The sequence below is a fragment of the Onychomys torridus genome, chromosome 10 (assembly GCF_903995425.1).
Source record: "Onychomys torridus chromosome 10, mOncTor1.1, whole genome shotgun sequence".
Classification (NCBI taxonomy): Eukaryota; Metazoa; Chordata; class Mammalia; order Rodentia; family Cricetidae; genus Onychomys; species Onychomys torridus.
The window spans coordinates 80262986-80335074 of NC_050452.1; the positions used below are offsets into that span (position 1 = coordinate 80262986).

At 40.3% G+C, this 72089-nt stretch overlaps 1 protein-coding gene and 1 pseudogene across 1 annotated transcript; one reads left to right on the forward strand and one right to left on the reverse strand.

Annotated features, from left to right (window-relative positions):
* Window positions 1–5654: 5654 nt before the first annotated feature.
* Window positions 5655–32890, reverse strand: Bmp3 (bone morphogenetic protein 3). Its single transcript, XM_036201246.1, has 3 exons — window positions 32212–32890; window positions 13591–14495; window positions 5655–6613 (listed from the first exon to the last, which is right to left on the reverse strand). Exons 1-3 carry the CDS (start codon window positions 32519–32521, stop codon window positions 6422–6424), a joined length of 1407 nt encoding a protein of 468 aa, XP_036057139.1. The 5' UTR covers window positions 32522–32890; the 3' UTR covers window positions 5655–6421.
* Window positions 21815–22030, forward strand: LOC118592367 (annotated as a pseudogene).
* Window positions 32891–72089: the final 39199 nt, after the last annotated feature.

Here is a 72089-nt window from a genome sequence, read left to right on the forward strand (position 1 = left end):
TGCCCTGTTGTGTCCTGAAAACACTGTTTCACCAGAGTCATCCATCATCACTGGCTCTGACAATCTTTTCTCCCCTCTTCTGTGAGGATTCCAGAAGGAAAGGGTATGACACCAATGCCCCATTTAGGGCTGAATGTTCTAAAGTATCATATTCTGTTCACAGTGATCAGTTATGGGTCTCTCCTGTTAATTGCCAGCTACTGCAAGATGGAGCTTTTCTGAAAAGGTTTGAGAGATGCACTAATCTAGGTGTATAACAATAATTCATTAGGAGTTGGGTTCATACTATGTGCATTTAGCAAACTAATAGTGTTAGGTTCTTCACTAGCATCCATGACCTATCTTGCCTCAAATTCTTGGCCCGAGTAATGGCACTAGGTAAGGGTTCTCTCTTATGGATCAGGCCTTCAATCCAACCATAAGGTGTTGGGTTACTCCCATAATATTCATACCACTATTGCACAAGTGTCATGTTTTGTCAGAATAATCACTGTAGTTCCCAGGGTCCACAGCTAGATAAGACTGGTGAATACTTTTTTCCTCTAGGTGAGTTTATAGCACCTTCCAGCACTATGAAAGCTAGTCACTAGGGATAAACCTTCCAGGTTGATATCAGCTTGATTTCTCCATGTTCTATGACTCAAGGATTTGATGTCTTCAGCAATAGAGTCTTACCATCAAGTTCTGGAGACCCACCAAGAGCAATGACAATGTAATTTAAGGGCACTTATCAGTCCCCAGAGGGGACTTGTTACCAAAAGAGATAATCTATTTCTGTCAGTAGGCTTTCTATTAGCTAGCCTGTGTCTTCTGGTAGGGGTCTCATGCCCCTGTTAATGTGTAACTCCAAACTCTTTTTTGTTGTGTATTTTATAATTTAGGAGGCTTTTACAGTAGTAAGCTTTCATATGAAATTTTTAAAAGGGTGTTTAGAGTTAGTTTCCCTTCCCCATCCCCCTCTTCTACGCTGATCTCCCATTTCTCTACCTCATTTAATCTTTCCTGTTCTATTATTCCACTTTCTCCCTTTATGTCAATGCATTCTGTCTTACCTCTCCATATTCCCTTACTAACTTCCTGACATCTATGGGCTTTTCAAAATAAAAACACACCTGCCTAACGACTCAAACCTAAACTACATATATGAAAGAAAACTTGGCATGTATGTTTCTATATCTGAGTTACTTGACTCAGGATGATTATTTCCAGCTCCATCCACTTGCCTTCAAATTTCATTTTTCTTAACAGATACATATTATATCATTGTGAAGATATATCATGTTTTAATTATCTTTTCATCAGTTGATGGACATCCAGATTGTTTCAATTATGGATGTTGTGAACAGAGCAGCAATGAACATGGATGAGCAAGTATTCGTGTAGTAGGATATAGAGTGCCTTGGGTGTATGCCCAAGAGTGGTACAGCTGATCCTATGGCATATCCATTTCTAGTCATCTGAAAAACCTATACACCAATTTTCACAGTGACTTCACCAGTTTGCAATTCTACCAGCAGAGAATTAGGGTTCATCTTTCTCCACTTCCAAACTGCTACTTTTTGTTTTTTAAAAAAATCTTATCCATTTTGATTGGAGTAAGATGAAATCTCAAAGTAGTTTTAATTTGCATTTCTCTGATGGTGTAAGGGTTAAGTTCAATATAACTTTGAAAAAATAGTTCTTAGCCATTTGTATTTCATCTTTTGAAAACTCTCTGTTTAATTATTTGCCCTATTTTTTTTTTTAAATGGGCTATTTTTTCCTCCATGTTTAGCTTTTCAACTTCTTTGTATAATCTTGATAATAACCTTCCATCACATGTATGGCTGGTAAAGAGGTAGGAGTTTTATTACCTCATTTATATGTAAGATAAATGAGGCTGGGAGAGATCAAGGAACTTGCTCAAGATGATTTTAATGCCTCTGGTCTCAGCTGACCTGGGCTTCACTCCACTACCGTTGAGAAGGCTCAGATAGAAGAATGGGAAGAGCAGGAGAGTGTAGTTTATTTCACAATCCCAGGCCTTTTTTCCCCCCTTAAAGATAACTTTGCAATTTAAACAGCATCTCAAAGATCAGACTAATTACATTTAGATCTTAACGTTCTAACATGGACAATGTGTGGAATTTTGGCTGCAGAAATAGTTATAATTGAGCTGGGAAGCCAGGCATTTAAAGGAAAAAAATGAACAATCTAAATCTCCATCACAAAATGTAAAATTTGTGGTTTAAAGAGGAGAGAAAGCAGTAAGTGAATGGAGGTAAGGGTTCCCACTGGCAAAGGGGTCCCTTATTGGTGAATTTCTGTGATGCTATAAGATGCTGGCTGTGTTTTGTTATTAGAAGTTTTGGATGCTATGTTCACTGAGAACTTTTATTCTTCTGAAAGATTTAACTTTGTGTCTCAGTTTATTTCCTCTTTCCAAATGCAGCACAGTGAGAAATGTTCCTGAAATAGCACCTTCCCCCAGGAAAGAGAAGAGAATGGGAAAATGTTCAATTAAGCTGTTTTTATTTTTTGTAATATAGAGTGAAAGTTCTTTGTTACTGGAGGGAAATGATACAAGATCAGCAAAGCTTAATACATCAGTAGTGAAGTGCCCTTCACAGTTACACTGTGACACCCTTGAAATGGACTTGACGAAAGAACCAAATGTCATGTTCCACCTAAGAACTATAGTTTAAAAAAAAGATGTTTTCCTCACCTTGTAAGGAAGAAAATCATTACCAATATAGAAAGGCAACAGTCATTAAATAAATTAAAAGCATCTTTAAACTTTTTCCATATACATATAATATATATTTAAATTGCCATTGACTGTACAAGCATTAAATTTTCAACTAAAACATTTACAGAAATTAGTGTGAAAAGTTGAATGGAAAGCTTTGATTTTAGAAAAAGGAATCATTTTATCCCTTATAAACATTGGAACACTGAGAAATTAGACTTACCCAAGATTTTTTACTTAGTTGCTTATTCATCCTTACATATCAGGTATGCATAGCTATTCTCCAACCCAACCTTGATTCACGTGTCCAGACATTTATTACTTGGTAGCACAGAGAAAATGTAAAGCTTCAAGATTAACTGAATAATAGTTACAAAAACATTGTATAAGTCAGACAGATTATAGTATTACTTACAATTGTCTATGAAATATTAAATGGGTAATAAGACTTTTATACAGAAATAGTAAAACTTTATATTAATGAATAAATGGTCATCAGTTAATACATAGCTACGTGAGTGTAAAATTTAATCTGGAATACTGCAATCCTGAGATCTAAGGCATTCAATCTTCCAGTTTCCTTCTACAGCATCAGATTCTGTAAATGATAAATTATTTACACTGGTTACAATGAAGAATTCTTAAAATACTGCATAGATATGGGTAATCCTTAACTGGAATTCCAGAAAGCAGTTATCAGAAAAAGAATGCACAGACTAAAGCCAGATGGGATCCCAGCTCTAGCAGGGGGAGGTAGACACCGGCTCCCACCTCTAATCAAGAAGCTTTCTGCAAATGATACCTATTTGCAAATGGAAAATTAATTTTTCTCAATAGAGTGTCACTGGGAATATTAATCACACTTCAGGGTAGACTCTGTGCTCAGGAATAAATGGTCAACATGAAACTAACCCAGTGGTATTTTTGTAGACTTTCTGTTTAAAAAAAAAAAAAGAATTGTTTTATTTTCTTAAATGTCTTTCTGTGTGTTCATTTCTGTCTTTGTGTGTGTGTGTGTGTGTGTGTGTGTGTGTGTGTGTGTGTGTGTGTGTCTAAAAGAATGACTAGGGCAGTATTTGAAAGGGAAGAGAGGAAGAATGAGGTTGAGAAGGGAGAGAGACAGAAAGAGACAGTGCAAGCAGGTTTTATCTGGGAAATAGATTTAAAAATGTAAATCTTTCCACATCGATTCCCAATATTATATAGAAGAGTTCTCACAATGTTATGTGGGCACTGTATGGAAACTGGTACCTAACACTTTGCAAAATATTCCATTTAAATAAAATTTTATTAATTAACATGTCAGTCAATTCACTTTAACCCCTTCTACTAAAATAGTTTTAGGAATCTTTTTTTTTTTTTCTATGCATAGCATAGTGTACCTCCAACTTAGTGCATGTTGACATGATGGCTAGCAGCTGTTCAAACCTTTATTCCCATTGCTGAGAAAATGTCAAAGCTCAATGTGTGCTGATTTTAGCATGTCAGCCACTAATCAAAATGAAATATTAATTAGTCAGTAATTGCTAATTTCTATCACTGAGGTGAATTGGGCACACTGTAGGACTTAATACGCAGAAAGTAGGAACTGATTTGAGCTTTAAAAGACTGGGAAAATTGCTATAGTTTGGGGTTGGGACATCTCTAGGAAAAGCTCAATTAAGAATTCCATCAAATTTACTCAGGAAAGCAAATTTTATTTGATGAAAAAGACCCATGAACATGTAACTTTGTGTTTCTGTGATGTATTCTGCTTTCAAATTTGTCCGAAATTTTGTTAGAAAGTAATTTCGTTCCCCACTTGAGTTTGAATGTCTGTAACTTTATGTTACAAGAATGAAAAGTGAACCAGAGGAAACCAGGTAACGTAGGCACCTGCACTTGGTTTTCCAGACTCCCACCCACCTGTGACTCATTGAGAGTTAAGACATAGCCACATTAGAGGCCTTTCCAACTGGAAAGAACTTTGGCTGCCAGTCTTATGTAATAGCCATCAAATAAAATACTGCACAGAGTGCTGCTTTCATCTATGCATACCAAAGTGTATCTGATGCTTCATTTGGTTTACGAACAGAGTTCTTACAGTATTTCTGTATCTGTTGTCATCACCCCTGAAAGACTACATATAAAATAGTTCATTTTAGAAACCAAACTCTCAGCATTTAGTAACGCCTGGATTCCATAGACAGCTACAGGCAGAGATGGGAAAAAAAACCCGTGTGTTCTGATCTCACATAAGATCTGAGGTGGCTTTCTTATTTCTAATTATCATGTAAGACTGATCTAAGAGACACCACCACCAACCATACATTACCTGAAATCTCTTTCTTTCAGGTAAATACAATGACCAAAAGATCTTTTAAATTTTTACTGTGTGTGTGTGTGTGTGTGTGTGTGTGTGTGTGTGTGTGTCCACGCGCCACTGGCTATCTCCTTCCCCTATGTTGGTCCCAGGAATGGCTTGGATAATAAGTACTTTTACCTACTGAGATACCTTACCACTTTGTGGAGTGAAAGATCATAAAACAAGTTTTAAGGGCAAAAATCTAAAAGGAGGTACTTATGACTATTGGAAATGGAAATAAACTTCGTCTGTATTGGCTCCCTTTCTTAGTGGGTATTTTTAGCAAGCTTTGATTGAGTATAGGTTTCATGACTGAGGCCAATATCTTGATCTCTGTGGTGAAGAGCCTAGAAACAAATGTGGGATCTGATATTCACTATAAGATAGTAATTTACTTGGTCATTTCTAACAGTTTTTAACCCTCAACATCTATGGACAGTATCACATGAAGAAATAGGATAATAACAAGAGAACTAGCGAGCTAATAACTTCAGGAAGGATTTCTGAAATTAGCTTAGAGCAGATCAAAACACATGTTAAAAAAAAAAAAAAAAAAGGAGATTCAAAACTGGTGTTCCTGATTCTCTTTTTCTGGAATTCAATGAAATGAACACATCCAATCAGATAGCTGCTTCAAGCATCACTCTTGACATATGAACCTACAATCATGAGTGTATGGTACACATCAGAATATGGTATTGAAAAAAAAAGGAATCCCATAAAGATGGAACTATAAAACCACATTAAGAAAAAAAAATTTAACAAATGTACGGGCACCTGGCACATATATACACACACTAGCACTCAGCACTCACTAACTCAACACACATCATGATTGTGGAGAAAAATCAAGGGTAAACAAATCTCAGACACTCTTTAGATGGACATCAAAGTCAGCTGGGTGTTTAGCTGGCCAGGGTGCTCACAAATCTAAGGCAAGAAACCTAATAAAAACCACAAGATTGCTATCTATGTCCCTTTAGTCCTCAGATGAGTAGAGACAAATGGTAAGTTATTGCTGTTAATTCCCACCTAGTTTTAAAGCCCAATATAAAAATAAGTCAATGTGTTCTCTAACACTCCTAAAAACAGTTTGAATAATAGTTTTTCTTACGTGATTAAAAAAAGAAATAGACATCCACATTTACTAGAATCATACTTTTAGTTACATTTAGAAGAAAATACAGTTCAATTTTGCTTGGTGGAAATCTTCAATCTATTTGTTCATTCTCTTTTGGGACAAAATGCATTGGCAGTGCAAAGATAAAAAAGAAAGAAAGGAAGAAAGAAATAGTCCATAAAACCCAATTACTGATTGAATCGAGCACTTGAATTCATTCTCTGATGGGTTATCTGCAAGCACAGGAGTCAACTGTCATGTTAGGGTAGACTTTAAGCACTACATTCTTGTTTTCATCAAAGAATAAGATGCTGAGTGAGGACATCTTTTCTGGCACACAGCAAGGCTCAGGAATTCCGGAGACGACCCCCACGGCTCTCACTATACTCTGAATGGTTGCATGATTGGACGGCTTCAAAGACTGGAAAGAGAAATAAGAGCAACATGTTAGGTTAAACTGCTTTCCTCAGCCCTCATCACATAGAATGGATGTGTTTGAACCGTTCTCAAAAGGCCCACATCATTGACTAGTCAGCCCAAACTCCTCTACCTCCACGGATGTATCATCTATAAAGTGCCTTGCTGTGCTCTGGGGATTTTGTAGGTGGTGCCTTTAATCTTCCCAACAAGTTGGTTACATTTTTTTTGCAAAGACTCTGAAAGTTAAATGAAGTGTCTGAAGTCAAACAGCTGGTAAATAGTAGAGTGGAACTTTGAACTCAGTTCTGTTAGCAGGAATCATTTAATTAGAAACAACTTAGCCCCCAAACCATGGAATTCATGTATTCTCCATGTTCTTAATTACAACGACAAAAATAAATTGTCCCTGACCCTCTATGAACCTTTAAAGAACTCTAATAAACACACTAACAGAGATAACTATCACCAATGATAAAGTGAAATTTATTCACTGTTATTATCCCACTAGGTAGAAGGCTACTTATCTTGTAGGCTATTTTGAAGGTTATTTGTTTTGTAGTTGGCAAAAGGATGAGTCTTTGGTTACTATTCCATTCATATTACACAATTATTCAGTTCAGACTGCAGACTGAGGTTGATGAGACTATACCACTGACCACTAGGGGCCACTGTTGCTCCATGGGCAACTTAAACTGGGTGCCTTGGTGGTCTAAGGTGGGCCATGTCCTCTGGGAATCAAGTATGGGGTTTTCACATGGGTGTCAGGAGTTTGATCAAGGACACCTTGGTTAAATCGCTTCCTGAGAAAACAGAATGCATTTGATTTAGACATTTATGCACAGCTCTACTCCTCCTACACATGTTGGAAAGAGTCACAGTCTCCATCCCAGAGTGGACAGAAGGACTCCCAAAGAGAAGCTGCAGTCCCTGGCAACACTTCAACTCTCCTGGTTTGTTTGTTTTTTTTTCCTTAGGTGGATGAAATTAATTTTGTTTTAAGCACATTTAGAAAAAGAAACTTGAGAAGTGAGGTTGTGGCTCAATAGAACATTTGTCTACCATGATCCAGAGTCTGGGTTGGATTCCCAGCTGCCCCTCAAAAAAACTAAAGAAAACAACAAACAAACAGAAACCTGAGCATGGTGGTGCGTACTTGCAGACTTGATTCTTGAAAGGAGAAAGATAAAGAGTTCAAGGCCAGCCTCAACTATACAGGTGGCTGACAGTCACTTCAGGGTTTCATGAGACTCTATATCCAAACAAACAGAAACCAAACCAAAAGCAAAGCAAACAGCAAACAAACAAATAACAACAATGAAACCAAGGAGGATGACTTCCCAAAGATGGACAGTATTATTGCAACAAGACTTTCATATTTCTTTTGACTCAGAGGCTTTTGGATTCACGAATTGGGATTTTAACTCCCAACCAGTAAAGAACACCAGAATGGAAAAATGGGAAATGTTAGAAGGTCAAGGATGCACCCAGGCCAAAGAAGTAATGCAGAAAGCTAATGTACTGTAAGAAAAATTAAAACATGTTAAAGAAAGGATGTGTGCTGGCAGAGAAAGGGAAATGCTATCTGAATTATTTTAATTTCAACAAGAAGAACCCATACACTAACACTTCATTTTTTTGTGAAAAAAAGTGTAAAAAAAATCTATTGTTAATAATACAGCACTGTTTTTACTCTTGCTTCCTACTGACTTCAAGAATATTTTTTAAATAGCTTTACTTAGTTAATTAAATAGTCAATCAGCTATAATTGATTACAGAACAAGATATTCTTGTTGTGTAAGTTTTAAAAAGCCCCAGTATTTGTACTTTACACATTGTTTTCTCTTTATTAAAATGCTTTTACTGAATGAAAATTATTAGAAAGACATGTAGGGTTCAAAAGAGGATGCAAGTGTATATGAAAATGTCACAATGATTCCCATTAGTCTATATAATTAATATTTACAAAGAAACAAAAGACCTCCACAAGTCTGTGACATTCACAGGACTGCCATCAGTTGTAACACAGTAGTGAATAACCACTGCAGACTCTGTGTTGCTATTACTGAGTTCCACCAGGAATCTTTGCCAGAACCCACTTTTTCTATTATTGATTGAAAGCTATGTGGAAGATTCAGCCTTTCAAACAGCATGCTGTTAAAGTCTCAGAGGCAGTTAAAACCAGGTTTTCTGATGTTATTCTCTATGGTTAATATTTATTGCTCTCTAGATATTATGTAGTGTGGATGACCTTAATTAGGTGAGTACTTGAGCAATTAGTATGGTTATGTATATATCTAGACCCTGAAGCAATGTTGTTAAATGGCTGCAATACTTAGAAGAAACAGTACACCCATCGTTTTACCCATTTATGAAAAATAACTCCTATCAACAAAACTAAAAGATTCTGTGCAAGTGACTTGGTGTAGATATGGAAAATATTCGTGGGTGTTTCCTAGGGAAAATTCCTGTCTTTTTTTTTTTTTTTTAATCCAAGTCAGAACTGATGCATTTAGAAACTGAGTGTATGAGTAGTCTCCAGTGGTATCACCAGAATCAGGCCCAAGCCCTTGATTCTGGGGTGGTGTTTTGTATCAGGGACCTCTCAGATGACTAGGGAGTATCCCTTTTATCCTAGCTATGGAATCCTCTGATGGAGCTACCATTACCAGAAGTGGTCACATCATGCACAAATAATCCATGCTGTCATTTGCTGGTGTGAAGCATGCTGCCAGTAAAAAAAAAAAAAAAAAAAAAAAAAAAAAAAAGTTTTCAAGGATCATGTTTCTCATGACCCTCTCTTCTGAGCTTAGAGCTGGTGCCAATCACAAGTGCGAATGAATCTGTGCTCGTCCTGCGCACCTTCCACCTCAGTTCAGGTGTGATTTTGCTGAGTTTTGACAAGATTTCATGTTTATAGTATTCATCTTCATGACTGAGATTAAAACTGGAAGATCTGGGGAGTTCTTTAAGAGTCTATCATTAATTAAATGTGAATCTCTTTATATGGACTACTCAGTTCAAAGTATTTCAATTATTTGTTGCCTAACTCTGTATCCTTGCTGTTCCTAGCTTTTGCAGAATTCCTCACAGAAATAACTTCATTCCTCCAATCCTTGCTGGTTTCTTGGATCTCTGTCAGGAACAATGGCTCAATCATTTTCATTTGAAATTTCTGTTTTCCATTGCTGCTGGGGTGGTGAGGGAGGCAGAGGCACAGGACTTGGCTCTGGCTATCTGGGTATTTTTCATCATATGGCATCATTCCAGGAGTCTCTCTCTCTGGGAGAACAGATTGGCTGTAAAAGCCAAAAATCAGAAAGGAAAAAAAAAAAAAAACCAAACCCCAAACTGTTGTGTCTGTGAATGAAATCTTCAGTGGTCAGGCTTGCACCTGCCAAGCTGTGGATGATGTCCTCTAGTTAAATTTGATTACAGATGCATTGGAAGGGGAGAGTATGTCATCAGCAAAGAACCTTCATTCCTGACCTGGGCCGCGAGGTTTTGCTCCACACTCTTCCAGTCCAGCCCACATGGGTGTGATGGCCCAGAAACTATCTAATTGGAATCAGTGAAAGGGCAAAGCCTGGAATTTGGGAAAGGCAGAACACAGCTGTTCTGAATTATAGAGCAGGTTGTCAACTTTTGCAGACGAAGAGCTCCGCCATATAGGCCAGGCTTTCACCCAGGAGGCCAAAAACAGGAGGCCCAACAGAGGAGTCTGGCCTGGGAGAACTTTCCTCTGAGGCAAAATATATATCTAAAGTCTGAAAGTTCTTTGGCACTCCAGTCAGCCCACATGTGCTGTGCTGATTGGATGAGAGACCTTCATTTTCCTCTGCTGGTCAGACTGTATTTTTATTTAAATATCTCATTCTGGATGCCACACCAGACACCGTGCTAACAGCAGTGCATATTAACTACCTTTTCCTTTTACATCGTATTTCCCATCCTCCTTTGTTACTAAACTGACTGAAAGACACAAAGTCTTGAGAGCTAAAAGGGAAACCGTAGCACACGTTAAAAGTTAGGCAGCTCCACACAAGATGATGCTAATCTTCCACACTTGATTTAGCAAAATGGGATTGCAACCTCAGAGGAAAGACCTCTGCATGGATCCCTGTTTTGTGTCTCTGGAGCTCTGATGCCATTCCAAGTTTCAACAAATATTATGATGAGTCCAGTTACTGCCATAGAACTGCTCTTCATTCCATTCTCCCCCCAAAAGAACCTCCTTGGAAGAGCTCACAGGCTGCTGAACCCAGAGGGAGAATCCTATTTTCAGTTTGTGATGTCTGAGAAAGGACTAAAAATGTTTACAGAACCTTTCTGGCCTCATGGCTTTCTTTGCAAGCTTGCTCTCCCTGCACAGCATTTAGACAACTCTTCTGTCCCACTCAGTCTCGTCAATGGCCACTAGTCAGGTCGACAGCGAACAGCTACTGAGTCCCCACTCCTCCACACAGGTTGCTCATAGGAAGTTTTATGGATCTAAAAGGCCATTGTTGCTTGGAGGTGGAAGCCAAAGCCAAGCCCAAAGAAACTGTCCAGTCTGCTGCTGCAAAAAGTGTTCTGTGAATCAGCAGCATCAGTATCAGCTTAGGTCTTGTTAGATGTGCAGCAGCCCCTGTCTCCTCTACTCCCTGTGCATTATATCAGATCCTATGTATCAATAAGATTCCAAAAAGTTTAAAGGCCGACCAAGGCTTTGAAATTCCCACTGTGACCAAGTATCATGGTCTAATTATACAGATGCTTCTCCTTAATTTATCTCTGCAGTTATTAACTTAGCCCGTGGCAACTTTCACACCATGATTCTTTTCAGTTTCTTCTAAAGTTCTTCTCAAGAAACAGTGGCTCTATAAGCAGCAAACGGAGGTAGAATGAAGGCGAGGGGCATAGTGGGAGGAACTACGGAGAGGTGGAAACTGGGTTCTCCAGAGTTTGGGGGTGAAAAGCAAAGGGGCTGAGCATCTACACCGAGCATCTACATGTGCCTGTTTTCTGGAGCCTGAATGCTGGAGTGATAAAGGAACAGAAGACATTTTCCTCCAAGTCACCTAGAAGAGACTACAGTACATGGGAGTGAGAGAGGTTATGTGGACAAACCCTAAGGCCTACCTAAAATTTAGTCTCTCTGACCTTAAAATCAGCTGTGGAGTATATCCCCGCTTCTCAACATCACAAAGCAAGCCACACTGTAAAACAGGACACACCTCTGTTGTTTGCTTTGTTTTGTTTTACATTCACCAGCTTTGCTGCACTCAGGATTCTAAATGTCACCCTAGTTGAACACATTTTGCCTGAGCAGTGAAAGTCCTTTATGCATCCTGAGATGAGAGAGGGCTCTCAACACAGCCCTGAATTCATAATCCTTACTTTGGGTTGTATTCTTAAAATAGAAAATTACAAAAATCCTCCGGAATGACAACTTCATAGGAAATGTAATAACTAATGAGAAAAACAGGATTTCAGATAGGTTGCTGGCCTGAGGCTGACCTGGCCTTGTGTCTTCAGTCCTTTTTATGTGTGTGTCAGCCAGTGACTACACTCTAGCATTATAAAGACCCATAAGCTGAAATTGCTGGTCCAAGAGGCAGAGGAACATTTTCTCTATTTTTAGACAGCAGCAAAAAACTGATTCAGATTTCATTAAAAATTCACTGTGTAGTGGGTAGCTATTCCAGCCTTGGCCTGGAAGTTCCAACCCCCATTGAGGCTTTGGTAATGGTCACGCCTACAAGGCGGGCCTGAGAGAGGAGCTGAAGACCCAGGATCCAAATGAGAGGGATCTCTTGGTGCCTGGACCCTGGACGCTGGAAGTAGACCAAGCAGAGTTCCCCAGAGAACACTGCCAAACTGTGCCATACCTTTGCCAGACCCTACAACCTACCTATCCCTTCATTTGTAAGTCACCCCACAAAATAAACCTCCCTTTTAACTACGTGGAGTGGCCTTCATAATTTCACCAATATCACTGTGATTCCTCTTCTGAATTCTGTACATTCAGTTGCTCTTAAGCGTGTGGCAGAGATCTAAGCTGTTGTAAGCTGAGATGAGAAGTGCAGCAATAAGCCAAACCTGATGCTGAAGGATGTGGCAAATTTTTACTACAGAGAGTACTATTTTTACTCCAGTGCAAAGAGAGCACATTTGGATGTGCTTGGAAAGACAGACACTGGAGTTGGAAAGACTTCTGAAAACATGCTTGTATGATAAAAATGCAGTCCCTGATGCTTCTGGAATAAACAAAGGTAATTTCTGACAGGGTAAGATGGACTTGGGAGAAGTCACTGTCATCACATCCTGTTCTGCTTTTCTTTTCTTTTTTCTTTCTTTCTTTCTTTCCTTTCTCCCTTCCTTCTTTCTTCCTTCCTTTCTTTCTTTCTTTCTTTCTTCTTCTTCTTCTTCTTCTTCTTCTTCTTCTTCTTCTTCTTCTTCTTCTTCTTCTTCTTTTGATGTTTAGCAGTCAAGCAAATGAAATAGGTATCTGTTGGGTTTCAGGCCAGTTTACCTAGCCAAACCCTGATTGACCTGCATAGGGACAATTCACCTCACGAGAAACTGTTTATCCAAAAATGCCCCCACATCAGGGCAGCAGACCCATTATTCCTTCTCTTTGCTTCCACAATATTCTTACATACCTTGAATACCACTCAGAAGTCAGCTTCTGCCATCTGGGGCTTGCTTACCATAGACAGGTGTATATTCACAAGTGACCAACCACATGGCTGGATATGCACCATGTTTAGAAACAAAAAATGCATATTTTACACATATGGTTTTCATAGCCTTCATACCTCATACTACTTTTAACAATCATCAAAGAAAATCCAAGCATAACCACATTGCCCATTATACTATACTTTAGAATGTTATAAATAAGGTTCTGAATAGAGTTTCTTAAATGGAAACACACTCAGCATGCTCTTCTACACCATGCAAAAACAAAGCAAGCACAAGGTAAAGGGCAGTGGCTACCTTTGGCATGGGGAACTGGCAGGCTCCGGAGCAGTAATAAGCATCAAATGACTTGGGGGAGATAATCCATTCACTCCAGCCAATATCAGCAAAATCCACTTTAAGGTACCTCCTGGCACAATTTCGAGGTTCGATCCATTGCTTTCGTCTGGCCTTCTTCAGGGTCTGTTCATCAAATTGCAGCGTCTGGCCCTTCTGATGAGGTCCTTTCCTCTGCTTCTTTTTGTTCCTGCTCTTTTCAGGGGGCTGAGTCTGAAGGGTCTTGTAAGGCCGTCTCTGCTCCCACACGCCATCCTCCTTGTGTTGATACTCTGCCCCTGGTAGCTCATTGTTCTGCAGAGGCAACAAGATTCCAGCCGAACGTTTCTTCCGCCTTTCTACAGCGACAGCAGCTCTTATGTGGCTATCCAGTTTGGGCACAGTTCCTTCGGGGAAATCTCTGTGTCTCTGTAAGCTAGACACCACACTTTCTGGCTCAGAAATAGCAGCATCATTGGCATATACCAAGATGTAAGGCTCCGGGAAAAGCAGCATCCTCTTGGGCAGCTCATGTGCTTTGGAAGTAATGTTCAATCCTATGAGGAACCCCTCGTTTTGCTTGGCCTTCCTCAAGAGCTGAGTGATGTCTTTCGACAACCAAGACATGCTGTCTCGATAAGGTTTGACCCCATCTACGGACAAGTGACCCAGGAGCTGACTTTGATTGGACTTGAGGATCCATGCAGAGAGATCTATCTGGATATTCTGTCTCTGCGCATGATGGGAGCATCCTTGGGATACTGGACAGCTCAAGTTGATGTTCACCAATTCTCCAATACAGAAATACAGTGTGGCTGACAAAATGTTTTCAGACTTGGTTAAAGAGGTCAGATTAAAAGTGTGCAGCCCCTTTCTTTGAAGAGTTCCTAGGAAAGAAAAACAAAAAGGGAGACTGAAGTACACAGAAGTTACTACTATTTTATACACTGTTCAAAGTTCAACTAAAAATAAATCAGTGCTCTAGACACAACAGTCAAAGCACTAGAATCCTTAGAAGAAGAAAACATTGGGACAAATCCTCACGATTTTAGAGTTGGCAACCGCTTCATACATATGCCACCACATGCATTCAGTAAAGGGACAACTATATCAATCAATAAAAGTTCTAGATAAAATGAACTTTATCAAAGTTAAAATGTTTGTACATCAAAGGTAAGTACCAAGAAAATGAAAAGATGATCTACAGAATTTAATAAAATATCAGCTATCTGTGTATCTGGAAGTTTAGAAGCCAGGAGGAAACACATAAGTAAGAGCTTTAATTCAACAACAGAGAGGCCGATATGAGCAAAGAGCAGATACAGCTCCAAAGAAGATGTACAAGTGGCTGACAAGACGTGAAAACATGTTGAAAATTGTTAGTCACTGGGGAAATAAAAATCAAAACCTCAGTTATGTGACACAAACTATAGCAGTGTGGTGGCTATCATAGACAACAACACAAAGCCTTAGCTGTCAGAAGGTTTGTGGGAAGAAACTGGAACTCCTTCTATTTATTAGGGTAGATATAAAGTGATTCAGCTGCTGTGGAAAACACTTCAGCATTTCCTCAAGAATCTAACCAGGAGATTAGCATATGATAAAGCAATTCTTCAGAAACTGAAGACAGAGAATCAAATAAGTATATTCACAGTAGTAAAAGGTAGTAAGGGCCCAAATGATCATCAGCCAATGCACAGATAAACAACTTGTAGTGTATCGATAAAACAGAATATTGTTATTGTGAAAAAAGAATACTAATATGTGTTAAGACATGACTGAACCTTGAAAAATTATGCAACTACGTATAAACCACATTTTAAAACTCACTTACTGCTTAATTTCATTTGCATAAAGCTATCTAAATTAGTTAAATCCAGAGATAAAAGCAGAGGGGTTCGGTGGGGGTTAGAGGCAGCTGGGTATGAGAAGAAACTCCATAACAGTTCTGAGGCTCTACTTCCAGGTGATAGAAATATTTCAAAACAAGTCAGAGTTTGCAATTGTGTGGCATTCTGAAGATGTCACTACCACCTTGTCATCGATTCACTTTAAAATAGTTCATTTCACGTCATGTCAATTTCACTTGAATAAAAAAGAGCAAGGGGGGGTCGGATGGGAGGGTTTGGAGGGAGAAAAGGGAAGGGATACATTGTGTAATTATAGTATCTAAAGAAATAACTGTTTAAAAAAAGGAAAACAATATAGAACAAAATTGTATGTAGCCTCTGGCTTTTGAGGATCTCTATTAGGGAGAACATTCTGAGATAACAGGAGGGAATTTTGAAAGAAAACTCAGAAAAGACCGGCCAGCCTTACTAGTGCGCTCTCTGTTGAAGCTGCATAAATGTATGGGAATTCTAGCACTCCAGTGCACTTAGTGCGTGTACTGTAGCAGGTGGTGTGTGAGCTCTGGAGAGCACCGAGCACTGTGTGCAAACTCTGCACCTCACCGCAGTCGCCTCTGTGAAATGTTAATTCATCCTCCTGCTGCAAGCGGAGGGCTTAGAATTTGACCTGGATTTAATTACAGACTCAGTCACTTATTAACTTTCTAACTCTGGACAAGCTAATGTTCTCATTCATAAAATGGAAAGACCATTACAACAAGCACTTCAAAACTGCTTCGGATAAAGAGCATGGACTCCTGTAGTGGATAGCCATCCCAGCATTGGCCTGGAAGTTCCAAGCTCCCATTGAGGCTTCGGTAATGGTCACGCCCACAAGGCAGGGCGGAGAAGGAAACGGAAGACGGAGGATGGAGAGGAGAGTGCCCGCTTGGTTCCAGGACCCTGGACGCTGGAGGTAGACCGAGCAGAGTTCTCCAGAGAACACTGCCAGACTGCACTATACCTTTGCCAGACCCTGCAACCTACCCCTTCATTGTAAGTTACCCCACAAAATAAACCTCCCTTTTAACTACATGGAGTAGCCTAAATAATTACACCATTAGACTCCCTTCCCATTGGGTCATAAGGCCACTTCAAGCAGCAAAGAGCCTGGCATCTTTACATTCATTTTATACCTCTCTCCTTTACTCTGGATCAGATTCCTGCACAACTAGATCAGACTTGGAGCTGAAGGACTGCCTGCCTGAAATCTGCTGGTCCAAGAAGACTAAGCCCACAATGGACCTAGCTTTGTCTCCCTTCAAGCATGAAGGCATAAAGATAAGGGCAGCTAAGATACTTCACAGTTAGTTTTACAATGCCCCATTCTGAACCCCTCCTCCAAAAGGGACTTTCAGGTCTCCCCAGTCAGCATCCTAGACCTACTGACACTTTGAATTCCAGGTACAGTAAAGCTTTACAGGCAAGTTGACTTTATGATGAGGTTATCACTAAAATGGACCGGTTACATCACCATAGAAGCTGAAGCTGTCCCTATACCCTTACAGGAAAAATTGTCTTGGGGATCATGTTGTTTCTTCAAGTGATAAGGGCTCATCCAGAGTCACTGGAAGAATCAGAACTGAGACCAAGAGCAGTCCAACCACAGTTTGCCCAGGACTGCTTACTTAGACATACCCTGTGCATCCTGCACCAGTTCTTACTGCATGTAAACCTGAAGCTCACATCAGTACCCTGTAGATGAGCTGGAATGTCTATCTTGGATGTCTTTCTGCCACATTGATTAAATTCCTTGCCTACCTTACCACTACTACTTTTCCATAAGAATTTTTGATGGAAGTCTTTGACTACAAGGTCTGTTTCCTGTGTCGCCAGAATGATATGTATAATGCGATATGTGTAATGGTCATGAAAGTTCTAATATCCCTTAAATGTAAATGTAAATTACTGTTGTGCGATCTGAGCCTAGCCTAACATTATTGTAGGAATTATGGCTCCTTCTATCTACTTGACAAAAAAACATGGATTGGGCGAGCAAGATCTTAGTATTTGGATACTACGGCTGAACAAACAAGCCACACCTTTATAACGTAGAAGCTATAAATTCAAAACCTAAACTTATATAGTTCAATAAAAATGACGGAAATAGTTAAGTCATTTCCCTAGTTCTTCTAATGGAGAAATTAGCAACAGAAAGAGAAGGAAGCTGGTTAGTAAAGGCAGCAATTATTCTCTCAGGATCATTTACTGAGTTCCAGCTAGGCTGAGGTTGGACCTGAAGAATCCAAACCCTGGGATTTGTCCCAGAGAGCCCGCCTCTATACACTTGTTCCATATACATACTTATTTCAGAAACACACACGCAATCGTGAAATTATGTTCTTGATCAAAACCACGTTTCAGCAAAAACAAAACATTTTTATAAAGACGTGGAAACTTACAATGAGTTCGTCAAGTCCCCAAGCATGGGGAGAGTGCAATGGGAAACACATTTTACTCATTTTCAACATTGTGTGAAGCAAAAGGAGGAAACTGCCATTTGTGCACATTTGTATAATCCGTGACACCAGGATAATATCTTACAGGCCTTTATAACAAAGCCATGGCATCAGGGCTGTTCAGGGGCTCTGCCCTTAATTCAGCCCAGTCACCACAACATATACTTTTACCCAAACTCCGCAAAGCTCTGGGACATTTCAGATGCAAGGAAGAGAAGGCACCCCATTTCAAGCACATGGCAGTCAAAGGTTGTCCATGAGCTCACCGGTGGGGAAAAGATGAACTTCAAAGGATGGGGTGTCACTGTCTCACTTGGTGAACTCACCTTGCTTCTTTCCTCCACATCCCATCTCTGACTGTTTCATTCTTTCAAGCCCATTTCTTCTTGCCTTGTATTCTGCTATAGTTTAGCCTCCTCCTCAGCTCCAGTCTTCAATGTCCACTAGCTCTCAGAATTCTCTCACACTGGCTTCTCCTGTCTCTCTCATTTCAGCCCAGTGCCTTATCTTGAAGTTAAAGCCCCAGGACCAAGACTCATATACTATAGACAGTAGCTAAACTCTCAAAGTGCTGGTCCCCTCATCTATGAAGCACACTTTGTAGTATCAACTACAGAACTATTATGAGAATTCATTGAAAGAACTCCAGTAAAACACAGCACACAGACCCACTAACAAGCAGTTAACTGGAACCTCACTGTCTGGGGATGGTAGTACCTAATTGAGACAAGCTGGAAACAGACAATACTCCCTGAATGTCAAAGACCTTGCACAAACAAGAATGCAGCATATTACATGCATATATGAAGGATGTTCATGGAGTTGAACAAATCAGTATAGAGCAACAATTAAAAGAGGTAACTACAGGTAAGAAACCTCCCACCAAGGTCATGGAAGAACCTCCAAGCCCAGTGGGCCATGAACACCCAAAACAAGACATGAAAGCAGAAGGAGGCTTGCTGGGAAGAAGAAGGGGTTCAGTGGGAGAAAGGAGGATGAGACAAGTAATTTAGGGTAAAATGACTAAAATCCATTGCATATATTAGGACACTGTAAGAGTGAGTTTTTTAGAGTGCGATACATGCTTCCCTATAAGAATTACATGTCAGTTATTAAGCATTTACTTTCAGACTTTTTCTTCTTTTAGATCTTAGAGTAATTTAACTTTCCAAATCATTTGTTTTCAGTAGGATCTCAAATTATAGCTCAGGCTAGCCTGGAACTCACTTTAACCAAGTTTTGCATGGAACTCACAGCAATCCTCCTGCCTTAGCCTTTGAAATGCTAGACTTATAGGCACAAGCTACCCTGTCCAACCTTCAAATAAGTATTTTCATGTGATGAGAAAAAAATAGGAATTTTGCATGTGCTTCTCTTTATCCACAAGTCCCTGCACAACTTTGCTTATATACACTTAGGTATCTTAAGTTTAAAAATCAGTGAGAGGAAAGTGCTTCAATATCTACTATTTGTATTCTAAAGTATGCAGACACATATGGATTTGCATTTCTAATCACAAATACAAAGTGGACTTTAACACTTTTTAAGGTGTTAATAACATGTTGTAATATGATTTAAAAAAATAAAGGTAGACTTTATTAGTTTACAAAAATAGCTCATGTGCTTTCAGTGGGCATAGCAGCTAACCATATGTTGCACTTATCAAATACACGTACAGCAGGGTGCTTAATTCCAGTTCTCTTCTTAATTACTGATTCAGAAGAGAGTAATTAAGAAAGTAATCAAGATGGCTGGGTTTGGGAACCACATCATAACTTTGGGTTCAATAAGTAAGAATATTTGACCTAGAGAAAGAGCAAGTGGATTGATACTTCCACAAGAATTATTTTCTTTCCTTTCATTTTAAATTAAATACTTTTAAAAGGTTAACACATATGTAATTTTATTTTATGTGTATGAAAATTTTGTCCTCATGTATACCTATGAACCATGTGTATGACTGGTGCCCATGAGTCCAGAAGACGGCATCAGATACTCTGAAACTGGAGTTACAGACAGTTGTGAATTGCCATATAGATACTGCGAATCCAACCCAGGTCCTCTGGAAGATAGCCAGTGTTCTTAACCACGCAGAAATCTCTTCATTAAAATACGTTTTAAAATAAGATATAATTATATCATATCATTTCCCCCTTCCCTTTCCTCCCTCCAGCTCCTTCAATGTCCCTTCCTTCCAGCTCTTTTCATGTCTTCTTGTGCTTGATAGTATTATGTCCACTTTATACAAGCTGGAGTTATCGGAGAGGAAGGAACCTTACTTAAGAAACTGTCTCCATAAGATTGGGCTGCAAGTAATACAGTAGGGGTTTTTCTTAATTAGCAATTGATAGGGGAGATGGTGGTAGCAACACTGTGGGTGGGACCATCTGTGGGCTGTGTGTGGGGCCATCTGTGGGCTGGTAGTCCTGCGTTCTGTAATAGAGCAGGCTGAGCAAGGCCTATTGAATAAGCCAGCACCCCTCCACAGCCTCTGCATCAGCTCATGCTTTCATGTCCCTGCCCTTTTTGAGTTCCTGTCCTGACTTCCTTGACGATGAACAGTGCTGTGGAAGTGTAAGCCACATAAACCCTTTCTTCTCCAAGTTGCTTTTGTCATGGTGTTTCATAACAGCAATAGAAATTGGCAATTTGAAAGAGAATGATCCCCCAAAGGAATGGCACTATTAGGAAGTGTGGCCTTCTTAAAGTGGGTGTGGCCTTATTGGAGGAAGTGTATCACTGTGGGGGCGGGCTTTGAGGTCTCTTTTGCTCAAGCTTCGCTCAGTGTGACACTCAGTCTGCTTCCTGTTGCCTGCATATCAACATGTAGCAGCACTTTCTCCTCTGAAACTGTAAGTGGACCATCCCAACTAAAAGTTTTCCTTTCTAAAAGTTGCTATGGTCATGGAATCTCTCCACAGCAATAGAAACCCTAACTAAGACAGAAGTTGGTATCGGGGACTGGGGTATTGCTGTGATAGACCTGCCTATGATTTTGTTTGGAGGAATTTGGGCTTTGGTACTTTGGGTTAGGAAAGCAGTGGAATGTATTCAGCACTGCTTAATGGCCCATAGTAGTGAGCATGGAAGACAGTCGTGCTAAGAATGAGAGAAGAATGTTAGTGTGTTGCCTAGAGACTGGTCTTGTGTTATTTTGGTGAAGAATGTGGCTGTTTTTTGCCCTTGTCTGAAAAGTCAGCCTGAGGCTTAAGTAAAGAATTTTAGACTAATTCTGTTGGCAAAGGAAATCTCAAAACAGCCTACTATAGACTCTGTTATGTGGTTATTAGTGTTAGCTCTGATTCTGATTTATAATGAAAAGGAGCAAGCTGAGCAAATAAAAATACAAAATGTACAGATTGAGAAAAGGGGCATCAGAAAGTGGAATGGAGCTAAACCCTGTGTTCAAGGAGATAAACAGATTAAGAAATGGAATAAAGGCAGTGGTGACCTCAGGGAAAGATCCCACCAAGGTAAGTTTCCAACTTTTTGGAAAGAATTAAAGAAAAGCTTAGAGCCAGGTGTGGTGGTGCATGCCTTTAATCCCAGCACTCCAGAGGGAGAGGCTGGTAGATCTCTGAGTTGGAGGCCAGCCTGGTCTACAGAGCAAATTCCAGAACAGGCAAGATTAAGCAGAAAACAGAAAGCTAGTGAAGATATAATTGAACAAGGGAACCATGTTCCAGCCCCAGTAAGCAGCAGAACTTGGCAGCTTTGGTCACATGGTTCTGGAGTTAAGGATAGAAGGAAGAGGCTATGGAATTTGCCCTCAAGACTATGGAAAGGCTCTCTAGAGACTACTGATCAGTCAGAGAGAGGGGCTGGCTATGTGGAGCTTGGGAGTTGTTGGTGGAGAACATGTTGGAGTCCAACCTCAGCAGAAAGTGGGAGCACTGCATGGCCAAGGCAGTGGTGAAGCTAGGTACTGGTTTTAGATTAGGAGTTGTTTTAGCTCTGACCTTCTTTAAAAGAGGAACTTGGCCATTAGCCATGTGCTTCTGGGGATGGACTACTCCAATTGTCAGCATGCAGGCCCCATGTTGTCTCCACGGAAAATATGTCAAAGAGCAGTGACTTATTCTGAGAACATCTCAGTGGGAGGAAAGAGAAACCGTGTTTATTCCTCAGGATCACTGACGTGCCTTGGAGTGTGCTGACATCCTATGACAGTGCCGTCAGCAATGCTTTCAACTCCTGCCACTGTTTGTATATTTGAAACCAAGTCTGTTTATTTTGTATTTTCTGTTTGGAAATTGTAAGGGGGTTATCTTAAATAAATTAAAAATGGGGAAGACTATGGAAAGCCACTGAGGCTAGGCATGTGTCAGGGATGTTCCTGAATGGAGGCCTAGAGAAGCCATTGTGTGAAGCTGTGAAGTGAAGCCTGGGTTTCCTTGGACACCTCAAGATGTTGGAGATGCCATAGTCATGGGGTATCTGCCAGGAAGAACTGCTAACTGGGAGTGGGACCAGCCCAAGAGATAGAAGTGTGTTGCAAACAACAAAGCTGAAAGGAGTTGAATATCTGCAAAGCACTTTGACATCAGACATGGAGATGACAAGTTTGGAGTTTCCCCAGCTGGTTTTGGGTCTTGCTTTGGCCCAGCATTTCCTCACTGTACTCCCTTCCCTACATTTTGGAATGGTAATGCCATTATATGTTGGGAGTATGTGATCTGCTCTTTGATTTTATGGGAGATTACAGTTAAGAGATTGCACAGATCTCAGAAGAGACTTTGAACTTTGAAACATTGTTGAGACTGTGATAGACTATGGGGAGTTTTGAAGTTGGACTGAATGCATTTTTGCATTATGATATAGCTAAAAGCCTTTGGGGGCCAGGGAATGGAATATGGTAGTTTAAAAGAAAATGACCCCCAAAGACAGTGGCACTAATAGGAGGTGTGGCCTTGTTGAAGTAACATAACTAGAAACACTAAGATAGTCCCAACTCTCAAATCGATAGACTCTTTTTCTTTGACTATGATCACACACACACACACACACACACACACACACATACACACACCTTATAAATATATAAACACAACCTGCTGAGTCCTTTTTCGTTGTTTCTTGTATATGGTATATGGTTTATGGTTTCAGGGCTGACCATATTGTATTGGATAACCAATTAAGGGGCTCATCCTTGGTAGAGCTTAATCCTCCCTCTCAGTGGTCATTAGTTGCCTATAGCTCTTTGTCTAGGGGTTGACCCTGGGAGATGTTCCCCCGTCAGTGTTAGCATCTATATTGATACATTGTTATAAGATCTTGTCTGTGCAGCTTACTTCTATTGAAACAGTCTTAGAGAAGACTTCCTGGCATTCTGGCTCAGCTGAGCTTCCCTCCCTTTCCCACAATGTTCCCTGAGCAATAGATGCAGGAGCTGGGCTACAGATGAGTCCCCTGAGGCTGGAGTCTCCACGACCCATTGTTCTCCTCATTGTGCCCAGTAGTGGTTCTGTAATGGTCTGTCTCCATTTGCTGTAGAGTCAAGCTTCTTTGGCGAGGAGTGATAACCACAATTTTTTTTTATGAGGTATCAGTTCTCCCTGGACCTATAACTACAGGTGGTTGTGAGGCCCTGGTTGGGAGCAGGTGCTAGGAAGCAAATGCCTATCCTGTCCAAGAGCAGTTTAAACTTTCAGCCTCGGAGCCATCTCTCCAGCTTCAAGAATTGTGTTTGAATATGCGAGAGGCTTCAGAACAGTCATGATGTGTCTTTCAGTGCTGTAGGAGAGACTGAAATGTTAAAGTTATAGCTGAATTTTGCGCTGGATTCAGGGTAATTTAAGTTATGACTCCAACTTAACTGAGAAACATGTATGGGACTTGCAGGGAGGCAGTCAATTACCACTATAGGAAAGTCCCCATACTGTAGCAGAAGGTGTGCAGGAGTCAGAAACTTCTTAGGAATCTTACAAAACACAGCAAAAAAAAAAAAAATACAGTAGTAGGTTTGTTTCTAGCTTTTCTCAAAGCAGAAAGTACCAGCTTTTTTTTTTTTTTTAAAAAAATGAGAAAAATATGGCTACCAATAGGTGGTGCTATTTTCATACTTTTGGTGGCCATTCAGCACAAGTTCAATTCACTTTGGCCTGTGTTGGCCAATCACAACCTTGTGTTCTGACTGTCCTGAGAGTCCTCCATATCTGAGAACCGGAGGGTGCTTTGGAAGGTGGGTTTCTGTGCTGGACATCAAAGGGTCTTGAGCAAGCCAGGCAAGCTCTCCTACTGAGCTAGTCCCTGGGTGCTGAGGTTTTTTTTCCTTGAAGACAACTGCACCAGCCTGGAGGTCAGCTTGTCCTGACAACCCATGCCTTGGCTAGGGCCTGGCTCTGGGATCATTTCTTTGCACAGTGACTTCTTCCTCACAGCATGGACTCCTTTGAAGACAAGGCCTTGTTTTGCACTGTATTTTCCTGCCCTCCAGCTGAGTGCAGTTAAGTGCTTTTTATTTTGTTTTGTAAAATGCACACACTAATTTTGTTCACTTACTACAAAATAAAGGAGCGCAGAAATTAGCTGGCAAGTTAGCAACCTTTTGGAGGGGACCTCGGGTTGCCTATTACCTGTATTGATCTTCCTAAAGATTTTGATCATTAAATAAAGGTGTAAGACCTAAATAAAGGTTTCTAATCTGAAAAAAAAAAAAAATTGAGTTTAGGGAGTGGACTCCAGTTTGGGGATTTATAATTAGGCTCCAACTTAGGGGTCTCAAGATCGCTTTAGCCTCCGTGTGTTCATCACCCTCTTGTGACTAGCTGAGATGGTGATGTAGGAACAGTAAAGGCAGTTAGTGCACTTTCATGCTGGCCCACACAGAACATTTTCAAAGGGAATTAGTAGATACAATGGAAAGCTTTCTATGCAAGGTCTGATTTTAAAGCAAATAGACTAAATGAAATCTTGATGATTAGTTAAATCCCTAGGAAGCAGAGAAAATATTTCAATCATACTGAAAATATGTAATTAAGCACAGGTTTCCACACCCACTCCCTATTTCTTTCTCCAGAGGAAGTTGAGTTGCTAGAAAGGCCTAGTGCCTGGGAGTTGGGGTGAAGGTGGGGGTGATACACAGAAGTCACTGGCTGACAGCATTTCTCCAGGCTGCCTTTGACTTTCAGATAGAGGCTCTGAAATCGAATGCCAGTCACAGCATTTTGTGTTATTTTGAAGTCTCAGTCAAATGATGAAGTTTTGTGCAATCCCAAATCAGCTATTCACTATGTCCAGAGAAAAACACCAGCCAAAGATGAGATAATGTATGTTTTTCTAGAATAGAAAAATGTTCACTAATTGTTTATGTGCACAGAGCCTCCACCCAAGGGCATTCCTAGACTGTGAACTCCCAGGGGGTAGACTCATTCAAAGGTCCTGTGACTCTTTGAATGCCCATTGCTTACTTTTACACTCTGGATCACCTGTATACTGAGGATCATTTGTTCAATTTGTTAAATAAACAACTGATACATTTACCAAGTTTAAGAGTGTTTCCTACTTAACACCAAGGTAAAAAGTATGTCAAGTAAGTTCAAATTCCCCAAAGCTGGCGAAGCCATTCTTGAGTGTGAGGACTCTCTACACTTCCCTTCTTGTGCATTTGAAAAGAGAAATTATTAAAGAAGTTATTTTTTGAAGTATAATATTCTTGTTGTATATGTTAATGGTAGCATATCATACTGGAAATTATTTTTAAAGTCAATTTATTTTTAAAGGTTGTGTTCGTTGTTGATAGCTCTGCTGCTATTTTCTTCTCTCATCTCACTACTTAAACATATTCAAGTCCACTGAAATGTTTGCTGAATTCACACAATATGACAAACTGTGGCCAGTCCCCCACATTGTCAAGGCAAAGTGAGAGAAGCCCTGCCTTCTGAAGGCTAACTAGGCAAACCCTAGGTCTCTTCTCTCTCATTGAACAATCCCATTATGCTGAAATCCCTTCGAGTGTGAGAAAAAGGATCCAATTTTGAGACATCACTTCTTTTGAAGGTTCTACAAGGGCAAAAAATGATTATTTTTAAGGAGAGGATTTCTTTTTCATTTCTCTAAAATAGCATTGTGTGGTATGACCATGGTGTGTTGCCTGAATATTCCTGCACCCTACCTCATTTTAGGGTGCATCTTCTCTTGTCAATAGTAGCCATCATCTCTACTACAGTAGCCACAGTGCCTTAGCTAGACTGGAAATGCTATCACTTAAAGCACTTGGACACAATTATCTCACAGTGTTACTAGCTTCAGCTTTTTCCTTTTATTTTACTAAGTAAGGTACTGTCCAACGTTCCTTTACATACTGATTGCAGTCAGTAATCTAGAATTTCAGGATTTTCTTTGTGTTCATCCCTCTTATTTTAAACAGCTAGGATGTGGTATATTGTTTATTTTTTGTTCACAGCAACTTCTAGCATAAGTCCATGAGTTAATGTGAAGATGTAACTGAGTGTAGCCTCTGAACTCAGGGATTAGTTGAGCCAAATGATTATGATTTCCTTTTCTTTTTGTTTGTTTGCTTTTGTTTTTTTGACACAGGGTTTCTCTGTGTAGCCCTGGCTGCCCTGGAACCTGCTTTGTAGACCAGGCTGGCCTCAAACTCAGAGATTCACCAAAGGGTGAAACTCAAATGAAAAAGTCAATCTAAAGACACAAAACAAGTTTAGAAATGTGGAGTATTCTTAATCTTTTTCAGAAACTTTCCCCCTCTGGTTCCACATAAAACACCAATGCATCTCCAGTGTTGGGAGTAAGCATGTGCTTGTGCATCACTGGGTATTGCAGGATGATGTAGACAAAGAGAACTCATCTTATGGTACAATCCATGCTATTCCAACCCTATTTTCAACAGGTGATTAGTTTTGCCCTGTCCTTGGTGACTGAGCAAAGCATTGTTGCAATGTTCCTTAATAGATTCCTTGAAGCTGGTTAGTCTATGTTGTGGGGCATGGAGATCACCAAGATGCTTGTGAGCACTATTTAGCCCACCCTGGGGACAATCTGAAGCAAATTGTGGGAGTGAAACTCTGGTCTTTCACCTGGCAAGTGGGCACTTCTGAGCCCCGAGGACCACTGCTCTAGAGTGGTCCCAGAGTGTTCAGAATCCCAGCACTGATAAACACTCACTGAAATGTTGGCTAATACTCTCTTTCTTGTTTCATTCAGTGTGTTATGTTTTTCTGTGGTGGAAACTTCAAAAGAAACTTATGAAAATTTAATGTCCTTCTTTTTTCAGGGTGTTTGTGAACTGATGGGTTGATTAAAAGAGAGAGCTGGCCAGTCAGCTTTGGATGGCAGGTGACTGTCTTCTCAGAACTCAGCTCTAAGGGACTTGGCACTCTCATCTGGATTCTAAGGACATCAAGATACACATGGCATTCTCACACACAGACAACTCTCTCTCTCTCTCTCTCTCTCTCTCTAAGTCTATTTAATGACATAATTCTTAACAGTAAGAATTCAAACTTTCTGCTACTATTGCTACAGTAAAATGATGGAGATACTGGCTATCAGGCTTTACAAAATCAACAAATGGGAAAAATCATCACAATTTGGATATAAAAATAATTCCCCATAATGCAGCACCTGATTAGATCATAGACAATGAATGTCAAATTACCCAACAATTGTTGCATGATTCCTGGTAAGTATAACTTCAAAATATCTGTTAAATACAGCAAATACTGGAGATAAAAACCTGATAGAAGTCTTGAGTAAATGTTCCTTTCATCAAGGTATGAATGCTGACCCAAATATTAATGAAGTGATGTGTATTTCCACTACTGTATTTTTCCACAAATAACATAATTTTACTTTTCAAGCTATTATGCCTGTTGTAAAACAATAAATATCAACCACGGAGAAGAAAACAATGAAAGACATCTCATACAGATGTGAAGAAAACAAAATGCCAAGACAAAGGGACTCTACAGTTATACTCATAGACATTTTTAACCTGGAACCAAGGAGGCAGGACAGTCCCAACTGGACTAAGTCCCCAACATGACAGTGTGATCATATGTCCCAAGCCGGTACAGCTGGGAAGTGAGAACCCAGCTCACTTGCAGTGAGACTGTCATTGAATTTTGCGGATCTTTTATGGTGAATTAGGATGCTTTTGAAGCAGGATTTTTCCAACTAGACGTTCTAGGGCCACAATTCTCAGAAGGTTCTATTGAAGAAAAAGGAGAAAATTTGTTCTTTTAAGGAGACACTACCACTAAAGGGCCTGTTCCATGCTGATCATTTTTTTTTTCCCAACTCATTTGACCTTGGCACCCAGTTCTATATAATACCTTCCAGAGACCTCTTTCTCTGAAATTTTCCTTTATAACATAAGATCAGGCCACTAGAAAGAATGGTTTTGAAATTAGATCTGTATGCTGAAAATTCATGCAGCAAATATATTATGAAGCCCATTTCTGCTTCCATTAAAGGACCTGTTTTCTTCAGTAATATAAAAGTTTATACAGCAAAAATACTTAAAAAGTAAATTTAGCCTACACATTTTTATCTAATTAAAATATCTGAGCCAATCAAACAAGCACTTATGAACTTCCATGGCTCAGGTAATGCATGTAACCCTCTCAATTCTTTATTATGTATGCATTTTTAGTCCATAAAATTGAATAAATCATCTACTTGAATGAATTATCTGCTTAGGAGTTTTTCACATTGACCTTCACAGTCTCTTGGGGTCTTTGAGTGTGTGTAACTACACTACAAAGCTACATATGAATTTAAAAAAAAATGTAATTCATTCTCTTTTTTCCTTTCCATCCAGCATGAATAATCAAGAATCCATGGTATTATGGATTTTTAAATGTCAGGAATTGTAAAGCTGTCTTGCCTATTACAGTAAAACTTCATTAGGGGCTATCATGTATTCAAAGTAGTGTATAATTCAAAGCAGCTGCACATCCCAGCGCCTCTCCTCCAGATGTACCATTGTCCCTTAAATAAAAACATCATACAATGCAAGGACTCTGTAGTTTCCAGCCTTGTTTCTAGATGCCTGGAATCTTGATTACTATATCTTAATAATGTTATTATTATTATCTTGCCATAGAACACAGCAAAAATGGCTCTTCCCCACTGACCCATTCTACAGCCTTATAGGTTAGCATTGTACTTTAGAAGTATTTCAAAATTACAGTTCTTTACGTTGAGAGGTTTTGATTCATATTAGGCAGGAATCTTCTGGTCCTTCTCCACTGAGGCCCAGCATTCACTTGTGAGTCTACATTACCTCAATATTTCCTGCTTTTATTCATGAAGGCAAGTTCTAACTTTCTTAAAGGCAATACACACCCACTGGAATGTGATACTTTTATAGTTGTATGTCCTAAGTAGTGAGAGTTTTTTTAATAAGAAAACTAAGCTCCCATTGCTTTTCCTAGAGAAGTTATGACTAGGACAAGTAAGATCGAGTGACTATGGAAATAAAGAGCATACATTCTGTACTGTGAAGGATGAGGACAGGAGAAAACCTTGTGTAAAATATTGTGTTAGCCCACAGTAGCCAAGAACAAACTTAAATCAAGATTAAAATAAAAGCTAATCTCACCCCCTTCTGTCTTCCCCTTGGATGATTCTTTGTCATCTACAACTTTGTGAATCAGTTTTTACAAAGGAAAAGATGAAACCCATCTTTACTTAAAGTCTTACACATCAAAAGGAAAGCTTACAAGACACCAAACTCATGGTTTTGGCACACCAACTGCCTGGAGCTGAGAGAGGAGAAAGAGGGTAGCACAAAGTATGTTTAGGATCCATGCCACCCACCATCAAGTAATGGTTTAAGTAGGAAGCAATCAGAAAGAGGCCACAGCAGCTCAGTTTCAGTTATTCTAGGCTTAGAACAATAAATAATTCTAATCAGGTATGTTTCAAGGAGCAAATGGCTCTCTAACGCTATAACTCAGCCGGAGTAAGCACTTGCCTGGTAGACCAGTAGGTACTCCATCCACAGAGCACAGACACCTGACATTTCATAAAATCTGTAACACCTTAGGTAGAGAGAAGCACATATGATGTGGAACTTAAGCATGTTGGGCTGAAAAACAAACAAATCTAATTTCCTAACACAGACAGTGTCTTTTGCCTGCATCCACACAGATCACTAAGTGAAGGGTGTGTTGAGATACTGGTGCTGATGAAGGGGGAGCAACACTTTAGCACTGTCCTTGCTAGAGTCCTGCCACATTACAGCCAGAAAGGTCTTCTAACAAAGTCTTTCCACCCTATGAGTAACTAAACATACTAGGAGTTCAACATGAAGCACCTCTTCAGGAATCTCCAAGGAGAGGTAACATGACACTTAAGCTTTCACAAAAAAAGATAACAACAACAAGAACAGCGAAACAGAAAACCAAAGAAATCAGTGTCTGCATTTGATGAATAAGTCATTAAAATAGTTTGTAGGATGCTAAAGGGATTACTTTTCTTATCAGGGCACACAGCCTTGTATATATGTTCCATGCTGCAATCCATCATTTCAAGGGAGTGTCAGGCCTCTGTAAAACAGTTTATCATTTGATGGTATAAGATTACGGTGAGGCTGATAATGGACACTGGAATTATAATGGGTGGAATGAGTGAAAGCCAGAGATGTGCTTAAGTTCTTACCCATGATTTATTCTGTCTAAAATCAGTAGCTAAACAAGGTGTGTGAATGAGACAAAAATCAAGTTTTACCTTCAAACACTGTGACACATACCAAAAATAAAACTTGTTGTTACAAAAATAATTTGTCACTTGGATGTCTCAACTCTTCTCTGGGAACAGAGTCAAATAAAAATATCAAAGCCAGAGAGATTTGGGCGTCTTCCTCCTTGCCACCTGCTTTGCCCACCCACCAGCCTCCTTCCAGACCTTGTTAGCCCCACACTTCTGGTTTGCTGAGCTCTGCCCTAGGCATTGCATTAATGTAAACAGAGGGGCCACTGCTGTGGTGAGCTGTCAGGGTAGTCTCTTGAAGTGTCTAGGATGCTATGCACCAGGCGAGATAGGTTTCTGTGTCCTCAGTAGAGGACAGCTCTTTACAAGGTCCTGCCCATGGGTCTATGAAGAGAGTGAAATCTGACTAAGCTCAACTTCTAGCTAAAGACTTCTCCGCGTTGAAAACATAACTCACATTTACTGCACATGTCGTCGTGTCTCTGTTGCAGAGTGAATTCACAATGATAAGTAAGGGCTTTCCTTGATGGACAACCCCCACCCCCATCCCCTTTTTCTGCCAGGATTCCTAACCAGTGAAGTTGGGGGAAAATTCATCCAGTAAATTGGACAGTATTAAAAGAGCATTGGAGACACATAGCCTCTATTCTTGAACATTCTGGCCCATTCTTCAACATAAGCCTGAAAGGCAATCTTCGCAGTCACCTATTCCTGAATCCTGAAGGCAGTTCACATAACCCCTACTGCATCCTCAAAGCAGATAAAAACAGCGAACGTCGAGAGAATTTGCCCTCAAACTGTTGGAGTCAACTGTTCCCACCAGCCCAAGGGCTGGTGTACTTGGGGTGGGGGTGGCATTAAGCCCTGAATTTCAGTCTTAATGATCTGTGTTGAAAAAAACGGGAAGATGAAATTTTCATCGCTGGTACTAAAAGGAGTTTACTCTCCACCGGCGGCCTCTTCCCATCCCCGGCTCTTTCCAGCTTGGACCAAGCAAGAGTTATTTGCCCAGATGGGTTAGAAATAATCTAAACACTCATGCACCTGGTTTTGTTTGTGTGTTTGCCCCTGGGGGACTATCACGAAGAAAGTGTCAGAAATGGCAGCACAAAGCTCCAAGAGGGCTGTGTCTGGGGAAGTGGCCTGTTGAGTGTGCTTTGCTCTCCGGGGCCCTAGGTTGGCATAAAATGGCATCCGTTCCAGTATAAATGCCGCCAAAGCCTGTCGGAGGGAATTTCCGCTGAGCAGTTTAATCATCAGCATAAGATATCGGCAGGGGTGCCCGGGAGAGTGCTAGTCTGCGCGGGTGTTGTCCTTTGGCTTCGTCCCACACTGCACCTCTAAGTCCCGCCACCGTCCCAGCTCTTCTCCCACTTTCCTGTCTCAGTCCGGCTCAGACTAGGCTCACCCAGAACTCAACTGGAGAACTCCGAGAGGGTAGAGGGACCCGGAAGGCAGAGTCCTAGTAAGGTCCCAGGACAGCAGCTCCCGGGGCCGAGAGACAGCTAGGTGGCACCACGGGAGGGGCTGCCCTCTGTACTCCGGGGCGGGAAGGGCTCCCTCCCCTCCGCACTCACCTGCGGCTACGGCTCGGAAGCTGCGGACCGTGTTGCCACCGTGCAGTGACTGGGGACCCAGGGGCTGCGAGCCCGGCGTCCTGGTGTCCAGGACTCTGCTGCTGCCGCTGTACCTGTCATAGAGCCACAGCATGTGCTCCGACACCTTGTCGTGCGGCGGCAGGTCGGGGCTCGGGTCACCACCTGTCGTGCGGTCGCCAGTCCCAGCCCGGCTGAGCTCAGGGAGATGCAGGCTCGGTCTCTGTCCCAGCGCCAGGTCCAGGCAGAAGCAGCCCAGCCACAGACACAGCCACCCTCGCGCCCTGGCCATTGCGAGCTCCCGCTGTCGCGCCACGCTTCTTCGGGTCTCCTGGGGCACTCTGGAGGCTCAGGGGACGGCGGCAGAGCCTCCCGTGGCGCTCCAGCTGCGGAGTAGGCGCCCAGAGCCCCGCACAGCTGGAGCGGGGACCGCGGGGACCGGCAGGTGGGCTCTGGGTGGCAGATGCGTCCGCTCGGCTCCCCTGGCCGACCGAAGGGCTGAAGGTCTCGGCGTGCGCAGCCGGGTGGTCACACGCGGGCTCTCCCTCCCGCGCCACCTGAGGCTCGGGAACACCCGGCCAAGTGGCCGCGCTGGGGATCTGGATCTGCGCTCCACCGGCCTGGGACGCGCGCCGGGGCGGGGTGTGCGCGGTCGCAGCCAGCTGAGTTCTCAGAGGACGTGGTGTGTGTATGTGTGAGTGTGAGTGAGTAAGTGTGTGTGTGTGTGTGTGTGTGTGTGTGTGTGTGTGTGTGTGTGTGTGTGTGTGTGATAGAGACAGAGACACACAGAGATACAGAGACCGACTGGTTTTGTTCCTTCTTGCCCTGGTCGGATCTGTCCAGTCCGCCTGTGGCCAGTTTCTCCCTCTAGCCTCTAGCTCGCCCTCCTAAGGCAGCTGGGACAAGACTATCTCCAGAAGAGAAGCCGGGAGCGAAGTAACCAGCGAACTAGAACCAGAAGGCCGCGGAGAAAGGGGAAGGGCGCGCAGGGAGGGGCAGGTGGCTCAGGCGAGGGGGTGCTGGAGGAAGAGTAGGAGGGATTTAAAAGAAAATCTGAGCACAGTGGCTACATTCCTGATAGCAAAAAAGGCAGAAACGAACAGGAGCGCTTCTTCCATTGTTGCTGTTTGTTGTGGAGGTGTTTGCTACTGAAATCTGTTGTGTATTCTTCTGATTCCAAATAAAATCCCCACTACATGAATGTCACACTTGGCTCCTTTTCAGAGTCTTGGGACCTAGACACCTGCACCATCATCCTAAAACTTAACCCATCATGGCCTTTCTTTTTCACATACATCCTCATCTTCTTCTGAGGAGATAAACTAAATGAAATTGCACCCCAAGGTAAAAAATACAAGCTAACTACCACAAGCCTACTCCCATCCTACCAGACTCTCTAGATGGGTTTCTTTGAGGAATGTTGATGTGAGAGCGGGTCACCGAATTCTAGAAGAACCTGGTGAGCAGAGCAGACTTGAATGTAGCTAGTTCTGATGGCCAAGCCATTCCTGTATCGTTGGCCAGCAGTCTGGTACCATGTCCCAGGCACTTGCTTTCTTCCGGCAACCCCAGATAGGGTTTCACTGTGCAGCTAAGGCTGGCCTTGAATTTACAGTCTTACTGCCTCAGCCTTCTGGCATTGGGATTACAGGCATATATCACCCACCGTGGGCTACAGGTATTGTTTTCAAAAAATCTTCAAAACAAAACCCACTCTACAGGCTAGAAGACTGAGGGAAAAGGAGATGCCTAGTAGGTGGCAGAATTAAGTTCCAAACCAAGGGAACCTGACTTCCAGGCTGCTGTAACCACACTCTTGAGGATGGAAGTGACTTTGAAACTGACTTGAACAAACAATCCCTGAGCATGTCCTTACCATACTTCTGGCGGTGGCAATAGAACTCTTGTTCACTGTCCCTTACAGAAAGCTGTCCTGTCTCTGGGGCATGGGCATTTTGGGAAAGGAATAGGTTCACAGGTCACAATGAGCCTTCAAATTTTAGTTTCTCCTTTATTGGTGAATAATAAATTCCTCTTAGAGTTTTGCTGGAATACTATTAGAAAGCAGTACTCCGTGACTGGCACATGACTAGTTTTTAGCAGAGACTCAATTCCTTTCAGCCCAAATTATCCCAAATGCAGACCATATTCTCCCCACTCAGTTCCTTCTCAACCCACTGTTGTGTTGTTTGGATTTTGCCCTTAGCCACCCCAGGAACAACCCTGCAGATAATAACACAGACTTCGAGAGAGGTTGACAGGCTTCAAGGAGATCATGTGGGTGATCTTCGCCGGGCACAGAAAACATAATAGCTTTTGTGATTAATAATGAAAACCTAATTGCAAAATTCAATAGGCACTGGAAACTTACTCTTTGATTTCCCCTGTGAGTCTTTGTGTTCCCTCCCCTTCCTGCCCTGTCTCAGCTGTGTGAAATGTTCTCACATCTTCATGCTCTGTCTTGAAGCAATGCCAACCTGAGTAGGAAATTCCCTCTTCTTCCTGCGTAAGGTGGTCACTGTGACCTGTCAGTACCTTAGGGTCATAGTCCTGTTTCCTCCAGCCAGAGCCCTCGGTGTGAAAAGTCCATCCCCTTCTCTTAGTATCCCCAAGGACCTTTCTCCCTCAGGCCTTTAACTCCAGTACATGGTATCTATTTCCACTGCAGTTTGTTGCCCTGTAACTTATATAGTCCTTATAATTTGTGGAAATGACTACATACCTTTTATGCCTTCACATCTTTCTAACTGAATGAACCTTCACTTCTCTGAGCTTGGATTTTCTCCTCTGGGCCCAGTAGCACACGGTTATAATCCTTGGACTCAGGAGGACTCAGTAAAAGCTATATATGAGTTCAAAGCCACCCTGGTCTACATAGCAAGACTAAGACCCTGTCAGAGGAGAGGGGAAAGGGAGGGAGGGAGGGAGCAAGGAAGGAAGGGAGAGGACTATGAAGGATGGTGGTCTGGGGTGAGGAGGGTAGTGGGGTAGGGAGAAAATATTAACATAGGGCCCAGCATATACTCAATGCTTGGGAAGAGCTGGTTGATAGGCCATCCTTTGTTGACTCCTATGGAAGGGCTTACCCTTTCTGAGGAGTGGATGGCAGGGGGTGGGGTGGGGGAGTAGAAAGAATATGGCTAGGGAACGGGAGGAGAAGAGAAATGGTGGTTGATCTGCAAAATAATTTTAAAAGCTGTAATAATAATTAAAAAGAGTTGGCAGAGACCTAGGAGAATTGCCTGTCAGTTTTTGTCACAAGCAGATATCAGATCACACCCATCTTTGTGTTTCAGTGACCATTTACTAGATTCAAAACAAGGAAAGTATCCAGGCATTAAGCATATGAAGTGATCCATCCCTACCAGGGGCTGTCAGCTGTAAGACTAGAAAAGAATCGGAATGTGAAAACCATTAAACCAAATGGACACCACCATGAGACTCCAAATCTTAAACCTCTTTAGGCTCATTTCCACTATACCCCAAGAAAGGTAGAGCACAGAGGAGAGAGAGGAAATCCAGGAGCAGGGTGTCTAACAAAGACAAGCACAGGCACCTGTGCCAATCTTGTGAGAAGCTCTTCCGGAGTTGATTTGAAAGCAAACTATCCCCTCATCAGCACCCCTGGGGTTGCCACTGAGATGCTTCAAAACAGTGGGACAACAGCTTACTATTGTCAGGGCCACAGAATCTCAGATCTGGTCCTCTAAATTGTTTCAGAATGTTGGTATCTTTTGATGCCTGCTCTCTCCAAACAATAAATAACTAGATCATAGGCTTTCTAATTCTGGCCAGCCTCCAGTTTAGGATTTATTGATTTATGGAGGGTTCGGAGCTTTGCACAAAGAGTAACTTCAGAGCTAAATACACCACTGGTACAAATGTCTTGTATCTGATTTCTCTATTGTGTCAGATTAATTGAGTTGTTTTAATTTTAATAATAGGACATTCCACATATACTAGTGTTACTGTTACAACTAACTGCTGGGCCAGGGACACATTGTCCTCTCTTTCCCAAATGCAAAGATTTAAAGAACGGTTTTTTCATAGCTGCAAGCCACAGCAAAACACAATTTGAATTTTAGTGGAGTCTGTTGAATTGAACTTTACTTTTGGCTGCAAAAGCCTATATCTATATGTCTATATGTACACTGTGTATAACTTTTCTTTTGGCATTCTTGGGCACTATGTGCATTCATGTATTAAAATCTTCCCATCAAAAATCATTATTGAATACTCACATACTGTGGAACACTATGCACTGAATATGGCGTGACCATTAGTGTTTTAAAATTAGGCCAGTTGTGAAAATCCATATAGATTTTTCACAAGATTGGTCCCACTAACATTTCTCTGTGGGTGGGAAGGAGGGCTTTTGAGGAGCATGGGCCCCACAGCCCTCCCTGTGGATATATAAGTGATTAATGATTTTTGGGCAAGGGCTCTTCTTCAGTGATATAGCTACTGGTAAGTTTCGCATGATCTTGTAGGTAGCTCCTTACCCACGCTGCTATAAGTGACCACAATTTAACTTTGTGGTTCATAGACTTGGACTTGGATGGAGTTGCATTTTTTGGTCTGTCATTGGTACCCTGGAGTGAATGAATACTCATTTGCTCCTACAGCCCCAGGAAAAGTTAACATAAATTTAATGTTACGTAAGGATGTATTTGCAGCTGTGGGTTCTGGTTCCTCTCTTTTTTATTTCTCCTATCTTTGTTTCATCTAGCCAGTAAATATTTTGTATCTATTTTGATCGTGACAGTTAACTTAGTGTCAAGAATTTGAAGATGATAACATGTGGTCTCTTCCTGGGAAAACTTAGTCTACTGGAGGCATGAGATAGCTTATTAATTAACTTTGGAAATATTGATGTAATTTTGATTGACTGAGTCCTTTTTTCCCCTGGAAACCACAGAAGACACACTGCATGGACAAGATGACATTTGAACAGTTTTAAAGTGAAGCAGAAGATTTTTCAAGATATTTTTGGACAGCATGTTCAACACAGAAGAAGAATATCATCCACATAGAGCATATCCAATGCTGAGAGAGAGATCTGCACTGGGGTGTAAGAGGCCACATTTATGGAATTGTCTTGGCCCCTTGCCCAGTGTTTCTCACTTCTTACTTCCTCAGTTAAGTCACACTGTGTGCTTGTATTTAGCTGTCAGGGTAGCTACAGATGATATGCTTTACTTTGCCTTCTCTATGGGGTCTCAGCACCCACTTTCAGTAAATGTGTGGATAACCTGTTGATATCATGAATTTAGCATATGGAAAAATGAAGTTCATCATTTCTAGCCTCCAAGCATACTCTTGACTGCAAACTCTTATGACTGATCCCTTTACCCTTTCAGCCACCAGGTCCCATGTCATGGTCCTTATTTGATTTTTCTCAGATTGTCACAGGGAGTCCCCAATTGGCACTTGGTTTCCTTCTCTCCAGCAGTGCTTGATTTCTACTGCTGTGTAAGCAATTACCACAAGTTTAGAGGCTTAAAACGATGCACATTTATTATCTTCCAGGTCTATAGTACAGGTGTGCTCAGCTGATTTCTCTGCTCAGGGAGTTACAGTCAAATTGTTGGCCAGTTTGGTGTTTTTATTTGAGGGCTCCAAACTAAACAAAACAAAAATCCCCTTCCAAGCTCATTCATTTTCAGCCATTTCTGCCAGTTGTGAGACTGAGGTCTCATCTAGCTGTTCACCACGGTTCCTATCAGCTCTGGAAAGCCCTGGACATTTCTGCTATGTGCTCCCCTCTATGTTTATCTAGCAATGAAGAATTTCTTTCATATTTACAGGAGTACTTCCAATCTCTTTCTACAGAAAACAAAAACAAAACCCCAAAACAACAACAACAACAACAACAAACCCCCCCCCCAAAAAAAAACACAAAAAAACAACAACAACAAAAAACCCAAAACGATATTCTTTTAAAGAGCTTACCCAAGGCTAGGTCAGCAATGATTATCTCCATCTTTTAATGTCAACTTTGGCATGTGATGTAAGCTAATCATCTTAGTGGAATGCCCTCAGATCCATGGCCTCTTCCCACTCAAAATGGAGGGCCCCTTAAAAGGTCACTAGAAGCCATTTTAGGATACCGACTATATAGTATCCAAGTAGCCAACTACTAGATATATGCTCTCCAAACAGTCCATTCTTGCTATAAGCTTTCTTCCAAAGGCAATACAGAGCTGCATATAACCAACTACATTAAAAAAAAAAAAATCAAATCAATCCCTTAGGCTCTACTCAAACTTTTCCGATTTCCCCTCCACCTGGTGTTTGGGTGTTTCTCCCTCTTTTCCACACACTTCCAATACAGCAGCCAGAGTGGACTGCTCCTGCCAGCTTTCCCATCTGCTGGCTTCCCTGATTTGTCTATGGCATCTCATCCATCTGAAACTGTTACCTTTTCCATGGAAATTCCAAAGTGTTGTTTGTTCCTGCTCCTTTCCATCTTATCGGTACTCAGTACTTCTCCTACAGCACCCAGGGGACTCTGTCTTTCCATCTTAGTGGTACTCAGTACTTCTCCTACAGCACCCAGGAGACTTTGCTTACACAGCTAGTTTACTTTTGCAAAGCAAGACCCATTTATTTTAAAATAATAATAATGTAAAACATACCCACTCCCTGTTGGTGAGGGATAGCAGGATCTAACCTCTGACTTTAAATCTGATCCATTGTTTTCTGGTGAGTTCTTCTATCCACAGGAATGTTATCCTCACTCAGTCTGGCCCAAGCTTAACATGGACTGCATCACCCTCTCAGTCATAACATTGACACATTGGAACTTGCAAACACAGTTTGCTAAAGGATCATGGGGATAAACATACTACGGTAGTTTGAAAGAAAATGGCCCCCCAAAGGGAGTGGCACTATTAGAAGGTGTGGCCTCATTGGAGTGGGTGTGGTCTTACTGGAGGAAGTGAGCCACCATGGAGGTGGGCTTTGAGGTCTCATATATTTTTAAGATATTAGTGTTTCAGACCACTTCTTGTTGCCTGTGCAAGACATAGAACTCTCAGCTACCTCTCCAGCACCATGGCTGCCTACACACCACAATGTCCCATCATGATCATAATGGACTAAACCTCTAAACTGTAAGTCATCCAAATAAATGTTGTCCTTTATAAGAGTTGCTGGGGTCATGGTGTCTCTTCACAGCAATAGAAACCCTAAGACATGTACCATATATCGACATTCAACTATACAATCTGTCTTACATGATGTTTTTCTTCTTGGTTTTCTGTCTTTTAAAAACATGACTTAGGAAAACGTGTGTGTGTGTGTGTGTGTGTGCACACGCCATGTGTGTGGTTGCCTGAGGAGGCCATAGACAGCATCCTTTCTCCTTTGGGTTTGGGTCTTCTGGAGAATAGCAAATACTCTTATCCATGGAGCCATCTCTCCAGCTCTGGTTTTCTGTCTTTTGAGTGTTTTTCTTTGCAGTCTTTGTGTTTTCATCATTTTTGCAGTATCACTAGATGCTAGACACCATTACATGCTGGTGATACAGCTGGGAACAAACTGAAACTTTATGTGTGTTGTAAGTCTAGAGTCAAGACAATAAGACACAGACCGAGAGGCAGATGTTTCTCTCCCATGTATTCACAAATCTTCATCTTATGAAGCATGCACACACTGTTCTAGATGCTCCCAAAAGACTTCCCACACTGAGCTTAGAGTCCTAAACTGTGGAGAAGTTCCCACAGATTAAAAAAGAAAGAATGCATAGAAACGCCATGAAGATAATAAATCAGAGTTGCAGGGTCAAGAACACAGTTCTGTGATATTGAGGTCAAGATAGGCCTCCTGAAGACAGCGTTGGAAAGGAAACTTACATGATTTGAAAGGCAGGTATAAAAGGCTCTGGAAGAAAAATGTTCCAGACAAGCATAGCAAGGGGCAAGAATGGCCTGCTGGGCATCTTCCAGTGACCATTCTCTACTTCTGCTTGCTAGTTACCATTTACTGACAACCTCTCACTTTCTAGAAAATTTGCACACAAAATTAGACCTCCAGTATCTGTTCTCTGAAGAACACCAAATGAGAATGGAAGGCAGTCTTGGGTATGGGAAGAGCTGGTTGCATCCTCACTTCCATTTACTTTTGTTATTCCCAATTCCTTAGTGGCAAGGATTATTCATCTAGATTTTCTTCTCATTGCCTTCTATAGGGTTCCTTCTCTAGAGCTGCCTTGTACAGTGATATTTACATATTCTGTAGGGATATTTGCTGAGCTGAATTAAATCAGATAATGATATGTGGAATGGGTGTCATATTAAATCTGCCAAACCCATTTGTTTATCTTAGGAAATCTATTGAATTAAAATAACTTTTATATTTTTATAGAAAAAATGATATGATTTACCATTTGTTTACTTTCTCCTTTTATAAAATTCACTCAACTTGTTTTCAATTAAGGCATTCCTTAAAGTTTTAATGATATGAAAATTAAAGATGACTAAATAAATATAATAAGAAAGAAGAATTAGTCAGTTCCTTGAGGGCATAAACTGTGTTTTATATATTTTCACATCACCCATAGTCACAGGACTCAAACAAAACCAAAATTAGCATTTTAGAACATACTTTCCACTCACACTTTTTCTTTGCCTAGGGTGTAGAATATTTCTGTGTGTTGATTATATCTTTATAATCATATAGTATTTTGACTTTTCTAGTTAATTAAAAATAGAAATTATGAGGGCTACAAACCTCTTTCTATGTTATTTCATTATCCTTCTTAATTAACAAATTGGAACAACATGCACACTAAGGTTTTGAAACTGATCAGCATACTTGACCGTACTTTTTCTTTATGTTACCGAATTCCACATTTTCTAAGTCTTATTCCTAATAACAGTGCTATGAGAATTTATCACAACATCCATCAACAACAGGAGAAAAGTTGACTTCCGCTAATTGTTTGTTCCCCTCAATGGAGTGTTTCCAGTCAAGCCTGAGTCACATCAGGAGAGACTCACCAGGTGAGCCTACCTGGAGCACTTTTCTTCTGTGTTCCATTAACTGAGGAGCCTGGCCGGGTTAGTTCAGATGCTACCACAGCTCTCCCCATGCTGCTGTCTGTGGGCTCTGCATTGCGGAGCCACTCACCAGCCTCCTCAGTGTCTCCCTGAAGACTGTTCAGGTGCTGCAATTTTATCTAAAATCTGTCCTTAAATTCCTAATGGTCTCTGAAAGGCCTTCCTGTAGCAATGGTTCTCTCTTTCTGGCTCTGGCTCTGGCTCTGTGTGTCTCTCCCTGTCTTTACAGCAGGCTCTGCCCAACAGCTGTTTTAGGATGTGATTCTTGACTTTGAGAAACGGTTCCTTCAGGAGGGATTTTCTTCTAAGAACCTTTCTCTCTGCTATTGCCTCGATCCTTTATTGATGATGTCCTGAAATCAGTTTCAAAGCAGGAACACAGAACCAACAGTTTTTACCTGACAGCTCACTGTGTCACACATCCTTTGATGGCCATTCCCATTCTTATTTCTGCAGTGGTTTCTCACATGTGGGGGTGGTTGGAAGACCCACCCAGGGATGAGTCCTGCAATGACCCAGTGACCTCTCCTTCACTGTTTCCCTGCTCTCATGTTTAGACTCCTCCCTTTGCCCTTCTCCACATTGTTAATCGTTTTGTTTTTGTTTTTGTTTTTTGTTTTTGGTCCTATTCATTTTACCAACACCAACTATAAATGCAGTGGGGCCATGGAGGGAGGAAGGTACTGATCCTCCCAGAACTGGAACTGAGTCACTGGGGGAGGTGACCTCATCTGAGATTCATTCATTAGCACCTCTGCCTTTTCACCCTCTTCACTTTAGGTGCAGCTGCTGGGATGACCCATGTAAAACCTTAACAAGATCAGTTACAGTAGCTGAGGTACAATGACAAAGGTTTTAGATACATGGATGGATATGAGTGTAGACATGATAAAAGTCATCACTACAGACTATCTTGTTCTCTACCTTTGCTTCCGAGCTTCCAGGTGTACCTCTGGCATTTCTTCCCTGAGGGAAGTCATTTCAAACTGCCCCTGGATATCTGCCCACAGAAACACAAGCAGCTTTCCTTGACCACAAATGGTCGTCTACCAACAACTCCTCCACCCTGTTTTTCAATTTTTGAACTCTGAGGTTAATTCTTGCCTTATAAAATTAAGATCAAGATAACTCTGGCAAGGAGCCAGGCCCTGCAAACAAGTTCTTTTACTGGGCAATGAAGAGTGATTGCACAAATGCTATATAAATATTTCAAGCATCCATGTTGTCAATCCTGGTAACTATTGCTGTAAACAGGGCAGAAGCTGTGAATAGTGCTGGAGGAGCTCCATGGGCCTTGAGTAGAGGAATTACAACGAAGTGGCTTGCTCCTGCATTCTCCAGGTCACAGGAGCAAGGGTGACTCCTGTTCTGTTTCCATAATCCCACTGTCTATGTTCAACAGGCAGCACATTTTCATTGAATTACATGTTTTGAAAGTAATACAGATAAAGGGAATTGTACTGACCTTTGTAGTTGGTTTGCTGTATATTTTTGAATTTTAACACCAGATTTGTCAGTTCGAATTCATTGGCAAGAATTAACTCTAACAAGTGTAGTGTCTGTCCTGTTGTGGTTGTTCTTGTTTTAACTACCCTAATATGAGTTTCCCTGGAATGAGACCCAGGGATAGAATCCAACCTGAACTATCCACCCTATCCTGATCAGCCAACTTCAGATCTCATTGTTTCATGCAGGCTTTCTGTACAACTCCAGACTATTAGGATGTGGAGCATAAACATGTGAGAGCTAGTAACAGCATGAATGGGCATTTGAGCACACTCTTCTTTCTCCTCAGAACCAGCTTCCCCTGTGCCAGGAACGCTCTTGTCTGGTTTGGTAAATCACTATTGAATGGTGGCTGAAAGGCCACTGAGTCAAAGTCGGTGACACTTCATTCTGTTACGTCAAGGAAAAGGATGATGAAAAGGGAGAAATTTCTTTTTTTCTTCTGTTTTCTCCTGGTTGTAACTTTGTGCCTCACATTGATAGCAGACATTTGTTCCCTTCGAGCAGAATCAAATTCCATTTTGTGTCTCCTTCAGAAGAAGTGAACTTCTCTTTTAGTGACAGGATGACTAAAGATTATTTTCAGCACTTTTTCTCTCTAAATTCAGTGGTTGTTTATTTTATTTCTTATTTTTTTAAGAAATAAAAAAAATTATTTTATAATTAATTTAATTTTACATATCAGCCACAGATTCCCCTGTATTTCCCCCCAGCCTTCTCCCCCAATCCACCCCCCCATTCCCACCTCCTCCAGGGCAAGGTCTCCCCTGGGGAGTCAGCCCAGTCTGGTGTCTCAGCACAGGCCCTAGGTTCCAAAAAGCCAGCTACTGGCAATGATCCAGAGGGTGCCTGAGCTGAACTACTCTGGTGACCAGATGGTTCAATACCCTAACTGTCATGCTAGAACACTCATCCAATGACTGATGGAAGCAGATGCAGAGATCCATGGCCAAGCCCCAGGTAGAGCTCCAGGGGTCCAATCAGCAGTGAGAGAGAAAAGGGATTATATGAGCAAGAAATATTGAGACCATGATTGGAAAAAGCCCAGGGACAAATAGTCAAACTAGCAGAAACACACGACTGTGAACCAGTAGCTGAGGTGGCCCCATGGAACTGGACCAGGCCCTCTGGATAAGTGAGACAGTTGATTAGCTTGAACTGTTTAGGAGGCCCCCAGGCAGTGGAACCAAGACCTGTCCTTGGTGCAGGAGCTGGCTTTTCAGTGGTTGTTTATAATGCAAGACTCTTCTTTAAATCATCAGCATGATGCATGTCCTAAAGACATGGGAGTGATCATCAGACCTGAAGTTCTTAGCTCCAACTTTTCTCTTGAATCACATATAAGAGATTTTCTATTTCAAATTATTTCAGGATATCAGCTGCAAGTCACAATAAAAGGGCAGAGGCAAATAAGAATCTTCCTGGTGGCTTCAAACTGTTCTGTAAAAAGGGATTTCAGCTGTTGTCAATCCCCATAGAATTATCATAGAAAATGTCTGTCCTGCATGGTGAAAGAGTTCTCACTAGTGCCTGGATTTGGATTGTGTATCCAGACAGGAAACAATTCACTTGTACACAAGAGGTGGGTACAAAGAACAGACCCACAAAACATGAGAAACCTTCCCTCCCTCCAAGGGAGGACACAGACAAACACACTGTCTCAATGTCACACTCAAGCAGCTCCTTTTGCCTTGACATAAAGTAAGACTTTTCATTCTGACTGACACAGGAAGAAGTTTCTCAAAGGAGATGGTCTCCAGGAAGGAAAGGTGCAGGGGTGCAGGGCCCCGTGTAGGACGCTTTGTGCTCTAGGGAAAGGAGCAATCCTTACATCAGAGAGTCAAAGAATTCCTTTCTTTGGCTCTTGTCATCCATCCAGCCTTCAAAAGTCCCCTAATAAAAGAGAGATATTCCTGGGAAGGCTAACACCTTAAGTCTTATCAACCAGTACCAGTTAACACCTTGAAGGACACTTAGGAAAGCTGCCAAAAATTGGTAGAGAGGGGAAGGGGAAGTAGGACCAGTGCCCAGTGGGAAGGACTGCTGCCCTACTTGCTGTCAAGTCAAGATCAGCCTTGTTCAAGGTCTCAGAAGTGGACTCTGTTTTACCCCAGTGGCCTTGGACGAGTGAGCTCTTCAGCTAAGCTAGTTTCTACTTTACCTGTTAATTGGAGGGCATAATTATTTTTTATCTCCTGAAGGGTGTTGGGAGAATTTATGGCCTATAAAACATTGGAGATTTTCAATATGAGGCAGTTCACAAGTACAAAGTATTATTACTGACTTTATGATGGGACTGTAAATGGGATTAGGTAGCCCTGGAATTCTGATATTTAGTGAAATTATTTTATCTGTACCCTGCAGAGAGGTGGGTCTAGCGGTATCTCTTACCAGGCTGTGGTAGAAGTCCTACTAAATATTGATGACTATAGATGAGGGCCTCGTGTGAAGGCAATGCTGTTGGGTTTTATTAGCCAGCACAGGTGTTTTATGGCATTCCTTATCTGTGAGTAATATCCGAATGCAGAGCCCAGCCCAGCTCAAAGTCAGTCTGAGTAGGGACTTTTATTTTTCAGTCCTGTGAAAAAGTAAGTTCATCCTTTCTTTCTCAATAGCCATCACTACTATCTCTATTTTCAACAGAAAGACATATTGGCATTTGAACTAGTTTAGAGTTACTCCTTGTTTTGCTTTTTTTTTGCACTCATAGAAATAGGTCTAGAATAGCTAAAACGACTTTTCATTCCACACTTACTAAGGAATTCACAATGATTCCCCAGGGACCAACATCTGACATTTGAACTTCTCATTCCAAAGTTCAAGAGCATTTATCAGTCCACACTGTCAGCTTCGTTTTCATTTCCATTTTCCCATAAATTTAGTCCATTGAACCCATTTGCCATGAATAGCCCAACCTCTGGTGAAAGCCCATGACTCTGAGGGCAATCTCAGAACTTTGAAAAGCATTGGGTAAGTAGTGGCTGTTGAGTAGGGTCGTTTAATGCATGGATAATTAATTGCAAACCTGAAATCCTTCCCTCTTTCTGTCATTTAACCTATATTTCTTCAGTTTGAAGAACTTGATTCCTCAGACATCTTTCTGATTTACTGTGACACATTACTGGATACATATTGTGTCCTTCATTCTAGGCTCTCCATGACCAAGCTCATGTATTTGTGCTCATCACTTTATTTAATCCTTCTAAATGGCTGCTTAAAAAAATGAATGTTTGTGGTTTAATGTATACATGTTTTATATATGAGAAAACAAACTTAGATGCCAGATCTGGGCCTTGGATTTCTTCCAACCTAGATGTGATCTTATTAACTTAATTAACTATCTCTTGCTTAATGGAGGGAGTACTTATTTCCAATTTACTGACCTTCCCAAAGGTATAGGTCCTCTGTGTAACACACAGACATAGACACAGACACAGACACAGACACAGACACAGACACACACAGACACACACACAGACAGACAGACAGACAGACACACACACACACACACACACACACACACACACACACACACACTGTAGTGCAGTTCAAAGTTAAGATTATTTGACTTGTAACTATCCGGATAACTTGTAGCAGAGATAATCTGAAGAAATCTGGAAATCTATATATTATTGTTCCTTTTCATTGGGCAATGTGCTGCCAATGGCACTACATTAGAAGATCATGGCCAGTTTGCCTATTCTGGTCTTAGTATGCCTTATATAACCCATGTCTTATGTAACCCAGGATGGCTGTTTTAAAGTTTTTAGTTTTTTTTTTTTTCCTAGAGAATTAGAAAAAATAAAGGCACATGTATACATGGGGGAGTTGAGAATATTTAATGTAAAAATATGAAGAGTCTATAAAATCTAAAACTTTTTGAGTCTCAACAAATGTTAAAGGACTTTCAGACCCTGCCTTTCTTATAGTTTCATCTTTGGAAAAGGAGATGTACTCTGTGGAAGATGTTCTGAAGAATAAATAAGGGATTGATCTTAGAGGTGTTTTTCTTCTTCTTCTCACTCATGATTTTGACTAGATGAAGGTCAGATCTGCCTGTGAAACAACCTTAGCTCTAATGAAGCTGTGTTAATAGTGAAGCTTTTACAGGTAGTCAAAGACAGACCCAGCCCAACCTTGACCTCAGGGGCTAGGGAGCTGTGAGCCTTGTAGCCTACCTTTTCAGTTACCATATAGAGAAAGACTGAATGAATGGACTCTCTTGGCTTTCTCTGCTTCTTAGGATGATGAGTTCATTTCAACTAAGAAATTAATTCCTAATGTGCAGACACTTTCCTACTAAAATTTTCTCTCCATTTTGTACTTTCTTTCCTCTTTTGTCCCATGTTCCTGCTGCTTGTAAATCTTGTCAGCTTGCAAAGACCTAGTCCTTTCATTAGTATTTATTAGTATTATTATTATTGGTATATTTATTCATCAGCACACCTCCAGCGCCCAGTCCTTTGTCCTCAAAGCCAGGTTAATGAAGCAACCTTAGAGGACAGTTTCCAATCCTCTTCAGTTTCTTGATCTTCCCTCCCATTCATCCAACCTATAAGCAGCTAATGCAGCCATCTTTTTCTGATATAAATGGATTCTGATTTTACCCTGAGAAAAGCCATATGTAATGTTTTGCACTGCCTATCTCAGAAAGGAAAAAGGACCTCAGCACATTGGGGCATAAGCACTCATGTTCTTCTGTCCTGGTGGCAAAGTGGATAGATACTGTGTCCATCTTTGCTCCCTGCTCTGTGCTCAGGATTCAACTTGGCCTATAGCACAGTAGTAAGTGTTAATGCATAATGTTTGGTTGAACAAATCAATTTAAAAGATTAAAACTGATTTTTAATTCTATTTGCTTTATATTTAATCCATAAATAAAATACCTAGTTCTCTGACTTCATGTTAATATACATGGACTCACATGGACACTGTACCTACAAGGAAGCATAACATGCCTTTGCTATCTATCTATCTATCTATCTATCTATCTATCTATCTATCTTCATCATCATTATTTATCATTTATCTATCTACTCAACTGTCTTTGCCTTTATATATTGAATGTTCAGGAAACAGCAATGCTGCCTGTTAATTAATGCTTCTGCATTTATAAGCTTGCTTGACTGCTGTTTCTATTCAGATTTTAGAAAGCTTTAGGGTGGGGAAATGATGTAAGGATAGGCAGTATTATTACTGTTTTTCTCCTCCCCATTTATTTCCAGACATATTACTAGTGGGCCTTCGGTTTCATCATTCCGTTGGTAGAGGTTAGTATGCAGCCTCTTCTGTGTGTTGCCTCAGTCAGCCATTTCTCTTCTGTTGCGTCCCTAGTGATGCTGCTCTTCTGCTCTGATTTAGCTTCTTTAAGACTGTGTCACAGGAGGAAGTACCTGACCCTTCGTTTCCCAGGCTCACAGAAAATCAGCTCTCTCTGTCACTTTTGTCAGGAAGAGCCTCCCAGTCCTCCACTGATAACCACTCTGCCCATTACATCTTGAGAAGTGTTTCCTGGATACTGAAAAAGCTGGACTCAGCTGTGCCTTTTTAATTAGCTCTCCTGGGATGCACTTGCTGGCCTTTTCTACTTCTTTTGGGCCCTTTTATTCCTTGTTCCTCTTCTCTTCTTGGTGTCTTCCCTGCATGTTTGTGGTCTTGCGTCACATCTGCCCTTGGCCCAGGGGGCAATTTCCAGCTCTGGGTATTGTCTAGTTCCTTTTCTTTCTTTCTTTCTTTCTTTCTTTCTTTCTTTCTTTCTTTCTTTCTTTCTTTCTTTCTTTCTTTAAAGAAGACCTCCCTCATTCAGGAAATACACATCTGCATTTCAATAGCAAGTCCTGGGTATGTTTAAAAAAATACCACCCACATGTAATGAATATTTAACGTAGGAAATTCTGGTTCTGCTTCATGTCTGTCCACCTCTGAAAATCCCTCTGCTTTCAGAAAAAGCCTGTTTTTCAGACCTGGTCAGCTCAACTGTGAGGTCAAGTGAAGGTTAAAACAGTCCTGCCTAACAACGCAAGCTCCCTGCACTTTGACCTTGTGATGACTGTACTTCAGCTGAGGGTGGTAACTGCTCTTCCACACCTTGTTTCACGTGAACCATCTGGTGCTTGACCCACAGAAGGAAATGTTGACTCCTTCTGCCTCCACACCTCTTCCAGACAGTTTCAATCACCTCAGACAATGATGACCGAAAGCTCTCTACCTTCTTCCTGTACACCAGTGCCCATGACTCCCTTTTCCATTATCCTTAAACTTATCCCACATCTGAACACATATGCAAGAAGATTTAGTGGGAAGAAAATGGGCAAAATAGGAGCAGGTGGGTTTTTTTGTTGTTTTGAGGAAGTGAAATAAAAATTATTTATATGTTTGTGTGTTTCAGAGAAGTCACTTGAAAAATCACAAAGCACTTTGGAGTAGGAAGGATCATGTAATTATTTTGATAACTGTTTTTTCTAAGGAAGAAGCTGAGATTCAGAAAGATTGTCATTATAATAAACAAAACACACACACCACACCAATTAGTTTACTGTTTATATCTACTTATAGAACACATTCTAGTTCCTTCATTTGTTTACTCATCTGGATGACATCCCAGAACTCTCATTGTGAGTGAGGCTTAGTATTGACTGCACCACTTGGCTCTGCTGTGTGAGATGATATGGCTTAAACTTGCCCAAGCAATGTCCTACAAAACCTTTTTGTCCCCACCCTCCTAACAGGTGGACACCACTTTGGCTCTGCACAGTTGGTTCTTACATGGTAAATCATCTCTTCCACTCATGGATTCACACAAATTGGCTTCATGAGAGTCAGGGCCTTATAAATACTATATTTTGTAATATTAATTTTCAAGATGTAATGAACTTTTATGTGTTGGTCTCACAATTTTTTGTTAATGTATTTTTCCATTTTATTCTACCTATTTTGATTGTCTATGGAAGGGCAGAAGATGCAATGTATAATAATAAAAAATATGTTGAGACATTTCACTCTAGTTTTTTATTATATAGAAAGGTATGATTTTTAAAAATAACATGTCAGTGTTGGATAATAGATAAACCAAAAAAAAAAGTACTTTAATTATTTGGTCCTGCTATGCTTGGCAGTTCCATTTATTTGACTATGTATGGGGAGAGATAGTGATGGAAATGTGAATTACCATCCTAGGTAGTGATGAAGACACCAACTACCATCCTGGATAGTGATGAAGATGTGAACTACCATCCTGAAGAGTTTTCCTTTAGTGAGCTACTAAGACAAGAAAATATCAGCATTTTCTAGGAGACAGAAAAGAATATTTTTTATATTATGATAGAGTCCATTACATAAAACTATGTAAATAATATACTATAAGCTACAAACTGTAAGAAAAATCTGAGGACTGGTTAAATTATACCCACAAATACACAACTCTAGTGTAAGCTACACATTCTTCTATTGTAGAGAGTCATTGTTTGTTGGTATTGGAGACTGAACCAAGAGCCTTGTACATGCTATGCATGCAGTCTGCTGGAACTTCACAAGTCCTGAGAGCCACTTTTGAAGTAAAATGATAATATCTCTGTAAAAACCTTATCCAATGCTTAAACTACCCAATACTTTGCTTAAATGTAACAGTTTAAAGTTTTCTATTGAAAACTTAGTATATGCTAAATGTAAATATATTTTATTTTATAATATATAAAATATTAGTTAATATATTATTGATCAATGGAATAGAACTATTCAATAATAATAATTTTATTTTGAGTTAAATTATATATCCCATCTCAAATAGGTAGTAAGATTGAAAACAATCATGTTTTAGAATCTTGGACTTTTAGGTTTAATTCCTTTAAGCTCAAATTATGACAGATTATTTTGAAAGGATATATTCCCAGAAGTCTCATTAATGGTAAAAAATATAAATAAATTAAACCTATTCTAACCGTATTCTCCCCAACAGAATACAGTTTGATAGCAACATAGAAAGACCATGAGCAGTTTCACGTGATGAACAGAATAGACGATTTTGAATATCATTTGCACTTTTCAGAATTCAATACCAATATGACAGTAATAGGAGATTGGGCTTTAGGAAAATGACCATGAGTGGTGAAGGATCTACTCTCCTGAAGGTGGCCAGTGCCATTATTCTCCTAATAAAGAAGGGTGCGTCATAACCTCTTCTGCTGTGAGGGTACACAGAAAGAACATTCCATTTATGGAGCAGAGGGAGTCTTCATCCGATACTGAACTTGCCGACACTTTGCTCTTGCACTGTTGCCTTCTAGACCTATGAAAAATCAAGTTTATTATTTACCAACTGCTTACTCAGAAGCATTTTGTTACAATGGCATGGAGTAAGAAACTCTTCCAGAAAGAAATATTGTTTGATATTCTCTTTCAAGGGATGTTAGTGTCCAGTTAGTCATTCACTCATAATGGAATCACTCCACTTTGTTTTTTCTTTTCTGTATTATTTGGTTTCCCGATAAAGCACAAACTACTTGACTGCCTGCCTGCCTGGTTTGTCTGGTTGAGGAGAAAGTCTAAAATCATTTTCATTTTATAGATAATCAACTTTAATTGAGGCTTCAGGCAACATGATAGCACATTTTACTGTTCAATTAGCATAAGTGGTTTAGGTTTGCCTGAAAGGAGAATAGTGTAGACTGGAAACCAAACATAAAGCAAAGTAGTGGGAGAGAAGAGGGTGGGAGAGAGAGAAGTTCTTGCACCTTTAGCTTGTTTATTAAACGAAGGCAAACATTTCAGGAAGAAACACTGTCCAGTTCCCAATGCTAACTGAGGTCACAGCAACCTAAATCATTGACTTGGAAAATTCAAATCACATTATTTCTGTATTGCACAGACACCCAGCATAACACCAGGAAACACACAGCGTGGAAAACTCAGGCTGGTGAGGTCGAATTGCAAAAGATAACTTGATAGACAGAGCTAGTATCGGGTCTGTTGCAATCCTTGTAGATCTCACCCCCAGATGCAATGGATCTTCAAGGGAATAGTTTAAAAATAAAATGTAGTAAATAGTGACAAAGTTGAAACAGCAGAATACATTACAAGCCTAATCCCAGATATTCCTATGTAAAAGCATCTCTTGTCTTCTGAATCTCTGTCCACACTATCACCTAAGGTATTTTCAGTTATAGGTTCTTCCCTTTTCATTGGAGCCGTTTCCTATTTGGAGGCCATATTTTATTTTTTATTTATTTTTGTTGAGGAATAATTCATGAGGGGCTTCATTATTTTGTCAAAACTTTTTATAACTATGGCTGGATATTTTTCTCTAGTCTTCCAAGAGGCTGTTTTAGTTTTTATTTTTTTTTCCCAAAGTGAATCATATTTTTTCCTTTGTTGAAAAAAAATATTTTGGCCATTCTGATTACAGTTTCCCCTTCTCATATTTCTCCTAGTTCCTGCCCATGTCCTCCCGCATCTGGATTCACACCCTTTCTATCTCACCTTAGAAAACAAACAGGCATCTAAGGAATAGTAATAAAATAAAAAAGATGAATTAAAAAAACTAAACAAACCATAATATGACAAAACAAGCAAACGAGAAAAAAAAAAAAATCCAAAGGCCAGAAACCATCTCCAATTGGTAGTCCTTTTAGTTTTTAGAGCCCCTTCGAGGACCAGAAGTCCTTAATTCTGAAGAATGTTTTACATATGAATGCTAATGTAAATTAACATTCACCAGCCAATGAAAGTTGCCAGTGGAAGACTTTGTCTGTATACCATTACTTTCAGATTGAGAAGTTGGGGTGAACACTTCCTTTTCTTCCTCTTTGCATAAATCAGACCCTTAGAGTTTCCTTGCTGACCTCTGTAGATGAAATGAGCTCATAGAGTTATTTCAGATTTAAGAAATTATTTGAGTTTTGATTTGTGTTGATTCACAAGCTACGTGCAACCTAAGTCAGATAGCTTTCCCAGTTCCACATTACACATAGGCTCCCCTCTGTCCCTCTTCCATACTCACTGGTTACTGAATTTTGTAAATGAACATTGTAACAGGGTTTTCTTGCACCAACTTTATAAATGTTTACATTGCAATGTGTTATTTTTCTGAGGCAAACCAAAGGTCAAATTTTCAAGGGCCTTTTTCCTGCCTTGTTTAGCAGCCTTTGAGGCAGGATCTCTTATACATTTGTTACATTTTTTTAAAACAAAGTAATGAGCTGTATACTAATTCTGGTAGAGATTTTTATAAAATATGTTAAATTTAGTTGCATTCTATAAACTAACATGAGTGTATTTCTGTAGCATAATTATATTGAAATTGAGTTTTGTAAAACAAGGATAATGCTACAAATATAATTAGTTTAGCATGACATCATGTGCTACAAGTACGCGCAAGTTTCCTTTGTCAACTAGGACCAATAAATAAGACAGCAGAAGAAAAACAAAAGAAATGGCTGAGTTAGCTGGAAGTCATCTCTAGAGTCAGTCAGCAGGGGTGTGGTAAGGGGAGTGTCACTAAATAGGAAGGCCAACTTAAAAATAATTTGTTATAAAAAGTGTATCAGACAAATGTCAGGTGGGGTTGAAGCAACCAGGGAGAAATAATATGCTTACATCTCATGTTTCATTCCGTTGATTTAATATTCCCAAGTGACATCAGTGTTTAGGATTTATATTATGTAATTTGAAAATCATCACTGGATTTGAGTGGATGGTATGCTTATGGGAATATGACAAGCAGATACTTAAAAAGCAATTTAGGTTTTCCATGTCATTGTTCTGTGTGTATGTCAAAAACATTGATGAGTCCATCCGATCTTTAATTGTTAGATTCAAAGTCCTTCTTTAAAATGTCACTTGAACATAGAGGTAGGCTTGTCATGATCAAAGACTAAAAGTAGCAAAAATAAGCATATGGAACATTTTTAGAAGTACTGTGGAGAGTAGGGAAGAGCATTGCCTGAGACTCAGCTACATGTGTTCACATCCCAGCCCTGTGCTTACCTAAGCTCTTAGGGTCTCCATTTCAGCACCTGAAATGAGGGCATAGAGCGATTTTTCTCTCACTGCACTGGTATAAAATTCACACAGATAATACAAGTCAAGCTCTTAGAAGAGCACCTGGAACATGGTGTCTATAAGTGTTAGCTATTTATATTACCTAGAGACTGAATACAATGGTTTTCAGGTATGCTGGTTTTCATTGAGGCTGTTTCTTCAGATCATGAAACAGGATCCATAACCTAGTTGAAGTTTTTCTACCCCGTGACTGATGAAAGTGTACCAGTGGGTGATTTGGGTCAACCAGAGCAAAGAGCAAACATTTATCAGCTCTAACTTAGACCTGGCTAACTTACAGGACACCCTGTGGACGAGTTCCCTTGCCAGGTCAGGCTACAGTGGGGTGGAGATGTGTATTTGGAGGACTCTTCAGTCAATTCAAAGTCCTTTCCACCTGCTCTATTTGGCTTTCTAGGCCTTATACTAGGAAGACCTTAGTGCCGGGTGGTTAATCCCAGCACTCGGGAGGCAGAGGCAGGCGGATCCCTGTGAGTTCAAGGCCAGCCTGGGATACCAAGTGAGTTCCAGGAAAGGCCCAAAGCTACAAAGAGAAAACCTGTCTTGAAAAAGAAAAGAGAGAGAGAGAGAGAGAGAGAGAGAGAGAGAGAGAGAGAGAGAGAGAGAGAGAGAGAGATCTTAATGTTGGAAGTGAATCACTGCCCATCCTGAGTGTTACAATGTTCTTAGTATCTGCATGTCTTGGAATTTTTTTCCTATGTGAATGTTGGGATCTTACCAAGTACTCATCAGATTTACTTAGAAAGGTAAAATGCTGCTGTGTAGAACCTCTAATTGGGGTGTACCAAGGTTTAAAACCAACCCTTGTGTTCAAATGATATGATTTTTAGAGATGTTTGGCAACATTTCTGAGGTTCGGCATTACCATCATGCTGCAGGTATGCTAGGCCCTACCTTCTGGGATTTTATCTGATCTATCTACACAGCATGTGGATGTCAACTCCATTTTCTGCTGCACAAACAGCTATCACACTTTTTGGAGATTTCTGTTATACAATACCTCCCTCCAAGAATTTCTAAACTAAGTGAAACTCCAAAGCTTTCTCTTGTTCAGGATGAATGACCCCAAAGTTATCATCTTTGTTGAATCTCTGAATCTATGGAGTTAAGACAGCAAGTCACAATAGAGATTTTGACCTGGAAATGACCTTAGGACCATCTGGCTCGGATCTCATCTGGTGTAAAAACTAAGAAACCGTCCTGGTGGCATTCAGAGCCAGGTGTCCATTTGGGCTCTTGACTTCCCTGTCACTGTTTTATAAATGGTGCTATAGATGCTGATCTGCAGCTACTCAGAGGCAGGCTGCAGGGAAGCACAGTTCAGCAGTGGCAGGTTCCTGTAGGTTGGGTCCTGTTCATTGTGTGGGGACAATTGTGGCCATAGACAGCTTTGCTTTCCTTTCCAGACGTGAACCTGACAGAGTCCAGACCTGTTGGATGCGGCTGTGTGCTGACAAATGGTTTGACAAATGGGGCACACGAAGAGGGTGCTGGTGTATGGGAAGGGGCCAACTATTCCCTTGGGAATGCTTAAGACAAAAAGCTTAGGGAAGCAAAGTGACTCGAGCGTATAACTTAAAAAAATAAAAAACAAAACTGTTTGATTTCCCTGCAAAGGTGCTTTTTTCCTTTTCTTTCTTTGTCATTAGCTGTTTTCTATTTCACTTGATTTGCAATGTCAACTATCAATTGTTTCTTTCAATTATGAGGCAGCATTAGAAATTAACAGTGTTGCTGGGTGGTGGTGGTGCACGTCTTTAATCCCAGCACTTGGGAGGCAGAACCAGGCTGATCTCTGTGAGTTCAAGGCCAGCCTGGTCTACAGAGTGAGATCCAGGACAGGAACCAAAACAATACAGAGAAACCCTGTCTCAAAAAAAAAAAAAAGAAAGAAAGAAAGAAAAAAACCCACTAACAACAAAAAAGAAAGTAACAGTGTTGAATGATATACCCGGAAAATTATCTATGGAAAAAAGAGAAGATAGACTTGGTCTAGTTCTCACAATATTTACTTTTCTTCTTTGAGATATTGGAATTGGAAGGGCCAGCACGAGGCTTAGGGGATTTGGTACTTGACAGAGAAACATGTAGACCTGGATTTGATTGCTGGACCCATATTAAGGAGGAAGGAGCAAGCAACTACACAAAGTTCTTTTCTGACTTCCACCCACCAACTGTGGCATGTTCCCAACCACTACCCCACATACCTTGTGCACACATAGTCATAAAATAATGAGGAGGTTTAAAAAGATGTTGGAAGGTGAGTGTTACCTAGCATGCACCAAGGTTCTATGTTCAATCTTTAGCACTTCCAGAAATAAAATAAATTTTAAATTTGTGCCACATCCCTGATCTGTGTACACTTATAAGAACTAAAATACCACACGATGTCTTAGAAATTAATTTTGTATTCCAAACTGCAGATGAAACTGTGGTTTTCTCAGCTGTAAGACAGACTCCTTTACCGTCCATTAACAGATCCTGGCTTAGAACTCATTTCTTTTTCTTTCCCCCCCCTTTTCCTTTCTTTTATTCTTTTTTCTTCTCTCTCTCTTTCTTTCTTTCTTTCTCTCTTTCTCTTCCTTTCTTCTTTCTTCCATCTATTTTTTTGAGACAGGGTCTCTCTGTAGCCTACGTTGGCCTTGAACTGCCAGAGATGTACTTGCCTGTGCCCCCTGAGAAGTGAAGTTAAAAGTATGTGCCACCATTCCAGACCTTGGGGGTGACCTTCTGATATCCCCTTTAAGCACAGTCCTTTCTTGACAATCCAGTATGAATTATGCGTAAGGAATCATGCCCATTGTTTTAGATTCTTCAGAAGTAAAAGATGATGATAAGATAACACTAGCAGAGAGAAAGAACCAAGCAAGAAGAAAAGGAAGGTAAAGCAAAGCAGGGTGAAAGAAAAAAAATGGATAACAGATTGAGGAAACAAGGAGACATTTGCAAGGTGCTAGATTAAGAGAAAAAAAAATGTGCTGGGTTTTTCTGCAAGGGAAAGGCTTGAGTAGATGTGTGTGTGGAAAGGCAAAGCATGACTGCTTCCCTTCTGTTTGTGCTGTGAACATCACCCTGTGGGTGTGGTGCCTGAGCTTTCCCCTCTGCTGAAGCCTTGTGCTGAGAACCATTCCTTTGTGCTTCCCTGGTAGAGACAAAAAGGATAGAAGTGGCCTATGTGCTTGTTTCTCTGTCCAGTGACTTGCTGACACAGTCTAAGACAGTGGCCTCCCGTAAGATGAAGTTTCTGTAGCATATCTGTCTAGAAGCACATCTCTCCCACAAGCCTACTGAGTGATCTGGTCCATGCTCTGGCTCTCACTCTCCTCCTTGACCTAAAGGGAGTAATAATTGGCTTCCATTGTAGTGTGCTTGAAGGCTGTGGCACCAGCTGTTTGGAGCCAGGGCTGGATATTTCCTCTCTTTTATTAGAGATGTTACAAGAGTAGTTGGACATCTAAATCTCAGTAGTGGAAGTATTTACACTATGTTGGCAAATGCTACACATTAGAGCCTTTTCTTTTCAGAGAGAGATTGGTAGTCAGTTATGAGTTCATGTTCTCATGTATATATTATATAAAATGAGTTTATATATAGGATTTTTTAATTGTAGGGAAGAAGTATTTATTTTCCCTCACCTCAGCCATCACTACAGAGTATTTATTGATGAAAATGTTTGATTCTCATATTTCTTGATGAAAGAGATGAGTAATTTCTTTCTTGGAAACTCAGTTTTATAATGTAATCTTCATATATCTTTTGTGGCTTTTAAATTGGAATCAGTTATTTTCTTTTCCTAGGTTTATCTTAAAAATCTCTCTCTCCTCTCTGAGCCTTTTATGCTTTTTCTCTCTATATGTCTGTTTCTTAAATTCTTCATAAATGGTTCCTAATATAGCATCCCTTGAAGGTTATTATGATGAGTTTGTTGTTGTTTGGATCCCACTGTCTTGGAGATTACAGGTGTTGATTTTAAGTTTGAACATACACAGTTTGTCATCTTTACTGAACAAAGGCAAGTGTTAGTAGTTTAGTGAGTTACAGTTAGCTTAATATATAGTAATTTGTCTTTAAAAGGGTTTTATGATAGAGGTGATCCTTGTACTCACATGTGAAGTGTGGTCAGATACCCCTGTGAGCAGGATAAGAAGAAAGAGATCATTAAGGACTTACTCCATTAAGGCAAGAGTGAAACCTGGGATTTTGCTGAAGAGAAACACATAGTGGAGTACCTGAGGCAGGGTTGGGTGGTCCAGCTGAGGCCACATCTAGGGAGGCCATTTGTGCTTTATTTATGAGGCAAAGGATAGGTGGCAGAGTGGGAATAATCAGAGCCATATTTTAAGAAGATTAGTTGAATAGCATAAAAGTTGACTTTGGGTGAGGAGGGATTGGAGAGTAATTTTGTTGTTGTTTGGGCTGGGTTTAGTTGTCATTTTGTTTTGAGACAGGGTCTTGCTATGTAGCTTTGGGTGGCCTCTAACTCACAAAGATCATCCTGCCCCTGCCTCCTTGAGTGCTGGGATTAAAGGCCTGGGTTATTATACTCCTCATACCCCACACCCAGATAGTCTTAAAGAGCACTAGCCTTCCAAGCCTCAGTTCCCACATCTGCCAGTAGTGAATCAGTAACAATGGTCAGACAAACCCATGTGTGAAAACGATAAACTTACCTAGGCACAGATAGATCTCCAGGAGACTTTTCTCCTAGTCTCTTCCTGGAACCAACTTTTGCTCCCACAGTGCCTCTGACACACCTAGGAGCTGATCCTGTGAAATTGGGTGGAAAAGACACTGGAACCTGAACAGAAACAGATGGAAACAGTTCTTTTTTTTTTTTTTTTTTTTTTTTTTTTTTAGGAGGAGATGGGAAATGTGGCCAGGAGGTGGCCAGGCTATGGAAACACTGCCACAGAGATTAGCAATGAGCACATGTTGACATGGTGAGAGCACCACGCAGCCTCACCCTGGGAAGGGTCAGAGGTCATTCACAGCTGCTGCTGTGTCTTTAGGGTGGTACTCTTTTGGAGACCAGCTGGGGGAAGAGGGTTTCCAGGAAGAGTGCGCACTTAGTAATGAGACCTCCATCCCTATTTATTGTAAACAGTGGACACTCTTGAAGGCCCATCTGCACTTTTCCAGTACATTCTGCACCTGGATTTTTGTTTTCCTTCCTGAAGCACAGTTGCTTGGTATGCTTGAGGAGCCCCCATCTGCCTCACAGACAGTCATGGGAGCTGACTCTGTGTCTTTATCTGAGAACCGGAGGCTCAGTGACTTCCCATTCTGGTACAAAACCTTAGTACTTGTGAACCTTCAGTGGCAAATTCAGAAAGTAAAATATATAGAGACCTGCCAGAGACTTGGAAAAGATCTGCTTTATGCTCTATGATCATTTAATTAAAGTCTCATATGTTTTGAGATGTGGAGAACTTTTGCCTCACTGCAGTGTACTTCTGAAACACATGATATTGTCACCTGGTAAGAAATACTGAGATTGGTATATGCTAAGAGAAGAAGGTGGGGTGTCAAAAGGTAAGATGTTTGCCAAGACCATTTTTAGGAAGCCAGAAAAACAAAGAGGCAGAGAATTTAGCAGTGTGTAATCCCATAAATCCTGGTTCCACCGACTCCTCCTCCAAGTGTCTCTGCACAGCTCAAGTCTGTACTACTGAGTTGAATTCAGAGCACTGAGCCCCTTCCTAAAGGCAATAGCAGCTTTGGATTGAGGGACACAGTTTTGTCCTTTCCCCAAGGAAGAGCCAAAGTGATCTCATGTCTCCAGAACTTCTGTCTAGTGGGGCATCTTCCTGAGAATGTGCCTGCCCTCATCACTGAAGGTGGGTGAGCAAAACTGGGACTCCCACACAGAACTGAGAAAAATACAATTTTATGTGTGTGTGACAAGAACTATTAAAGAAGGGAGTGGTGAATTTGGGAGGGACAACATAGACATAGGAAGGATAAGATAGAGGAGAGAATGATGTAATTCTATTTTAATTAAATTTTAAGATACAAAATACACAGTAGATTTTTTTTCTCAATTTTACAAGATGGCAAATCCTCTCCCAAGTTCAAACACAATGTTGGCTACATAACACGGAAATCTAATTGAGCATCTCTATCCATGACACAGTGTCACAAAAGCATGGACTAATGACTCCCTTCAGCAGTAAAGAGGCACTGTGGTTGAAAGATTCACAAAAGATTTTGCACTGGAGTGGACAGCATAAATATGTGGGTGACAGAAAGCCTCATAATGCTTTTCAGTGAAAATTTACTTAATTTATCTTGGTCCAAGTTATCTTTATCCCAATATGAATAATATGTACTTTGCAATAGTATTTTGATAACTAAATGAAATAAGACCTTACTTAAAGGTAGCTGGGACATAACATTTCTTCAGTAAATATTTGTTCAAAAAATGAAGGTGAAATTTAAAATTATTTTACAAGAAAATAGAAAATTTCCTTTAAAAATAAAACAGGAGAGCATGCAGAGCTTAAAACACACTATTTCAAAGGTTTTTGCTAACTCACTGTCTGAAAACAGAACTAGACAAGATTGGATTATCATTCTCAGTCTTGGTATGAAGGTCTGTCATGAATGAGGAGAACGTGGTGATCTACTAGTTAGGTTGTTTATCTATTTTTTCCATATAAGATCCCTGTAAGTTTAGGTCTTTATAAACATGAATATGACAAGATTCCAAGACCTATTTGTCCTTAGCAACACAGCTATTATTGGTTATTATTTGGATATGGGTCTATAAGGTCAATTCTCAGCCCACATGCAATAGGGTCCTGTGAGGTTTTAGAAAACTATCTGTGGCCATGGTTTAAATGAGTCTTAGCTGTAAAGAGGACTTCTCTCAACTTTTGTGTAGCTTCTAGTTGCAAAAGTAGTAAAGGAACTAACAGTAGTCACCTGAGATATGGAAAAAAGAAAAGATAAATTTGTAGAATATGAGAACAAGAGGAAAAAAGAAAAAAGGAAGGGAAGAAATTTGTGGGGTTTGGAGAAAGAGATCTCTACATCAAGTTGCAGATCAATTCTGTGGAATCCTTCCCGCACTCAGGTACCACGACACACTTAGTGGCTTCAGTCACGTGCTTCCACACAACAATGTATCTTCGAAGTTGTAGATGACATTTTGTTTAGTTAATTCACCATTCTCTACTCGTTAATGGTCCCCCATAAAGACAGGATTATCATTCACACCTACAAATATAATATTTTGGATGCATAAATGATTAGGGAGTAAGATAATACCTCAGAATAATTGGATCCCACTAGATTTTTGTCTACATTTATTCAATAGGCATAGAATCTTAAGTAAAACAATTTTTGCCAGAAAAGGAATAATATGTTTAAGGAGTCATAGTTTGAGCTATATTTGAACCATTTAAAAATACAATTCATATTAGACTCTTTTAGTGGCTAGATATCAACATTTCACTAACAAAAAAAAATCCACTGGAAACAAAAACAAACAAAATATAGAGAACATATTCCTCTCTATTGAATTTTGAATTATTTTTTGGAATGATTATTGACTGTTCTCTGTTTATGGTAGGGCTTTGAAATTATGTAACTAGACATGATTCATGATATACTCATATTAGAAAGTGATTTCATATCATAATACTGACTGTGCTTAGCAGTACAAAGTTTATTTCTTCTTCCCTAATCTAATTAAGAAGCCTTGTTTCAGTCTCTTATGATAATAATGGTTCTAATGTTTTTGATCAGTGCCTCGGGTCATTTGTACCTCAAGAGCTTTGATACATCATTTCTATCTTGTTTCACTTCCCGGCTTTTAAGAGCGCCTCTATTAAAAACATTAAGTAATTAAATAAGAGAATGGAGGAGAAAAAAAATTCTCCCTCGAGACAAAAACCAGTTTCTTCACATAAGAAATACTTGAACTTCATATAAGAAAAGTCAAAGTGTCTCCCTTCCATTTTCATTTTCCCTCTCTGGAGCTACAAAATGGTCATGTGATTTCAGAGCACAGAAAATCTTAAAAATTCAGCATTCAATCAATTTTATACATTTTTCCTCAACTAAATTGTACAGATCAGGGCATGGATATCAAATTCATACATATATGTTTTGTTTTTCTGGGGTTCAGAGTCTCCTTAAAAGTTTTGAGTTCATAAGATATAAATTTAATTTATATGCTGGACTGCCTAGAAGGGTTTGTAGCTAGTGTGTATGTGTGTGTGTGTGTGTGTGTGTGTGTGTGTCTATGTGTGCATCCTACTCAATGATCATTTGAGTGAGTAGTTAGAACACCTGTCAGTGGTGTATTCTGATTGTGGGAGTCAACACAAAACCCTCCACATAAAACTGAGCTAGGACCTGTAATCTGTAGAGAGTAAACAAGATTTTTGAAGCAATATGGCTTGTTCCAGATAGCTTTCTTTAGTGTGGTCTATAAAGTTTGATCACTCTTTTCTCCTCTCCCTCTCTCTTCCTTATTTTTGGAGAGATCTACAAGTGGGAAGCTGAGGGTGGTAAAAGAAGGTTGTGGGGTATAAATTTCAGCTATTATTAAAAGAACGTAAAGAATGCTGTTTCCCAGAGTGCATTCAGCAATGGCTAGACATAAGCCATTTGATAGGACCTACACAGAGGGCTGCCTGAGGCCACGGTGTCCCAACTGAAAATGGCCAAGTCATAACTCCTACCATGAGTGTATGAATGTGTCATTGCTGGAAGATCCTGATTCAGTAGCTCTGGGAAGCATCCTGGGAAAGCATTTAAAATTTGATCACTTGCTAAATCTTTAGTTGTTTTTCTTTTCTTTTTTTAGTGTGTGTGTGTGTGTGTGTGTGTGTGTGTGTGTGTATCACTGTATATATGTTTAAGACTTGTATCAGAGTTCAACTTGGGGAAATTGGTTTTCTCTTCCTAGCAGGTGGGTTCTAGGGATAAAACCCATGTTTTCAAGTGTGGCAGCAAGCACCTTCACCCACTGAGCCATCATGCTAGCCCTTGAATGCTGTGGATATCGCTCTGTGTAAATAAAGTTCTGATTGGCCAGTGGTCAGGCAGGAAGTATAGGTGGGACAAGAGAGAAGAGAATACTGGGAAGTAGAAGGCTGGAGAGAGACACCGCCAGCCGCCGCCATGAAAAGCAACATGTAAAGACACTGGTAAGCCACAAGCCATGTGGCAAAGTATAGACTAACAGAAATGGGTTCATTTAAGATAGAAGAAGTAGATAACAAGAAGCCTGCCACAGCCATACAGTTTCTAAACAATGTAAGTTTCTGTATGCTTTCTTGGTTGGGTCTGAGCGACTGTGGGACTGGCAGGTGAGAGAGATTTGTCCTGACTGGCCCAGGCAGGAAAACTCTAACTACAAATGGCGCCCAACGTGGAGCAAGAGTTTCCACCTAAAACCTGAGAAAAAAGATTCTAAAACGGAGCTAAAAGCAGCTTCCTAGTTGTCTCCCTCAAGTTAGTGGCAGCCTGCCAGTTTGAGCTACTATGGCGGGTTCCTGGCATGTGCGTCTGACCTGCAGTGTGGCAGGAATGAGGAATCTACAAGTGACACTTTACTCTGCTGCATGGTGGATTTAGCCTTAGCTAGTTTAAAAAAAAAAGTTTCTGGGCTATGCACTGCTTTGATAGAACTGCTTCTGATAGTTGATGGTACACATGGCTCCAGACCCAGAGCTGGCAGTAAACTGTACCACCGCCATGTTGGGAAGCTGAGGTGGGTGGAGCCAGCAGCCACAGTGGCGTTTCAGTCTTACAAAGATGGATATTACACAGAGAATCTGGTTTGTCTTGTCTTTGGGATTTTTAACTACAGAAAAAGATTTGATCGTAAAAGCTGTTGAGTTAAACAAATATATAAATTATAAAGGTACCTTGACTTCAAAATTTGGATATAAGGATATGTTGCTTTGGAAAAGAGTCTCTGCTTTTGTTTCCACAGAAAGCCAGAGGCTGTGGATTTGTTCCAGATTAAGATACATCAGGTTTGATCAGCCAAGACCACCTGAAAGGTCTCCAATGACACCATGGCCCAGATGATCCAACATCCAGAATGGTTTCAAGGCAACTGGCTCAGAGGTTCACCCTCATGGACTACTCCATAATCCTAAAATTTTCTTTGTGTCCCCATAAGATACAGCGTCCCCCTCCAGCAGGAAGTAGTAAGAGAAACTACGCCCAAATTCCCAGCTGGCTTTGGAGATGGAATTGGCTCACTCCTTCTGTAAACCCAAGCACATTGTTATAAGAAAAGGTTAAGAGCTTCTTGTGTCCCAAATCAGAAGAGCCCTCTGGTATGGGACAGAGAAAAACTACTATTTTATTTAAAACAGGTTGATTATAAATGCAATCTCTTTCTAAAGATAAAAAGGGGATATGATATAGATATGATAGGATGAAAGGGTAGATTAATGAACTTACTTCTAAAGAGCAACAACTCATTTAAAATGTTTTACATTGGTATAGATTTTAGTCTATTGATACAAACTTAAAGTTAATTTTGTTATACTGTGTGTATATTTCTAATCGTGTTTAAGGTATTATGTTTGTATAGCTCATTTTAAATTGTAATGGATAATTAAAAATAGATTAATAATTAGTCATCTATGATAATCATACTCATAGCCATGTTAGTTAAGTCTTCTAACTATAAATAGAGGTATCTCAGATAGATAGGCAATCTTCAAATACTTCAAAGACCCACAGAATATGGCATTTAAAATACTTTTAAAATTTAGACTTTCTGGACAGTGAGACATGTCTGCTCCTGGCAGCACCGTTTTACTTCAGAGAGGAGGATGGGCATTGAAGACACTTCATATGGAGTTTATCTTCACCTTGGCAAAAATAGCCATTTGGGCAAGAGACTGTTCTTGCCTGGACTGCTTGATCAGCTGGACATTCAGGACCCATAGAAAGGTGACCACTAAACTTCGCTTAACAAAATGGTCCTTCAGGTTCCTGCTTTGCAGAGGAAACTTCCAGACATTCTACAGGACACTGAAAAAAGTGACTGAGAGACTCTAGCCCTGTTGGCTAAAAATAGTTGTCCCAACTTTACAAAGGAACATTAGGTGACTGTCCAGGCTGCCAGCTGTCTCTGTCTACCCTGCAAGACTCCTGAAAGTTGCTTACATCCTTCTCCCATTTCTCAGGTAATATTATATCCTTCTGAGGTCTTTGATGTGGTTAAAGACTAGATAGTTATAATTTTGCTCAGTTATGGTACAAGATAAGTTAGATATAAAACCTTAGACTCACAAATATAAGATAGATAGGATATCTTCTTTAATATTGTAACTATAATTCTTGCTTGATAATTATTTTGTTATATGTAATTGTACTATGTAAAAGTTAAAACCTTCCTTAAAAAAAAAAAAGGGGGGGGGGAAGTGCTGTGGATATTGCTCTGTGTAAATAAAGTTCTGATTGGCCAGTGGTCAGGCAGGAAGTATAGGTGGGACAAGAGAGAAGAGAATACTGGGAAGTAGAAGGCTGGAGAAAGACACCGCCAGCCGCCGCCATGAAAAGCAACATGTAAAGACACTGGTAAGCCACAAGCCATGTGGCAAAGTATAGACTAACAGAAATGGGTTCATTTAAGATAGAAGAAGTAGATAACAAGAAGCCTGCCACAGCCATACAGTTTCTAAACAATGTAAGTTTCTGTGTGCTTTCTTGGTTGGGTCTGAGCGACTGTGGGACTGGCAGGTGAGAGAGATTTGTCCTGACTGGCCCAGGCAGGAAAACTCTAACTACACTTGAATTTTATTATTGTTAGCAGGTTCCTTATGACACTTTCTTTGGTTTGCTTTCTTCTTCTTCTTTTCTTTTTCTTCTTCTTCTTCTTCTTCTTCTTCTTCTTCTTCTTCTTCTTCTTCTTCTTCTTCTTCTTTTTTGTTTTTTTTTGTGAACCTGACAATCAGTACTTCAAAAAAATAATAGTTTTTACTGTTTTTGAAACTTGAGAACAACTTATCAGAATTTAAAAGGAAAAGCCTAGGTAAGTCAACATATGAACCTTTAAATTTTTTTTTTTAAAAATTATACTTGCAATTGAAATAGAATTGCATCCCTTCTCCTCCCTCTTCTCTATTTTGTCCCAGATACTCTCCTTCAAAACTTTATATACCCCATCAAGTTGATATCCTAATAGCCTCTGTTTTTCCTTTTTTAAAAACTATTGTTATATATTTGTGTGCATGGGGAGACATTTTGTTTGTGCTCTAACACATAAATATTGCCTGGAGATCAGAGTGCAGAGCTAGCTGCTAGTTAACCATAGAGTCCAGGGAATGGTGGCTCACACCTTTAATTCCAGCTCTTGGGAGAAAGAAGCAGGAAGATCAGGAGTTCAAGGCCACTCTGGGCTACATGAGATTGATCCAGTCTAAAAGAAAAACAGAGCCAGGTGGTGAAGGCTCATGCCTTTGGTCCTAGCACTAAGGAGGTATTGTTTTTGTTACTTTACTCTTTTTTGGGGGACCCACCACCCAGCTATCAAATAAATCACACACGGAGGCTTATTATTACTTATGAATGCCTGGTCTTAGCTTGGCTTACTTTCTTGCCAGCTTTCCTTAAAAGATGGGATAAGTCCCATCTACCTTTTGCCTCTGGGCTTTTCCTGCTCTCTTATTTCTGTAAAATCTTACTCTTCTCTGTGGCTTGCTGTGTAGTTAGGTGGCTGTCTCCTGGAGTCCTCTTCCTTCTCTGGTTGCTAGATCTCAATCCTCTCTTCCCAGTTTTCTTCTAGTTATCCTCTCTGCCTGCTAGCCCCACTTATTTTTTTCTCTTGCCTTGCTATTGGCCCAGTCATCCACAGCAGTCAGTTCTTTATTAGACCATCAGGTGTGTTAGGCAGGCACAGTAACACAGCTTCACAGAGTTAAACAAATGAAACATAAACAAAGGTAACACACCTTAAAATAATATTCTACACCAGGGAGGTGGAGAGAGTAATATAAGGCGAGAGGAGACAGGAGCTCAGCCCCCTTTTTGTCTGGAGATTCGGTAGAGGTAAGAACTCTAATGGCTGGCTGCTCTGCTTTTCTGATCTTTCAGCTTTCTCTCCCTAATATCTGACTCCCAGTTTTTATTATTAAGACCAATGAGAACTCATGCTACATGTGTGTATACATTATACATATACATAAGCACACATGTATATACATGTATATATTATATGTATACATATGCTATATGCTTATATATAAAACCTGCTAAATCCATTTATTATTATTGTATACACTGATGTGTTTGCATGTGTACAGGTGCCCAAGGAGACTGGAAGATAGTGCTTGGTCCTGGAGCTGGAGTTATAGGGGTTGTGATCTGCACCACGCCTGTGCAGGAATCAAGAACTGTACCTGCTCTTGACCACTGAACCATCTCTGAGTCCCTCTAGGACATTTTCATACATATTTAGTTTTGGCTGACCCTCTACCCATCCTGTCTACTCTCCTTCTGCTCCCCACCCTTGCTTAAATCCCTCCTCTTCAGTATTTCCCCTTCTGCTTTTTTGTTTTTGTTTTTCAAGGAAGGGTTTCTCTGTGTATCTTTGGATGTCCTAGAACTCACTCTGTAGTCCACACTGACCTTGAACTCCCAGAGATCCACCTGCTGCCTCCTGAGTGCTGGGATTAAAAGTGTGTGCTACCACACCGGGCTCCCCTTATGCTTTCAAATCACATGTGTGCTATTACCCTTTCCACCTCCCTCTCTTAAGGTCTCATTTCTGTGTTCTTACTGCAGTAGCTACAAGCAACTGTAAAATTATTAAATAAGAAACACAGAGCCAATTGCAGAGTTAAAAGCCAAGAGATCAGAGCAATAGCTAAGAGCAGAGACTTAAAACCTCCTTACCCTTCCTGCCGCTGCTGTTCTTCCTCTCTGCAAGAGACCTACTTCCTGTGTCTGTCCTTTTTATTGACTTTCTGTTCTGCCTTCTTATTGGTTGTAAACCTACTCACATGACTTCCACATCACTGCCTGTCTGTACAGACCTCCAGGTCTTCTATGGTCCGTATTGAGATCAAAGGCATGTGCCTCTATGCTGGCTGTATTTGTGAACACACAGAGATCCGCCTAGCTCTCTGCCTCCCAAGTGCTGGGATTAAAGGCGTGTGCCACCACTGCCCAGCTTCTGCTATGGTGTGCTATTAGTTCTGACCCTCAGGCAACTTTATTTATTAACATACAAATAAAATCACATTTCAGTACAAATAAAATACCACCGTATCTTACCAGTCCCTTTCAAGTTTCCTGCGCTCTATACGTACCCACTCCTGCCTAAATACAAATACACCTTAAATATGCTAGGAGTTATAAGCTTGGATCTACATAAGAGAGAGAAATGCTTTCTTTGTCTTTTTGGGCCTGTGTTACCTCATTTAATACAATACTTTCCAGTTCTACCCACTTGGTTTCGTTCAATTTTCTTGAGTTTATTTTTTCCTTTATACATGAATAAAATTCACATTTTCATTACCCATTCTTCAGTTGGTGGTTCTCTAGACTGATTCCTTTCCCTTGGTGTTATGAAATGTACAGCACCAAACGTGGGTGCATCATTGTCTGCGTGGTGTGATAGAGAGAGATAACACTTCAGTCACATGGTCATTTGACTTCTAGTTCTTTGGGAAGCCTGCAGTGGCTGTAGACAAGGGTTCACCACCAAGGAGAATAATGGTTCCCCTTCCACCTTATCCCTTCCAGCATGTCTTGTCATTTGCTCTCTTAATAACAGCCATTCTGATCAGAGAGAGATGGAATCTCAAGTAGTTTTAATTTTCATTTTCCTTATTGCCAAGAGCTTTAAATGATTCATAAATATCTATGTTACTTGTATTTCTTCTTTTGAGAACTCACTCTTTAGGGTTTCTGAGCTCACTTCGCTAATTGGGTTGATTAATTTCTTGTCCAATTTTTTAGTTCCTTCTATAGAATAGACATTCATCCTCTGTTAGATGTATAATGTGCAAAGATTTCTCCCCAGTCTGTACTCTGTCTCTTCACTCTATTAACTATTTGCTGGGAAGAGTTTTTTGTTTTGTTTTAAATTTCACGAGGTCACATTTGTTGATTTTTGGCCTCATTTCTAGAGCAACTGGAGTCCTAATCTGAAATCCTTCACTCATCCCTCTATCCTGAGGTGTTTTCTTTTTCCTTTAGCACTTTCAGAATTTCAGGTCTTGTGTTTGATCCATCTGGAGTTGATGTTTGTGCAAGATGAGGATTAGTACCTTGTTTCACTCTCTTGCACATAGCTAACTGTGGCCTCAGCACCACTGTTAGAGAGGCTGTCTTTTCTCCAATGGGTTTCCTTTAATGACATGATTCTTCAGAGGTGTTACCACTTCCAAGAGCAGTTGAGTAACACAAACTGGATACCATGAGGTATGGGGGGAAGAAGAAAACTCAAAAGTTGGGTAGGTTATGAGGTAAAGATGGGAAGGGGTGATATGGGAGGAATCAGAGGTGAATATGATAAAAATACTACTGTAGAAAATTATAAAAGAATAAAAAGTTCATTTAAAAACAAGATGGATAGCATAGCATGGGTTTGTATATGGACAGTGGCTGTAGTAGCATGGGTTTGTACATGGATCTGCTATTCTATTCCATTGTCTTCACACCTGCTTTAGGACCAGTCCCAGGCTGCTTTGCCATGATGACTCTGTAACTTGAAAATCAGGTGTGTGATACCACCAGCCTTATATGCTTGCTCCTAGTTCCTTTAGCTATTACTGATCTTTGGTGCTTCCAAATGAATTTTATGATTGCTTCCTCAGAGTAGAATTGGATTTTTCTTGGCATGGCATTGAATCTGTAAATCACTTTGGTATGGTGATCATTATTTTGGTATTAATTCTCCCACACTCTGAACTTTCTACCTCTGAAATGTTCTTCGGTTGTCCTTTCAGTGCTTTCTAAATTCTCAGTGTTGGTGTCCCTTTCTCTGGTTAGGTTTATTCTTGGGTATTTTATTTTAGTTCTTGAGGCTATTTTGAATGGGATCATTTCCCTGGTTTCTATGTTCATTATTGGTATATAAGATGGCTAGAAAGTTTTCTGTGTTGGTTTTGTGTACTTCCACTCTGCTGAAAGTATATATAAGTTTTAAGAGTTTTCTGGTGGATAATCTAGGGTCACTGGTGTCTAGAATTATGCATTTATTTATTTATTGCTGTTTCAATGTTACCACATCTGCAGATATGTATAAATTATTTGTCTTGTCTTAATGTCTGTTAGGTAGGTCATTTGCATTTAGAAAGGCATCCATTTCTTTTAAAATTTCCACTTTAATGGAATATACATTTTTAAGGCACACCATAATGATTTTATACATTTTGTTTTTCTCTGTTATGATGTCGCTTTTATTGATAATTTTAATGACTTGGACCTTCTCTCTCTTTTGGCTGGTTTGACTACTGGTTTGTCTTACTAATTTTTTCAAAGATCCTACTCTTTCTTTCATCCCCCCCCCCTTTTTTTAATCCCCAAGGCCCTTTAGAGTCAAGAGTATTGGAGTGGGATCCAGACATCAAGCACTGAACTTTTTACACTGTTGAGTTTAGATTTTGCTTTGCTTGATTGTGAATATGTCATAATTCTTTCTTCTTTGAATAAGAAACTAATTTGTTATTTTGATTTTTATAGGATCCCACAGTTGAGAGACTTGAACTTTTAAGGAAAACACACACTTTCTTAGAGACTTGGGAGTTTTAATCTTTGGAGTTTTAGAATCTTAGAGAGGATTTGGATATTTTGGAAAGGCCTTGGATATTTTGGAGAGACTTTGAACTTCAAAAGAGAGTGTGGATGCTATTATTATTATTTGTCTTGTCTTGCTTGAAGTTTGGTAAGTTGTCTGCATTTAGAAATTCACCTATTTCTTTTAAAATTTCAAGATTTAATTTTTTTTCAGGATTGGGACTTTTGGAATTTAGAATGTTATATATTGGGATATTGACTTGGGAATGAACAATAAAAAGTTATAGATTATCAAGTGATGTGTTTTTGTGTCTGATTGACAAGGGGTCAATTGTGCTGGTTGGCTTTTGTGAGCTTGACACAAACAGGTATATCTGTAAAGAGGGAATTTTAATTAAGACAATGCCTTCATAAGATTGGCCTCTAGCCAAGTCTGTGGAATATTATCTTGGTTAATATGGGAGGGCCCAGTTCACTGTCAGTGGTACCACCCCTAAGAGGGTGGTCTTGGATTATATAGGAAAGCAGGCTGAGCAAGCCAGTAGAAGAGCAAGTCAGTAAGTAGTGTTTCTCCATGGCTTTTACTTCAGTTTCTGCCCCAAGTTCCTGCCCTGGCTTTCCTCAGGCTCTAAGATATATTACTGATTTATTTATTTGAGATCTCTCTGATTTCTTAACACAAGCACTTAGAGCTATAAAATTCCCTCTTAGGATTTATTTCATTCTATTCTACAGGTTTTGTTATTTTACGATCTTACTTTTGTTCAATTCTAGGAATTTTTAAACTTCCTTCTTGATTGCTTCAATGATTCATTCATCACCTGTCTGTTCTTTAATATCCACAAACTTGGGAATGTTCTGTAATTATAGTTTTATTTCACTGTGATCATATATAATACAAAGGATTGTTTCAACTTTCCTTATTTGTTGGGAATTAGTTTGTGTCATGATATATCATTGACTCCAGAGGAAATTCTATACACTAATGAGAAGACTACAATCCGAAGCCTTTGGATGGAATGTTCTGTAGATATCTGTTAAGTGTATTTGCTTTAAGGTATCCTTTAATTCAGATTATTTCTGTTCTCTTTTTGCTGGGCTGATGTGTCAGTTGGTGATAGTGGGGCAGTGAACTCTACATCTGGCAGCTTTTGTTGTGCAAAATTGAGCACATGTGTACTTGGTGGATAGATGTTTAGAATTCTAATATCCTCTGGGTGGATTGTTCCCTTAACAAATGTGAAGTGACTTTTATCTCTTCCCACTAGCTGTACTTTAAATGTGATTTCATCAGACAATAAAAGAGCGACTCCTGCTTGCTTCTAAGCTCCTTTTGCTTAGAATACCTTTTCCTACTTTTCACCCTGAGAGAACACCTGTCTTCTGTGATGAAGCGTATTTCTTGGAGACAACGAGTAGCTGGGGCCTGCCTTTTCATCTGCTCTGATATTCTGTGTCTTTTGATGAAAGAATTAAGACCATTAATAGGGAATGTGAATTTTTAAAAGTTCCAAA

What these genes read in the sequence shown, in the direction of transcription:
- Bmp3 (XM_036201246.1), bottom strand. Translation starts at nt 32,521, where the DNA reads ATGGCCAGGGCGCGAGGGTGGCTGTGTCTGTGGCTGGGCTGCTTCTGC. An exon ending in CTTCCGAGCCGTAGCCGCAG is followed by an intron (nt 14,496 to 32,211) that starts GTGAGTGCGGAG and finishes TTTCTTTCCTAG; the next exon opens with GAACTCTTCAAAGAAAGGGG. An exon ending in GCCAGTTCCCCATGCCAAAG is followed by an intron (nt 6,614 to 13,590) that starts GTAGCCACTGCC and finishes TTCTCTTTCCAG; the next exon opens with TCTTTGAAGCCGTCCAATCA.